The 69,071-nt window shown below is 42.8% G+C and overlaps 1 protein-coding gene across 1 annotated transcript; it reads right to left on the bottom strand.

Annotated features, from left to right (window-relative positions):
• Positions 1–21,717: 21,717 nt before the first annotated feature.
• On the bottom strand, positions 21,718–31,597 carry LOC139407694 (uncharacterized). Its single transcript, XM_071151542.1, has 3 exons — positions 30,939–31,597; positions 29,824–29,923; positions 21,718–22,849 (listed from the first exon to the last, which is right to left on the bottom strand). The coding sequence occupies exons 1-3, from the start codon at positions 31,293–31,295 to the stop codon at positions 22,011–22,013; spliced, it is 1,296 nt and encodes a 431-aa protein (XP_071007643.1). The 5' UTR covers positions 31,296–31,597; the 3' UTR covers positions 21,718–22,010.
• Between the last annotated feature and the right edge of the window lie 37,474 nt (positions 31,598–69,071).

The following is a 69,071-nucleotide window of genomic DNA, read 5'->3' as shown; positions in this document are numbered from 1 at the left end:
AAAGCCTTCCCAGAAGAGTGGAGGCTGTTATAGCAGCAAAGGGGGGACCAACTCCATATCAATGCTCATGATTTTGGAAGGAGATGTTTGACAAGCAGATTTCCACATACCTTCGGTCATGTTGTGTATCTATAGAATAACTGAGAACTCCAATTTCAAACTATTTTGATATCTCAACCTCTCTCCAATGCAGCCTTCTACAGAGATAAATGGGTTAACAGGCTATTTGTCTGGTGCTTCATGTTGGCAGGGTTTTGTTTGCTTCGCTGATTCCTGTTTATCTCAAAGCAAGAACACACTGAGCCCTGTTAACCTGAGCGGATGAATATCTAGGACAGCTTGTAGGTTGCTCTCCCTCTGTCAGTCCTCCGTGATCTGAAGCAATATCTCTGGGTGACACCTCACTTTGTAGTGCCTGGCAACATTACTCTTCAAATGTCAGAAACATGTTGTGGAGACACACACTCATCTTCAATCTAATTCAAACATACGGGTTTATTTATGTAACACCAACTTGTTGAATTCTCCATTTAGTCGATGTTTGGGATTTAGTCGATGTTTGGGATTTAATCGATGTTTGCAACACAGTTGTAGCTCTGTGTGTGTAGGTGGGTATGTGTTAGTATGGGTTGGAGGGAGTGGAGGACTACCATACTGTTAGTTCAGCTTTCATATCACACTCCTACCGGGAAGGAAGTTCTGACTGGCAAATTTCAGAACAGTATATTGGAAAACATCCATGAACACCAACACATGCATGGACACACACACACACACACACACACACACACACACACACACACACACACACACACACACACACACACACACACACACACACACACACACACACCTCATGAGGAATGGCTTTACATGGAGCTCTGGTCTGCGGCCAGCTCTTGTGATGCCGCGGCGACTGCCAACAACCAATCGTCACACTTTTCACCTGGCAGTGGCTTGGCAGTGCATCATCTTACAACTCTCCTGTTAAAGTGTCAGAAAATGACTAGCTGACAATGAACTCAGTCCATAAAGTGAGCTGTGATGCAGGCATCAAAAGTTTTTGCTTCACCGCGGTACACACACACACACACACACACACACACACACACACACACACACACACACGAGCCATACATTGCCAGCTGGTTATCTGCTAAGCACTATTCAAGGTCCATAAAGTACGGTAATAGGCTTCATCTAAGATCTTTGTTTTTTTTCATGTGATCGCTAGCCTATCAGTGCATAATGGCTCCATGCATCTCCCTCCATATGCTCTGTACATGTGTTGTGTATCCGTCCAGTTTGGGCAGGGATCAACTGCTTTGGCAGCAATGGCTGTCGTGCTCTCAAAGAGATGGCGAGCTGCAGGGAAACTCAGACTGTTATCTCTTTTCAAGTGTCCAGTTTCTCTCTGTTTTTTCTCCTGTTGTTTTGGGTGCTCTATTATACAATAAATGGGACCGACATCATGGCCAACATGACAAATGTCATCATTGATGGTCTACCCCTGCAGACAGCTACATTGGTCAAAAAAACTGAACTCAAAAAGGAGATTATGCTTTTTTTCCCTTATATTTTCAACCGTCACCAGACCACAGAGTAGAAATATGCAAACAATTCAGCCAACCAGTCAGAGCTTCACTGACTTGCTATCAGCAAGAGACGCGTTGTCATGTTAACTGTCGGTCGAAGTCCGATTTGTTTGTTCAGAGCTGAACTGAGTGGTGATGTCTGGAGCCCATAGACCGTATGCTGGAGCCTGACAGATAGAGGGGAGATGAGAGACCGTTTAAGCTGATCCCAAACCGAGGTGGTCGACTGCAGGAACGGACAGGTAAGAACAGAGATCGAGGCCCATTCCTCCCCTCCCTCCATCCTTGGGAGTTGGATTCTACCTGGGAGGGAAGGAAGATTGGTGACTCACTACCTGTCACGTCTGACTCAATTTGGAGTATCGCGTTATAGCAATATCCCCCTCCACTTAGAGACATACTCAACTCAAGTGGCCTCCTTTGTTCAGGCATGTGTTCTGCCTCTTAAGACTACCTCTGTCTGTGGGGTGTCACTGCTATTCTGCTACTGCCAGACTCTGACAGGACGGTGATAGGGTTAGGCTGGTTTAAATGTTGTACTGGGGGGTAATTGAGTTATACCAGGCCGCTGTAGGCATAATGTAGAAGCTTTGTGGAGTTTTGTTAACCCAGATATCTGATTGGGTATCTTGGCATTAGGTGAGCTGGGTAGATGACATCTCTTAGTGGAGGGCTGAGAGTTGTTCGGTAACGACCGGGTTAAGTACTTGTGATGACTAGAGGATGGTACAGCATAACACCAAGGCTGGTCCACATTGATAACAACTATATCAACCTAATAGGCCATCTTATTATATCATCCTACTATCATTCATGTCATCTCTCCTCAATGTTTCTCTCTCTGTGGTTCTGGTTCTCTTGCTTTTTGTTGTTGTTGTTGGTTCTGTACTCCAGCCCGTTTGATTTGAACTCACCCAATGACTGGGGTTCAGGGGCGAAATGTAAACTTTAATTTGAGGGTATTTTCATCCATATCGGGTGAACCGTTTAGAAATTACAGCACTTTTTGTCCACAGTCACACCCCATTTTAGGGGACTAAAGGTATTGGTACAAATTCACTTAGATGTGTATTACAGTAGTCAAACGTGTAGTATTTGGTCCCATATTCCTTACACGCAATGATTACATCAAGCTTGTGACTCCACAAACTTTTTGGATGCATTTGCTGTTTGTTTGGTTGCGTTTTAAAACATTTTGTGCCCGATAGAAATGAATGGTAGAAAATGTATTGTGTCATTTTGGAGTCACTTTTATTGCAAATAAGAATCGAATATGTTTCTTCACACTTCTACATGAATGTGGATGCTACCATGATTACAGATCATCCTGAATTAATCATGAATAATGGTGAGTGAGAAAGTTACAGAGGCATAAATATTATACACCCACAAAAAAAAAGCTTACCTCTCCTGTTATTGTACCGGTGAGAGGTTAGCATGTCTTGGGGGTATGGTATCCAATATGGGTCAAAATACCCTCAAATTTAAGCTGACAGTCTGCACTTTCATTGTATCATTTCAAATCCAAAGTGCTGGAGTACACAGTCAAAACAAAAACAAAATTGTCACTGTCCCAATACTTTCGGCGTTCACTGTATTTAACCCCCTTTGAGGGGGCACAAAACTACCTCCATACCGGGATTACCTTCAGACAAGTCCTGTGACACAACAGAAAACACTATCGCGTTCGTAAGTGTCTCCCCTTTCCATAGTTGGGTTATAATAGTTATTAGGCCAAATCCTTCTGAAAACTAAAGACGTAAAACTAAGAAGCCTGGCCTGACAAACAGGGGCTGTAGCTCTGCCACTCTCTACTACAGATGCGGAAGGGGGACATAGGTGGATTGTGACACAGCCCGTGCAAAACAAACATCTCTCTAGCTTAAACGTATAGATTTTTATGGGGATGTTTTATTATGTTAGTTCGTTTGGGTGAATGAAAAGGATTTGAAACAGTGATAGTTATTTCCTCTGTGTTTTCTCTGTACAATTACTGGGTGAGACTGTGGCACTTATTATACTGTGATTCTGGAGACAGACAGACGCAGTGTAGTTTTACCCACAGAGCTAGGATAGCATCAGCCTCATCCAAACAAGACAACAACAGGTAGATCAGAGCAGTGCAGAACCATGTCAGTGATAGGGCTGAGATAGATTGAGATGGCTGGAGGGAGATGGAGTGATGGGAGAATAGGATAGGAGAAGGAGGGGTGGAGGCATCAGGGCTGACACCCAGTCTGACAATCCTATAAGTGTCACGTCCTGACCTTAGTTCCTTTTTTATGTCTCTGTTTTAGTTTGGTCAGGGCGTGAGTTGGGGTGGGCATTCTAGGTTTTGTATTTCTATGTGTTTGGCCTGGTATGGTTCCCAATCAAAGGCAGTTGGCAATCGTTGTCTCTGATTGAGAACCATACTTAGGCAGCCTGTTTTCCCACTATGGGTGTGGGTAGTTGTTTTCTGTCTCTGTGTCTGCACCAGACATAACTGTTTCATGTTGTTCTATTTTTGTTATTTTGGTCTTAGTGTTCTGAGTTATAATAAATATGAACATGGACACTTACCACGCTGCACCTTGGTCCTCTCCTACTTCCACCTATGACAGGAGTTACAATAAGTCCCAGTATCTCCATTCTCTCCACTCTCTCCCAGCACAGAGAGATGTCCCGTGTGTGTGTGTGTGCCCCATACATATTGACCTAAATTATCCCAGATTGTGACCCTGTTAGGTGTAACATTACTAGACAGAGAGGAGAGGGTGATGACAAACAAACAGAGAGAATCTACACTCTGATTGTCTTAACGAGGCTCCTCAGCTTGTAGCATATGTTCATAAGTTCCTGTGACTTTACAGTAGGTGAAAAAGGTTAATGCATATACTGTATCATTGTGCAATGCAAGTCAATATTCTCATTTAATAAATCACGAGAAAACGGACAATGTGAAATCCCCTGAAAGCTGAAAGTAGATTCAGTGTTTCAGTCTGTTCTGCGTGCCGTGCCCCACTCAGGAAAAGCCCAGGCTGCTTAAGTGGAACACAATATCCAAAATCGACAGAGCAGCTCCTCTCATCGGTGCATGAACCCCTTAAGTTAAACAGAGCTTGTTAATGTCAGACCTATTTTTGTCAGCCATCCATCCACAACCTCATAATACTCTGTCATTTTGGGGGAAAAAACTATCCCCATTTGTCAGCTGCTGGAGCTGTATTTTCTCATGGTTCAGAGTGGTGGTAGTTCAGCAGCCAATTTAATTCCTGCTGATAATTTGGTGTGCACCCCAAATGGCACCCTATTCTCTACATAGTGCACTACTTTTGACCAGAACCCTATGGGCCCTGGTCAAAAGTAGTGCACCACATAGGGAAATGGTGTCCGTGACTAGGAGGGCAGTGATTGAGTACTATACTCAGTGGAAACTAGCAGGGAAGGGAATGGCTTTCCTCCCTCCACACACACGATAATGATTGATAAATAATAGTCTCGAGTCGGTACTCTTTACTCGGTGTGTTAATGATGGGGACATGGTGAGGAGAGAGTGGAGTTAAAGCCGTCAGTGAGTAAAACCTTCCACTGCCTCTGATTGCTACTCAGTCAATATTCACAACACTATATTCAGTGTCAGTAAATTGGCCTTTCAATCCTGAGTAGGCAGGTTTCCATTGAACCAGGTTTATTCGACTCAATAAGCCATGTAACGGACACGTCAGATGTAGGAGACATGTTTTGAAATATCGACTATCATTTTATCCGTTCGACAGGGGTGTATTTTTTTATTTTTGTCAAACTTCCTTTATTGAGAAAATGTATGATGGAAACAGTGTTTTTCAAATAAATGGTGATTGTCGAATCATTTTGAAGTTGCGGGCCCGTGATGTCATCACGAAAATGCCTACTGCTTGGAAAATCTATTTACTCACCAATAAAATAATGTTTCTTTGCAGGGCAAGGATTGTCTTGACTTTCAAGAATGCCCGCAATTTGAAAAAGGGTTTCAGATTTATTACATGAGTGCAAGGTTCACCATGAAACGGACTCTGACGATAAGTAGGCTTAGGCACATGATAATTACAATAGGCCTATGACAAGTATTTGTCAATTCTTGCATTCCGTCCATGCTAGCTCTTGAAGGCTACCTGAGACATGAAACAGATACAGCTGAAGTCGGAAGTTTACATACACTTAGGATGGAGTCACTAAAACTAGTTTTTCAACCACTCCACAAATTCCTTTCCAAACTATGGTCTTGGAAAGTCGGTTAGGACATCTACTTTGTGCATGACACAAGTCATTTTTTACAACAATTGTTTGCAGACAGATTATTACACTTATAATTCACTGTATCACAATTCCAGTGGGTCAAAAGTTTACATACACTAAGTTGACTGTGCCTTTAAACAGCTTGGAAAAGTCTAGGAAAAGTATGTCATGAAGCTTCTGATAGGCTAATTGACATAATTTGAGTCAATTGGAGGTGTACCTGTGGATGTATTTCAAGGCCTACCTTCAAAATCAATGCCTCTTTGCTTGACATCATGGGAAAATCAAAAGAAATCAGCCAAGACCTCTGAAAAAAAAATTGTAGACCTCCACAAGTCTGGTTCATCCTTGGGAGCAATTTCCAAACGCCTGAAGGTACCACGTTCATCTGTACAAACAATAGTACGCAAGTATAAACACCATGGGACCACGCATCCGTCATACCGCACAGGAAGGAGATGTGTTCTGTCTCCTAGAGATGAACGCACTTTGGTGCGAAAAGTGCAAATCAATCCCAGAACAACAGCAAGCGATCTTGTGAAGATGCTGGAGGAAACAGGTGCAAAAGTATCTATATCCACAGTAAAACGAGTCCTATATCGACATAACCTGAAAGGCCGCTCAGCAATGAAGAAGAAAGGAAGAAACAGCATAAAAACACTTTTTGGAGAAATTTCCTCTGGTCTGATGAAACAAAAATAGAACTGTTTGGCCACAATGACCATCGTTATGTTTGGAGGAAAAAGGGGGAGGCTTGCAAGCCAAAGAATACCATCCCAACCGTGAAGCACAGGGGTGGCAGCATCATGTTGTGGGGGTGCTTTGCTGCAGGAGGGACAGGAGGCACTTCACAAAATAGATGGCATTGTAAGGAAGGAAAATTATGTGGATATATTGAAGCAACATCTCAAGACATCAGTCAGGAAGTTAAAGCTTGGTCGTAAATGGGTCTTCCAAATGGACAATGACCCCAAGCAAACTTCCAAAGTTGTGGCAAAATGGCTTAAGGACAACAATGTCAACTTATTGGAGTGGCCATCACAAAGCCCTGACCTCAATCCCATAGAAAAATTGTGGGCAGAACTGAAAAAGCGTGTGCGAGCAAGGAGGACTACTTTTTTATTATTATTTTTATTTCACCTTTATTTAACCAGTTAGGCTAGTTGAAAACAAGTTCTCATTTACAACTGCGACTTGGCAATGCAATGCTACCAAATACTAATTGAGTGTATGTAAACCTCTGACCCACTGGGAATGTGATGAAAGAAATAAAAGCTGAAATAAATCATTCTCTCTACTATTATTCTGACATTTCACATTCTTATTTTATACAATATTTTAAGGTGTGACGTCATTACGTCCAGCTGTTTTCAGTGACACAAGATAGTTCAATAGAAAAGCAGGCAATTGTACTTTCCATGCAAACTTTGTAAATGTCGACAAAAAATTCACTGGACAAGTTCATGGAAACATAGCTAGTGATATAGTTTTTTGTTGTTGTTAAAGCTGAAATCCGTATTAGTAGAAATAGTGCCACTGGCTGCCCCAGATATATTTGTTTTGATTTGTTTATTAAACGGAGGAGAGGAGCTCCTGGTAAAACATTTTTGTAGTACATACTCTACTGTTACATCACTCGTGCAATGGTGTCCAACAAATGAAAACAGTGCTCTTTGTTTGAAGTAACGTCTTATTGTTGGAATATCGCAAATACAGATTCCAACTTTAAAAAGGGAGCTTTTGTTACCTTTCTACATTTCCCGCATCTTGTTACGTTACAGCTTTATTTTAAAATGGGTTAAATCGTTTTTGTTCCTCATCAATCCACACACAATACCAAATAATGACAAAGCAAAACCAAGTTTTAGAAATTTTTGCAAATGTATTACAAATTAAAAATGGAAATATGACAAAGGTTTGGACACACCTACTCATTCAAGCGTTTTTCTTTATTTTTTTTACTATTTTCTACATTGTAGAATAATAGTGAAGACATCAAAACTATGAAATAAAACATATGGAATCAAAATGTGTTAAAGTAGCCACCCTTTGCCTCGATGACAGCTTTGCACATTCTTGGCATTCTCTCAACCAGCTTCAACAGGAATGCTTTTCCGACAGTCTTGAAAGAGTTGGGTTGAGGTCAGGTGATTGTGGAGGCCAGGTCATATAATGCAGCACTCCATCACTCTCCTTCTTGGTCAAATAGCCCGTATACAGCCTGGAGGTGTGTTGGGTCATTGTTCTGTTGAAAAACAAATGTAGTAGTAGTCCCACTAAGCACAAACTAGGTGGGATGGCGTATCGCTGCAGAATGCTGTGGTAGGCATGCTGGTTTAGTGTGCCTTGTATTCTAAAGAAATCACTGACAGTGTCACCAGTGTATTGTGAGTAGACAAATGTGGGAGTATATGGAAAATAATGATCTGATTACAGCCAATCAGCATGCTTACCGCAAAAACCATTCCACTACCACTGTATTGGTTGACATGACTGACCAGTGGCTCAATGCTATGGATAATGGCAGGTTTGTAGGTGTACTATTTTTAGATTTCAGTTCAGCATTTGATTTAGTGGATCATGAAAATATTTTGACAAAATTAATGCATTATGGTTTTAAGGAGGTAGCATTGAATTGGGTACAGTCATATCTAACTGACAGGAAACAGTCCACCTATATCAATGGTTCATTTTCTTCCCCTAATGTGTTAAACTGTGGAATACCGCAGGGCAGCTGCCTTGGGCCACTTCTCTACTTAATATACACCAACGACCTTCCCTATGCCTTGGTTGAAACTCAAGCTACTATATTTGCAGATGATACTACAATTTATGCAGCAAGACAATCGGTTCAACAGGTACAGCAAGCTTTGCAAGGAGATTTGGAGATTATCAGGAAATGGGTTTGCCAAAACAAACTTGCTTTAAACACCAAGAAAGCCAAAGTTATGTTGGTCTGTTCAACTAGGAAAAGGCCAAAACAGCATGGGATACAATTAAGTTTGGGAGGAGTACAAATTGAAGAAGTGGCAGAAACCAAACTATTGGGAGTGCAGCTAGACAACTGCTTATCATGGTCGTCTCAAATAACTAATCTATGTAAAAAAAAATATTAAAACAGCATGCATAATCAGAAGGATAGCTAAATATTTACCAGGGAAAATCCTTCAGCAAATAACACAGGCATTGGTTGAGAGTCAAGTTAACTATTGTTCGGTGGTCTGGGGAAATGCATCATCTAGTGAAGTTAGGAGGCTGCAGAATGCACAGAATAAAGCATGTTTTAAGGTGGCGATATGGTTCTTCTGTTGCAGTCATGCGCAGTGTTCTTGGTTGGTTATCAATCGACAAGATAATTGAAAAAAACATGCTTATCTTATTTTATAATATACATCATTTAAAACGGCCAAGTTCTATTCACAATGGTATTCAGTTGGTAAGAGACAGACATTCCGTAAATACTAGGAATAGATTGTCCACCATCTATGTGTTATCCAGACAGAAAAAAGAAATGGGCAAAGAACATTTAGATTTAGAGCAATAAAGAAATGGAATAAATTAACTGAGCAAACTAGAAACCTTTCAATATATAAGTTTAACAATTATTTAAAAACAATTTAAATATAGTATATAGAAATGTTGTGGGACTATAGTAGATGAAGTCTATTTATAAGAATATTTTTTTAGATTGAGTATTTATTGGGTCATTATGCTAGTGTATTATGTATGTTTGTAATAGTGTGTTATATGTGAAAGTGTGTTTGTATTATAAATTGTATTTTACATGTTAAGGACTCTTGGAAGATTAGTCCAAATGGGGACTAAAAGAGATCCTAATAAAATCAAATCAAAATCAAAACCAGTAAAGCAACCCCACACCATCGCACCTGGTTGTCCAATCTCCACAGAGTAACTCGGGAGCTCTTTCAGAGTGACCATTGGGTTCTTGGTCACATCCCTGACCAAGGCTCTTCTCCAGGTCTAGGAAGAGTCTTGGTGGATCCAAACTTCTTCCATTTAAGAATGATGGAGGCTACTGTAAACCTTGGGGACCTTCAATGCTGCAGAAATGTTTTGGTACCCTTCCCCAGATCTGTGCCTCGGCACAATCCTATCTCGTAGTTATATGGACAATTCCTTCAACATCATGGCTTGGTTTTTGCTCAGACATGCACTGTTAACTGTGGGACCTTATATACAGTAGACAGGTGTGTGCCTTTCCAAATCATGTCCAATCAATTGAATTTACCACAGGTAGACTCCAATCAAGTTGTAGAAACATTTCAAGTATGATCAATGGAAACAGGATGAACCTGAGCTCAATTTCGAGTCTCATGGCAAAGGGTCTGAATACTTATTTAATTTTAGAATAAGGATGTAACGAAACAAAATGTGGAAAAAGTCAAGGGGTCTGAATACTTTCCGCATACACTGTACATTTTTATTTGAATAATAAATAATTCTAATAAATAATTATTTTGCTGAAAGAATCAAACACACTCTTACGCTGTTACACAATCTGATGTATCGTATATTTCCAAGGTCACAACTCTCCTGTCTCTATAAAGTAGCTGTTAATACACTGGAGGAAGGGTTGTCTGTAGGCTCATCTGTGAATACATACAGTATGCACATACAGTCAGGTCCATAATTAATTGTCAACCTTGATAAATAGATTGTATAAAATAAATAATTCAAAAACTGTATGCTAAAAAAAAGGGAAATGATTTCCTTTTATACTTTGATACAGTATTTTTGTACTGTATATAACCTATGTGATGGAATGAAAGTGTCATTTAAAAGGTCTCGGAGGGGAAGTGTGTGAACATTGGCCTGATCGACCTCTGGTCCGTAACGACTCCCACAGGGCCCTCTGTGTGTGTGTGTGTGTGCGCGTGTGTCTTTAAGTCTGTCTCACTCTCCTGCACTGGTTCAAAGGGATAGAGACGGTCTACTGTGCATTGGTATAATCCCCACAACACATGTTTAACCATTACGCTCTCAGCAGAACCATGTTGTCAAGCCTCTGCTGATTAACCCTGCATATACTCTGAGACGTAGCTAGTTATCCAATCAACCCTTTATAAGCCATGTTTTGTGTTCAGAGCTAAGGCCTAGTGATCCACTGAACTAGTGTGTCTTATTAAACTCCCGTTGGGTCTCAGCCAAAATGAGCAAACAGTCCCCCTACTACTCCTTCATCTCTACTGAATACACAAGAAACATACCTGTGCCCATTGTGTTAAGAATCACTCAGTGACTAAGAAAGCCTGACAATTACCCCCTTCGCTATGCTCTTCCAGGACCATCTACCTGTCACCACAGCCTTCTAGAAGAGCTGTTGCCATAACAGGGCTGTGAGACTGGGTGTCAGGGGCTTTACTCACAACCAAGGGCTTGACTGATCACAGGTCCGTGAGTGGGTGGAGGTTTAAATAGGTCTCAAGGTGGATTTATAACGGTATAGCAGAGTCTTCACGTGTAATGATACCACAATCAACTCAATGAGACACTAGCTAACGCACTAGCTGAAAACATTAGCTTGAGTCTGCCATGTTCTCTCCTTCCTGTTCGTCATTTAGATTTTCTGTCCGCTATACACTATTATGATAGTGACTCTCGCTGTTTATTATCTATGAATTGTCACTTTACAAATTACCTCGACAAACCTGTAATCTTGCACATTGACTTGGTACCGGTAGCCGCTGTATATAGCCTCGTTGTTGTTCTGTAATTTTCTTGTGTGTTAATTGTTTTAATTTGAATTCACTTTAGTTTATTTAGTAAATATTTTCTTAGCTCTATTTCTTGAACTACATTTTTGGTTGAAGGTTATAAGTAAGAATTTCACGGTAAGGTCCTGTTGCATTGACAACTAAAATTTGTCAATGCTGTCTCTGTATCTGTGTGATAAGGAATTGCGTTACGTGATTCACACCCATCCAGTTGTTTTTCTTTTTGAGTTTTTCCATGGACTATGACACACACAGGCGTTGGGTGTAAATGTCACATCGCAATTGCTACAACTGTCTCTTATTAAATCTAGTCTTGTCCCACCTGTCAACACACTGCCTTGCCTCCCCGAAGTCTGTGATGATCCAAGCCTCTCAGTGTTGTAACAGGAGAGAGCCATCTGTAAGTATGTGTTCAAAGCGACATACTTTCGTCTTAGATATCAAACATTTGGCAGAGCACCAGTGTAAGTAACTCAATAAGTTATTGCAGTAAAGGGGATACAAGGCGCTCAAGCGTAAAACATCGCTCAGTGCCTTTCATTTGTCTCTACTCTCTCTCTCTCTCTACCTTTCTCTTTCTTTCTCTTCATCCCCCCCTCCTCTTTCTCTCTCTACCTTTCTCTTCACTCCACACTGGGGATTTCCCCTGTTCCCAAAGCCAGTGACACTAACAAATCCACCCATCTCTCCCATCCAGTTTTCAAATGGCCTTTTCCTTGTGGCTAATGTTTTGTCATCCGGTACAGTGATGTTATATGAATTACCTTGCGCTGGCGCAGGAGAGGTGCCTTGTGGGTGATTTATCACCTGTTTGGTCGAGCCGGCTGGGGGGCGACGGAGGCGAGCGCCGAGCGGTTGGTTCCTCTTGGTCTGACGTGCAGAGAGACCATCTGGTGCAGGGGGGTTAATTGAGGGCGATTAAGGTGATTAATAGGTTTGTTTGAAGTGAAAACACAAGACAGAACGGCTTCTGTTACAGCCCAAATATTTTGGGGAAAAAGCCATCAGCCAAGTGTGGGTGGAGTGGAAGGAGAGGGGAGGAGGGAAGGGGGCCTGAGTGGTAGTGACAAATACGATTAGGCTGTGTGTGAATGTGGTGTGTGTGTCTGAAATGGATGTATGAAAGCAGGTTTTGTGTGTCCGTGTCCCTGTGTGTATCCCTGCGTGTGTATGTGTCTCAGGTGGAGGTGTTGTTGAAGCAGGTGTGTGTGTGTGTGTGTGTGTGTGTGTGTGTGTGTGTGTGTGTGTGTGTGTGTGTGTGTGTGTGTGTGTGTGTGTGTGTGTGTGTGTGTGTGCGTGCGTGTGTGTGTGTGGCAGAAACAGAGCAGGCTCCAAAGACAGCCCCAGGTCGGAAGGGAAGGTGAGAGGCTGAAGGCCGGCAGGCAGGTAGGCCTGATGGTGTGGGGAAACAGAGCCCTGTGCTGTGTGCACTGAGGGGGAAAGAGTAATATTGACACGGAGCTAGCTGGTTATAAAGAGCAACTGTTTCTACTCCACTCTCCACTCTCATGATTGTCTGTGCGAGACGACTCAGTTTAAGTTTGCCATGACGTTGGTGACTGTTTAACAAGAGTGTGTGTGTACATCTGTGTGTGTCTGAGCAGAGAGTATGTATTATGGAGTAAGTGTGTGTGGTTGAGTGATTCTATAAGAAACTAGGACAGTGTGTGTTATCTTTTGTCTTCCTTGAGAGTCTGTTTGAGAGTGTGTGTATTTGTGTGTGCGTGTGTGCATGCTTGCACAGCCAAGTTGTTCAAGACTGATGTGGAAATTGGTCGTCTATACATATCCTGAGGATGTCGGGAAATGACTATTAAACCAGCCACTAGGGGCAACATTGAGCGTTATTACCATCAATTAGGCTGGTAATGGGTAATCCCATGAATCTGGATCAGAAGGTTGCGTGTTCGACCCCAGTCGAGGACAATGTTTTCAATGTTTTGGTTTTAACCCTACCCCAAACCTTAACCATTTGGAATGAATGTTTAAACTTTACCCTTGAGAAAGAAAAGGAGAGCTGCAAACTCTAGGAGCTCAGATGCAAAATCTTCAAATGTAGATCCTTTTTACACAACCCCAAACAGGGAAACAGATCCCAATCAAAGGTGTTATCACGCGCTCTACTAAGGCACTTACTTATCTTAGAACTTGTCCTTGTGGTAAACAAAAAGATGTGGGTAAAACGAAGCGTGATTCAAAAGTACGAATCTCGGAGCATCGTAGCACCATTAGGTGAAAGAACTCGACGTACCCAGTTGCGGCCCACTTTTTGGAAGCGAACCACTCGATTTGGTCCCTATGTTATATCGGCATCGAACACGTCACCCTCCTTAGGAGACGGGGTGACCTCGACAATTTATTGTTAAAACGAGAGGCTGCCTGGATCTTTCATTTAAAGACCCTTGGTCCAATCTGCCCCCACATCTCATTGATTGAATCTATATATAATCCTCATAATGTTTCACACGTAATGTATAATATGTAGCCTACGGCAGGTGATCCAATGTCTCGTGATTATTATTTTCCTTATTGTATGTTTGTTTATATAATTATTATTATTTTCTTTTTTTTGTTACGCTCGTCTGTTACTGTCACTTTGTCCTATCGTTGTCTAATATCTTTTCACTTTGTTTTGAATGTTCTTAATTGGAAAATGCAAAAATAAAATATATATTTTTTAAAAACACACAAAAAAAACCCTTGGTCCCCTTCGGTCTCGACGTAGACTTTGATCTGAAGCCATTCTTGTGATTGTTGTGATTTTGCGTTTCATTGTAAATGTTTGTAGGCCTGTGTAGCCAAATTGTATCAATGATCGTACGCTATTCATTCATGTTTTTTTGCATGTTCTATTGATATCTCTAAATTAACCAATGATATCAAGACACACCCGGCCATGATTACAGACACCTGTGTGTCCTTTGACACTATATTAAACTAGTGACCTGCAGTGTTTGTCATTACACCCTGATGAAGACAACTTGTCTGTCAAAACGTTGGTTATTAGGTTGTTACATTATTGCATCTGAGCTCCTAGAGTTTGCGGCCCTCCTTTTATTTTTCAAGTGTTCTACTCCGCTACCCAGCACCTCGCCTAAACTACAGACCTGGGTTGGATCCTGGGCTGTATCACAACCGGCCGTGATCGGGAGTCCCATGGGGCGGTGCACAATTGGCCCAGCGTCATCCGGGTTAGGGTACGGATTGGCCGGAGTATGCAGTCATTGTAAGTAAGAATTCGTTCTTAACGGACTTGCCCAGTTTAAATAAATTAAATCAAATGTTTTAAATAATGTTTTGGAGAAATGGAAAGATACAGAGCAGCAGGAGCAACAAAAACACGTTTGTGCGTGGAGCAACTGCGAAATTTGGAGCACGTGGACGAACGTCTCATTCTGTAGTGAGACTGTGATCGTGTGTGGTATTTGCGTGCGTGTGCCCACACAGCCGGTGCGGTGTGTGTGTGTGTGTACCATTCTGAGAGTGTAAATGATCTTCTCCTCCATAGGAGAAACAGTCTATGGTTCCCATAGTCTTTCTCGAAGGCATTCCTCATTACCGGTGGAAAGCCTGAAGTAATGCGTAGTCCTACTCATCTGAATCAAGTGCAGCCTTTTCCCACAAGCACCACATAAACGGGAGGCAGTCAACACCGTTGCATAGTAATAGATACCATCACCTTCAGAGAGTAGAATCCCCGTCTCTTTCCATTTCAGTAAATGAAGTGTCAGTGGAAGACTTTCTGATTGATGTCTGTAATTCTACACCATGATTGTACCTGTGTTCATTCATGCTGTGTCATGCTGCTTTGCCCTAGCCTGCACTGGACCGAGTTAGACGTAAAAATCGGTTTATGCACTATCATGACAAGTAACCTTATACAAGATGTAGAGTGATATACAGAATCATTCGTGTTGAATGTGGTCAGTCAGTTGGAGCATCGAGCAGGCGTGGGTTACTCCGGTCTACAGGCTTGACTCAATGTTCAGCTTCTTATGGATCTGCTAAACATACTCGTGAAGGTCATCTGTCAAAACAGAGACTTAGCGATCAAATTAAAAGGAAGTGTTTCATTTCAAAAAGAAAACAGCCTATCTGTGTGTGACACATAATGACCAGACGTTAAACTGGGGTTGACTGTCAATCTAATTAACATATCCCAATCAAAATATGTCTGTTTCAGCTAGAGATGTCTGTTTTTTTTTTTTTGCATGAGTCTCAATCCAACGTTTCCGCCTATGTTGGCCTTCCACATCTTCAGTGGAAAGAGGCAGAACTGCAGAGCTGTTTCTCAGAACAGGAGACATTCGTTGGTCTTCTCACGAAAACGTCTGTCGCATCTGAACTGTTTGGGCTACAAACTGATATGGAAAAGAGGAGGTTCTCACAAACACGATGGTGTTCTCCGTTTTGCTCTACGACCGGGGACTTATCTGAAGTTAACCTTACCGGGTTAAAATGAATTAAAAATTAAAAACTTAAATGTCTTGAGTCACTAAGTATTCAACCCCTTTGTTATGGCAAGCCTAAATAAGTTCAGGAGTAAAAATGTAGTTAACAAGTCATATAATAAGTTGCATGGACTCACTGTGTGCAATAATAGTGGTTAACATTATTTTTGAATGACTACCCCATCTCTACATCCCACACATACAATTATCTGTAAAGTACCTCAGTCGAGAAGTGAATTTCAAGCACAAATTAAACCACAAAGATCCAATGCCTCGCAAAGAAGGGCACCTATTGATAGATGGGTGAAAATAAACAAAACAGACACTGAATATTCCTTTGCGCATGGTAAAGTTATCAGTTACGCTTTGGATGGAGTGTCAATACACCCAGTCACTACAAAGATACAGGCATCCTTCCTAACTCAGTTGCCAGAGAGGAAGGAAACCGCTCAGGGATTTCACCATGAGGCAAATGGTAACTAAAACAGTTACATAGTTTAATGGCTGTGATAGGAGATAACTGAGGATGGATTAACAACATTGTGGTTATGCTACAATACTAAACTAAATGACAGAATGAAAAGAAGGAAGCCAAATTCAATATTTTATCAAATGATTTTTGTTGGGGGGGGGGGGATACCTATAGGGACCTTAGAATTCAAGTTAAAAACAGACAAGCTTCCTTCACCTCATCATCCGGGAATATTGATCTCCAGTCAAAACACAGGACTGGAATAGGGAGGCCTGTTTGATCCCTGTGAATTATCCTAACATATGCTGCATGGAAACCTGAGATGGATAAGAGCAGCCTTTTATTGACATTATATATTGCCACAGCTATTAGAGTAAATTGTATTCCAGACTCTAACCACTCACAGGTATTCCGCTCTCTCTGCTGGCGCTCTTTGTGTGTGGATCAAGGTGGATGGTTAGCTATGTAAACTATGGTTAGCTACAGTATGTCTGGAACCCTAAATAGCTTTTAAACAGCTGTTGTTATTGGAAGGTGAGGGCCAGCTGCTTAATGCGCTAATGACTAGGCTTTAGCTCAGCGGGCTAACACAATCTTGTGGCGCCTTCCAGTCAGTCATATACAGCACATTTTCTCATACAATATTACATCTTGCCATCTTGCCTTGCTCCAGCACCCCACCCTCCTAGCTCTCAGCTTCTGCCAGCTGTTATTCCCCAGAGGTCTCGTAACCCGACATCAAAACATAGTTTTATATGTCAATAACCCTCCACTTTTCCCCTTTTACGAGATTGGTCCCCGTGGTAATCAATCATTCTTAAGAGTGTGCCAATAAGTCAGCATAGGAGCTTTACAGACGGAGACCCAAATAACATTGTGGTGGATTGCCTTACTGGGACTGGGAATATGTTAGGCATGTTGTTGGTGTGGGTTACTCTGGGGGTAGAATCAGAACCAGGCTGGGTAAATACCGCGCTAATGGTTCACAGGGTGGAGGATCAAGGCTTTTTTCAGGACTGTTACAACTGGCACCCTCTGCCAATAAAAGTATTGAACTGGCTGTGCTGGCATGCCTCTGCCCTGGCATGGAGGGTGAAGGGGGTGAGGGTTGAGGCTGGGGCGAACTATGAAGTTAAACCGAGAGCACTGTGGTGGGGATAAGGCAGAGAGATCCTCTCACCTCCGTGTCGCAGTGATCAATTTCGGATGCAAATGGTACGCCCCTGAGTCACAAGTGGTGCGTCACTGTATCTGGCGATAGAGAGGTGATTTAACCCTATCACGAAATGAGATGAAGGTGAAGGTCACTGGCGCCAAATGACAATGCATCATCATCACCATCAACCATAATCATAATTGTTATCTTCATAACTGCACGTGACCCAGCAGCTTCTATGTAAGCCCTCGGTCCTGTTGGCCTGTGCGGCTGAAAGGGGCTGAGGCAGGCTGACAGAGGAGAGGTTGCGGTGTGGTTTGTAATATTGCAGAGGTAGAGCTCCAGTGGCCAAGTGAAGGTAACAGTATCGCTGCACAGCTGCGACTGTGGGTGCCAGGGGCTGTTAGCTGTTCACTTGGCCTGAGAAGAGAGTGGCAGAGGGGGGAGTTTCCCACTCAACCCAAGTGGATGGATGGAAAATCCCCAAGCAGGTAGATAGATGTCTGTGGGGAGAGACGAGAGAGAGAGAGAGACTCTATATGGACGGTTTCAAATATGTTTTTAAAGCTGTGAAATGTCTATTGCGCCAAGGCTGTCTCAGTTACACAGCCTGTCTATTACTAAGTGCTTGTGTTTGTGCTTCTGCAAGTGTTATGTGGGGTGGTTAGACCAAACCAGAAAGTGTATATTTAGGAGAGGCTCGAAGCCGAGATCAGAGAAGGACAGTCCTGTTCCGCTTGATCCCAAGTGAGAGAAAAAAAATTGTCCTGAGAAATACTGTTTTGTTCACTAGTTTCTGTGTCTGTTACACTGTGTCGTTATACTGACCCACTTTGCTTCTTTTACTGGGCCGTTACTTTGGCTCGCTTTACTGTGCAACACGTCGTGTATACTGTGTTGCATTGGAGTACCTTCAGTTTTTAACTGGTCTTGGTATATTCTGAGGCACGTGACTCCATACAACTGGCCTTTATTTAACTTGGCTCAGAGGGTGAAGTACGAGTGGTCACTGTCCAGCCCGCCCACACTGTGAGGGATAGCACTCCTAGCAGAGGGAGAGGGTTGAGGTAGAGGGCCAGAGTTCTTGAACTGGGACAGCCAGGGCTCCGGGACCTTCCGGGGTGTGAGCCTGCCTGCCAAACTCAAGAACAGGGCCGAATCCAGAAAATCAGAGTCAGAGGAGCTGGATCAAAGAGCCTCCATGTTGTCTCTGATACTAATCGTTGCTCATGACCTGTCAGGGGATCTCAGACACTACTATATACATTACACTAACATTGCGGGCCGGTGGCTTCATGCTAGGCGCTGCGCTAGGCCAGCAGAGTAAGTAAACCTGTGGCGGTTGTGAGGTTGGGGTTGGAGAGAGGCTTGGTCTGTGTTTGAAATAACAGTTTGGTCAGGGTCTGCTACAAGCCAAGCAGCGGTGTGTTTAGTAAAGGAAGCAGAGTTTGAGGGCCAAAGCAAGCTTTTTAAAACCATCTCTCTGAAATGAATATGGCTAAAATGGAAAAGAGGTATAAGCGGGCGGAGGAATCTGAAAGCAGCCCAAAAGGTGGGTGACAAAAGACTGGAGGTTGAAGCTGTTTTGTAGAGCTGTTATGAATCGGTTTGTGTTTAAAACAGCATCGAACTGCTCTGTCAGATACTGGCCGCACGCACGCACGCACGCACGCACGCACGCACGACCCAGGCCAAACAAAGATTTTTTTTTAATAAACTGCCGATAGGAAGCCGATTCAGACGTTTCCAAAGAGCAGACAGGGAACAATATGGCTAATATTTCTGTCCCACACAATCCTAATGAGAAATGGGACACGACTAGCATTCTGAGTGAAGTCACAATCTATTAAACCCACAGCACACCATTCTAGCCGTTCTAAAGATGCCCCAAAATGGAATGTGGGGATGAATGATTGGGTCTTCCTCTTTGCGAGGGAATTTTTTAAATTTATATCCCATGTATTATTCTTTACACGAGTCATTATCTCCCTTAGTGAGGGGTGCTTGTGTTTAACTACTACGGTGAGAATGGTAATTTCTGCCCTCCGCAACGTCTTAATATTGCTAAATCCACATTGATAGACTAAATTAAAGACACAGACACCACGTTCTTCTGTTCTGTCTGTCATTGGCACTGGTGGGCACACCTCTTTCTCTTCAATGCAGAGCCTACTGTCTATGAAAGGCCTGAGAGAGAAAAGAGAGGGAAAGTCCTATCTTTCTGCATTCCGAGATGTGCTGAGATAGTGAGCGACACACAAAGACCGGAGCAGTGTGCTATCGCCACACGGTTGACGCCACACAGTCCAGAGTTGTCAAAACTATCTGGCTTTCATATCGCCCAGGTTACAATGGAGGACAAGAAAGCGAGAAGAAAGAAAACATAGTGAAGGATGCAGATCAGCTGCGGGTTGAAACAAACCCAAGTAGCGTCAAGCTTGGCGTAGCATAAAGAACAGCGTATGTTGCCTACCCAGCAAACCTGGAACATTCACAGAACATTAGCGAAGATTCCCAAGACTCTAGTTCTAGTTAGGGCTTTGTCTAACAATAGGATGATAACATCCCAACATTTCTTTCAGAAAATGTTTAAACAAAATATCCTTGGAAGGTTGTGCACAACATCTGTATCAACCACCACAGAACATTGCCCAAATGTTCTCATTAGTCTTCCAGGTAATGTAATAACACAATGTACCAGTAATGTTTTTATAGCATACCACCACAACAAAATGTGAGAGCAACGTTCTTGGAAGGGTCTTGCTACATCAGGCGAATGTTTTATACAATCTATAATCATATAGACAACTGGATAGTATAATCATCAGCACAACTGGATAGTTTTTGTGTTAGGAGAACATTTGCCGCAACATAATGAATGTTCAGGGAACATTCATACAGTAGGACAAATGTTGGTTTGCTGGGTAGGTATTGCTGGCACCAGCCCCTCCCTATCCTGTCTCTGTCTGATCTGACTAAAGAAAGGGTGTGTGTGTGTGTGTGTGTGTTCTATTTTTGAACAAAGGCATGGAATGATGCAATTGTTTGGTATTAATGTATTTTATAACATGTATATAGGGGACTAGAAAAGTGTTGAACAGGCTTGGAGGTGTTTCTCTTTGGTTTCTAATGTTCTTTCCCTCTCTGAGAGCTGCAGGCCACCTGCCTCCCCATGTACTCCTTTCTCTGTTAGTTTTCTTTAGAATTAAAGGGATTTTTGAACACCACAGAGTTTATTTTGACAGTGTTAGCCCTGAGAGGGAGGACCGGAGCAGGCAGTGTGGATACTGTGATTCGAAACAAACGCGTTGGGCAACAGTTCAATCACTGAGCTATCTATTTGACTTTTTTCTAAGAACTTTCATGTGTGAAAACAAAAATGAAATACAGAAATATCTCATTTACATAAGTATTCACACCCCTGAACTCCAGGTGTGCTGTCATGTTTCTTTTATATCAGGATTGGCTTCCGTCTGGCCACTCTCCCATAAAGCCCAGATTGGTTAAGTGCTGTAGAGACTGTTGTCCTTCTGGCAGGTTCTTCCACGTCAGCCAAGGAACTATGCAGTTCTGTCCGAGTGGTCAATGGGTTGTTGGTCATCACTGTGCTCTTGAAAACTTTCAACACTAGAAATTGTTTTACACTCTTCCCAGGTACTGTATATGCCTCATCACAATTATATTTAGGAGATCTACGGACAGTTCCTTGGACTTCATGGTATAGTTTCTGCTCTGACATAGACTGTCAACTGTGGGACCTTAGACAGATGTGTTTCTTTCTAAATCATGTCCAAACAATTGAACTGGCCACAGGTGGACTCCAATCAAGTTCTGGTGACATCTCAAGGATGTTCAAAGGAAATTGGATGCACCTGAGCTCAATTTGAAGTGTCATAGCGTGTGAATACTTATGTAAATGAGATATTTCTGTATTTAGTCAAACAAAAAAATCTTTGTTATTGTGGGGTATTGGGTGAGAAAAACAACAACAATTAAATCAATTTTGAATTCAGGCTGCAACACAAGAAAAATGTGAAAAAGTCCAGGGGTATGAACACTTCCTGAAGGCACTGCACATTATAGCACAGAATCTTTATTATTTACTTTATACAACAGTCATTGCTCATCTTTATCAAGGGTGTCATTTATTTTGGATCCCAATGTATCTTGTGCTCTAAAAATACTATCTTACAATCCTTTGAAAAATGCTGAGCACATTTTTTAAAACTAAATACTGACATAGATTTGGGTATACTTATTTTCTTAAATACATTATTTCACTCGTTATGCATTTTACAGTAACCAGTGTTGTTAATAGAAAATGCACTTATGGACATGAGTTCCTCAGGCCCTCAGCAATGACTCCACTGAGAACGGTAATGGCCGCCTCACCACTGTGGGTTTCATTGAGTTGATCTGAGGCCCGTCATGATGCCTAATCCCACCTGCTGACCAGTCCTTGGGTGTGAGGAAGTGAGGCTCTGGGAACCTGCTGGGTTTGTAGGGTTCTACCTCTCCCTGAAACATATGCTTTGGTTCAGAGGGAAAGTCAGAGTGTGTGATGGCTATTTTTGGCATGATGGCCGTTGGAACGGTTGGATCGTCTTTGACCCATTTTGGCACGGCCTTATCCTTGTCCAGATCAGCTGAGCCTTCAGAATAACTACTCCCCCGCTGTTGGAGTTGTAGTAAGGGCACGGGTAACGGCTCTCGACAGCTCTCCCTCTTCCTGGAGCACTCCCAGCTCTCCAGTGCTCTCTCCCTGGCTTGCTCCATGTGTTCCAGAACCCCAGAGTTAGAGTTACACTTTGACATGAACTGACCATAATTATAACCGCTTTCTGCTGATCTGGCCTTGAGCTCTTCCTGGTAACAGTGGAAGTCACACTCATACAGCACAGGGCCCGGTTTGTATTTGTACACAGGCACGTAGGTGGATGCCCCAGGGTCCTTGTGTGGGCAGCAGTGGTGGGGGGAGGCGGGCATCACTGCCAGGGCCGGGGGGTGAAGCAGGGTGAGACCTGATATGTCCTCCAGCTCTCTCTGTCTCAGCTCTCTCTCCAGCATCACAGTCTCCAGCTCCTTATCAGCAAACGCCTTCCTCTTCCTCATCCTGGCACTGACAGAGGGGAAGTGACGTCGCTTGGACCAGGGGCCGTCCTCCGCCATAGGGAGTTTGTACCCTATTGGGTAATGTACAACACTGATGTCATTAAGTTGTATAATGATTACCTTGAGAACACAGTCTGTTTCACTATAATAACTTAAATCTACCAAATAGGAAGTTAAACAATGAACACATTAATTTACCAACTTTATTTAGGTAAATGAAGTTGAAATTCATAAAGCCAAAGTAGATGCTCTAAACACAACTGTGATGACATTGCTCTAGTGTGTGTACATGTTCATGTGCTTACTCAGGGGAACGTAGAGGTAACATGACCTCATCATTTTGTCTCCCAGTCGCTCGCTGGTAAACACAGCTTGTAATTCCATAACCACCATTTGCATAATTTTAATTACCATAAATAAAATACAAACAGATCTAGTCCCTATAGACGAAACAGGCAGTGTAATTACTGACTTATCCCGTGTGGTGTAGCCCACTGTCTGGTCTGAGACAGGAGATGGGGTAATGAGCTAGATGCTAATGAAGCTTCATCCTCTAATCTACAGTGCCTTCATAAAGTATTTACACCCCTTAACATTTTTTTCACATTTTCTTGTGCTGCAGCCTGAATTTAAAATGGATTAAATGTAGTTTTTTTTGTCACTGGCCTACACATAAAGTCAAAGTGGAATTATGTTTTCGAAATGTCTACAAATGATTAATGTTTTAAAAGCTGAAATGTCATGAGCCAATAAGTATTCAACCCCTTAGTTATTGCAAGCCTAAAGTTCAGGAGTAAAAATGTGTTTAACTAGTCACAAATAATAAGTTGCAAGGACTCACTCTGTACTTTCATATATATATATATATATATATATATATAGAATATATATATATATATTTTTTTAAATGTATCTGGTGTTTATATGTCAGATGGTGTTATAGTTCAATCTTCAGTGATGTATTTTATATAACTAAGGGCTAAACGCCTCCGTTCTGTACATTACCTTGGAAATAATGGACGATACATCCGAACGAGAGAGTCGAGTTCATTTTTCCAAGGTAATGTACAGAACGGAGGCTTTTATCCCACTTATACCACAGTTGACAAAGAAAACAACGATAAGCACATATTTACCGGTAGAAATTACATTTTGTTTGTTGATATTTTCATTTAAAAAAAAGAAGTTCATTCATACTTTCTCATCTTTTGGTTGCTAGAGACACGACCCAGTCATATGTTCGATTAGTTCGATATTTATTGACGCGTTGGTCGTTCGTTCTTTATCTTCCGTTGCCATGCTCGCTGGATACATTCGTATCCCCTGCTTGCTAGCTAACCAACTAGCTACGTCTAACACATTCACGACCTCTGCAGCCAGAATAACAGCAAATTAGCTGTTTTATATTCACATTCATTTGGATACATACATAACAATGAGCTGATAATGCCTGATTTTGCTTGGCATAGCTAGTAAAGTTTGCCTCCTTGTCCGGAAACTCGTCAATACTGACTGTTAATTACGAGGAGATTGCGTTGCATGTCAAACACTAGGCAAGAAAATAGCTAAATAGTTTGTTGCTAGCAAACCTGCCAATATGAAAACCAAATTCAGAAATCAGTTGCTAAAAACAGCTGGTAAAACTAGAAACGTGGAAGGATTTGACAGCATTAGTGGTGGAGGGGGACAGGATAAATTCATGTTCATCACTCACCATGTTAGGTCATCAGATGCTCCAAAAAAGAATTCTCTGCAAAAACAAATCTTTGCTAGCTAGATATGTTCTTTCCTTATTGGACCTGCGTTTACAATGTAACCTATTTCCATTTGTGTGGTTGTTGGTTTATTTGGTCATGATTGCAAGTTGTCCTGATATTTTTTCCAACTGTTCTGATATCTTTTGCAACTGTCCCGTTATTGGGTTTTAATGTCCATTCTAGAATGCATTCCTAGCCAATCAGAAACGAGTAATCAACAATGCTGTGGTATACAGTGTAATATTGGGATGAAAACTCAAAATGATACAGGTGTCTTATTTTGTTTAAGCCCATAACCATGTGTGTGTGGTGTATACTTCTGTGTCAAAACAGATTTGTTTAAGACTACCAAGAAACACTCTGTGTGAACCTGATTTAGCCCACTGCAGTAAAAGGTTACATCATTTTTGAATGACTACCTCATCTCTGTACCCCACACATACAATTATCAGTAAGGCCTCTCAGTCGAACAGTGAATTTAAAACACAGATTCAACCACAAAGACAAGGGAGGTTTACCAATGCCTCCCAAAGAAAGGTACCTATTGGTAGATTGGTTAAAAAATAAAAAATAAAAAAAGACATTGAATATTCCTTTTGAGCATGACGTTATTCATTACACTTTAGATGGAGTATCAATACACCCAGTCACTACCAAAAATACAGGCATCCTTCCAAACTCAGTTGCCAGAGAGGAAGGAACCCGCTCAGGGATTTCACACGAAATCCCAGTGTGGAAAGCACTTAGACTTACCCAGAAAGACTCACCGCTGTAATCGATGCCAAAGGGGATTTTAACATGTATTGACCCAACTGTGCTATTTTGTTTGTTTTGTCGCATTGTTTGTAACTCATAAGTCTGACGCGAAGGATATACTGCTTTGACGAGACAAGGCCCGAATCCCTGTTATCTGCATGAAGAGGTCTGGTGCCTTGTAAGAATTTGCCGACGAGTAGGTAAACCACCACTACCCTTTGTATTATTGGCCAACGTGCAGTTGGAAAACAAACTGGACGATCTACGATTAACACTATCCTACCAACGGTACATAAACAACTGTAATGTCTTATGTTTCCCCAAGACGTGGCTAAACAACGACACAGATAATATAAAGCTGGCTGGCTTCTCCATGCATCGGCAGGACAGAGCAGCTATGTCTCTCTCATAAGACGAGCGGCAAGTGTGTGTGTCTATTTGTCAATAACTGCTGGTGCGCGATGCCAAATATTAAAGAAGTCTCGAGGTATTGCTCGCCTGAGGTAGAATACCTCATGATAAGCTGTAGTCCCCACTATCTACCAAGAGAGTTCTCACCTATATTATTCATAGCCATCTATTTACCACCACAAACCGATGCTGACTCTAAGAACACACTCAAAGAGCTGTATAAGGCCATAAGTAAACAAGAAAATGCTCATCCAAAAGCGTCACTCCAACTGGCTGGGAACTTTAATGCAGGCAAACTTAAATCCATTTGACCTCATTTCGAGCAGCATGTCACGTGCAACCAGAGGAGAAAAAAAACTCTAGACCATCTTTACTCCACACACAGAGACTCATACAAAGCTCTCCCTCGCCCTCCATTTCACAAATCTGACCATAATTCTATCCTCTTGATTCCTGCTTACAAGCAAAAACTAATGCAGGAAGTACCAGTGACTCGCTCAGATGATGCGGATGCTACTCTACAGGACTGTTTTGCTAGTACAGGCTGGAATATGTTCCGGGATTCATCTAATGCCATTGAGGAGTATACCACCTCAGTCACCGGCTTCATCAATAAGTGCATAGACGACGTCGTCAACCAAGGTGACTGTACGTACATATCCCAACCAGAAGTCATGGATTATAGGCAACATCCCCACCGAGCTAAAGGCTAGAGCTGCCACTTCCAAGGAGCGGGACACTAATCCGGACACTTATAAGAAATGACGCTATGCCCTCAGACGAACCATCAAACAGGCAAAGCGTCAATACAGGACTAAGATTGAATCCTACTAACTGGCTCTTACGCTCGTCGGATGTGGCAAGGCATGAAAACTATTACGGACTATAAAGGGAAACCCAGCCAAGAGCTACCCAGTGATGCAAGCCTACCAGATGAGCTGAATGCCTGTTATACTCGCTTCAAGGCAAGCAACACTGAAACATGCATGAGAGCACCACCTGTTCCGGACAACTGTGTGATCACGCTCTCCATAGCCGATGTGGGCCAGACGGATTACCAGGACGAGCACTCAAAGCATGCACGGACCAACTAGCAAGTGTCTTCAATTACATTTTCAACCTCTCCCTGACCGAGTCTGTAATACCTACATGTTTCAAACAGACCACCATAGTCGTTGTGCCCAAGAAAGTGGAGGTAATCTTCCTAAATGATTACCGCCCCATAGCACTCACGTCGGTAGCCATGAAGTGCTTTGAAAGGCTGGTCATGGCTCACATCAACAGCATCATGACGGAAACCTTAGACCCACTCCAATTCGCATACCGCTCCAACAGATCCACAGATGACGTAATCTCAATCACACTCCACACTGCCCTTTCTCACCTGGACAAAAGGAACACCTACAGTGGGGAGAACAAGTACAGTATTTGATACACTGCCAATTTTGCAGGTTTTCCTACTTACAAAGCATGTAGAGGTCTGTAATTTGTATCATAGGTACACTTCAACTGTGAGTGACGGATTATAAAACAAAAATCCAGAAAATCACATTGTATGATTTTTAAGTAATTAATTTGCATTTTATTGCATGACATAAGTATTTGACACATCAGAAAAGCCTAACTTAATATTTGGTACAGAAACCTATGTTTGCAATTACAGAGATCATACGTTTCCTGTAGTTCTTGACCAGGTTTGGACACACTGCAGCACGGATTTTGGCCCACTCCTCCATACAGACCTTCTCCAGATCCTTCAGGTTTCGGGGCTGTCGCTGGGCAATACGGACTTTCAGCTCCCTCCAAAGATGTTCTATTGGGTTCAGGTCTGGAGACTGGCTAGGCCACTCCAGGACCTTGAGATGCTTCTTACGGAGCCACTCCTTCTTTGCCCTGGCACTGTGTTCCGGGTCGTTGTCATGCTGGAAGACCCAGCCACGATCCATCTTCAAGGCTCTTACTGAGGGAAGGAGGTTGTTGGCCAAGATTTCACGATACATGGCCCCCTTCATCCTCCCCTCAATACGGTGCAGTCGTCTTGTCCCCTTTTCAGAAAAGCATCCCCAAAGAATGATGTTTCCACCTCCATGCTTCACGGTTGGGATGGTGTTCTTGGGGTTGTACTGATCCTTCTTCTTCCTCCAAACACGGCGAATGGAGTTTAGACCAAAAAGCTCTATTTTTGTCTCATCAGACCACATGACTTTCTCCCATTCCTCCTCTGGATCATCCAGATGGTCATTTGCAAACTTCAGACAGGCCTGGACATGCGCTGGCTTGAGCAGGGGGACCTTGCGTGCGCTGCAGGATTTTAATCCATGACGGTGTAGTGTGTTACTAATGGTTTTCTTTGAGACTGTGGTCCCAGCTCTCTTCAGGTCATTGACCAGGTCCTGCCATGTAGTTCTGGGTTGATCCCTCACCTTCCTCATGATTATTGATGCCCAACAAAGTGAGATCTTGCATGGAGCCCCAGACCGAGGGTTATTGACCATCATCTTGAACTTCTTCCATTTTCTACTAATTGCGCCAACAGTTGTTGCCTTCTCACCAGCTGCTTGCCTATTGTCCTGTAGCCCATCTCAGCCTTGTGCAGGTCTACAATTTTAACCCTGACGTCCTTACACAGCTCTCTGGTCTTGTCCATTGTGGAGAGGTTGGAGTCTGTTTCATTGAGTGTGTGGACGGGTGTCTTTTATACGGGTAACGAGTTCAAACAGGTGCAGTTAATACAGGTAATGAGTGGAGAACAGGAGGGCTTTTTAAAGAAAAACTATCAGGTCTGTAAATGCAAATTAATTACTTAAAAATCATACAATGTGATTTTCTGGATTTTTGTTTTAGGTTCCGTCTCTCACAGTTGAAGTGTACCTATGATAAAAAAATACAGACCTCTACATGCTTTGTAAGTAGGAAAACCTTCAAAATCGGCAGTGTATCAAATACTTGTTCTCCTCACTGTATGTGAGCATGCTGTTCACCATAGTGCCCACGAAGCTCTTCACTAAACTAAGGACCCTGTGACTAAACACCTCCCTCATCAACTGGATCCTGGACTTCCTGACAGGCCGCCCCCAGTTTGAAGAGAGTTTGAAGTTCCTTAGTGTCCACATCACCAATGAACTATCTTGGTCCAAACACACCAAGACAGTAGAGGGCACAACAACACCTTTCCCCCTCAGAAGACTGAAAAGATTTGGCATTGGTCCCCAGATCCTCAAAAGGTTATACAGTTGCATCATCGAGAGCATCCTGACCGGTTGCATCACCGCCTGGTATGGCAACTGCTCGGCATCTGACCCTAAGGTGCTACAGAGGGTAGTGCGTACGACCCAGTACATCCCTGGGGCCAAGCTTCCTTACATGCAGGACCTATGTACTAGGCGCTGTCAGAGGAAGGCCCCCCAAAAATTCAAAGACTCCAGTCACCCAAGTCATAGACTGTTCTCTCTGCTACCGCACGGCAAGCAGTACTGGAGCGCCAAGTCTAGGACCAAAAGGCTCCTTAATAGCTTCTACCCTCAAGTCATAAGACTGCTAAACAATTAATCAAATGGCCACCTGGACTATTTACATTGATCCCCCTGCCCCTTTGATTTTACACCGCTGCTACTAGCTTTTTATTATCTATGCATAGTCACTTTACAAATTACCACGACTAACCTGTACCCCCCCACACATTTACTCGGTGCTGGTACCTTGTGTAAATAGCATCATTATTGTTTTTGTTTTTTTTACTTTAGTTTATTTAGTAAAAATGTTCTTAACTCTATTTCTTGAACTGCTTTGTTGGTTTCACGGTAGGTTTCACCTATTGTTATCGGCGCATTGTGACAAATAACATTTGATTTGATTTGAGGATGAATACTTACCTAATCAAGATATATTAGTGTTTATTTTTATTTATTTATTTATTTTTACAAATGTTTATACATTTTGTTCCGCTTTGACGTTACAGAGTATTTTGTGTAGATTGTTGGAGGAAAAAATACTATTAAATCCATTTTAGACCCACTTTGTAATTCAAGGGATGTGAATACTTTCTGAAGGCACTGTATAGGATAGACTACTGTTAGCTAGACCAGATCACCTACTGAAGCACGCCTATCACTGATACCTACCCTCTAGGATACTCTTTGCTAAGATGCTAGGTGCTCTGGTGTAGCGCTGATAAGCGGTGCGACGGAATGGTGTGGCTGCTCCCCTGATCACTTTCTTACCCTGCAAAGGAACGGGGTAGAAGTAACATACATTAAATTATATTTACATAATATTAAAGTCAGGGCTTTGGTTGGGCCATTGAAAATCTGTGGAAAAACTTGAAGATTGCTGGTCACCGCCGCTCCCCATCTAATTTAACAGATCTTGAGGAAAATCTGCAAGGAACAATGGGGAGAAAAATCCCAAAATCCAGATCTGCAAAGCTGATACAGACATACCCAAGACGCTGTAATCGCAGCCAAAGCTGCTTCTACAAAGTATGGATATTTCTTTCATTTGCAATATATATATTTTTAATCTAAAAACAGTATTTTACCTTGTCATTGTGGGGTATTGTTTGTAGATAGGTGAGAAGAAAAAAAAGATTCAATCCACTTTGACATTAGAGTATTTTGTGTAGATCATTGAAAAAAAATGACTTAAATCCATTTTAGTCCCACTTTGTAACACAACAAAATATGGAATAAGTCAAGGGGTTTGAATGCTTTCTGAAAGCACTGTATGCATTAACCCCATGGCGAAATTACTTAAGGCAATATATCTTAAAAACACTAGAGCAGTAAATACAGGCATGTACTGTACATGGTAGGCGTACGGTCATAGCCATAGCCATGTGATATATTATAGGCTAGTTTGTTACAGAATAATGATATGTTAGTTTCCCTGGTGTAAAGCCTATAATTCATATGACAAAATGCTGTGTAAACAAATTCGTTTTATGAGTGGAATAACTTACTTTTTTTTTTTTTTAACATGAACTATCCAGAAATGTTAAGCAAAAACAGCCTATGGTTTTTATGTAAAAGTGAACAATATCGTTTTTTTGTTTTCATTATCACTAAAGGAAAATAGCAATGCATATTAATTTGCTTATCCATATGTGTTATTTCATAGTCCTTAATTTCGCTGGTCCTGCTCACAGGGTTACAGCATTTTGGCCTAGATTATATAAAAATGATCTTTCTTAAATTCTATCCCACCAGTATAATACGAATGTCCCTGCCGCATGGCTCACCTCTGTCGCCTGTTGTCTCCGCAGGGCGACTTGCGCAGCCATCACCCGCTGCCGCTCCACCACGAGCATACAGTTTGTGCACTGGCAGTCACGCCAGCGACAGAAGCGTTTGTGGCCTTTGAGACAAGACACGACGCCGTGGTTCCGACAGCGGGCGCATTTGGGGCTGCGGGTCATTTTGCGCAGCGTCGCTGTCTGCTCCTCGGCCACCTTCGCTCCTTTCTCCGCGTCGCCGTGCCGCCCCTCGGGCAGGCATCCGTCAAGACTCTCAACATCAATCTCCTCACCCAATTCGAGTTTCAGCGCATTAAGTCTGATCTTCTCTAGCTGTAGGCCTCTTTCCAATTGAGTGGACATCTATGAGAAATGTCTTCCACGCCGTTGCAGTGCTGTATTTCCAACTTTACAAGTTGTTAACGTTGTCGAAGTGCACTGTTTCGTTTGGCTGTGACGACACACATACCCTAAATTCCTCTGAGCAGGGAGACGAGACTTTTGAAACGTTAAACTCTCCGCTGTTCTCTGACGTTTGACAGGGTTGTTTCCGAGAACAGAGGCGAGTCGCACTGACACTGTTGGGCTCCTGGCTGGTGAGACAGCTACTGTGGTAGGATATGTTTGCTCACACCACAGTCAACTTGCCCTACCTACCGTCAGACAGCAGACCACACCACATTTTATTGGGCTTCCCAACGTTGCGAATCTCCATACTTCTCCAACGTCATCACTTGGACATTTAATCCAGGTTAACCCCTCCTGCCCACGGAGCACACGCACTTGACAGTAAACACTACTAGTTGGATAAATTAAGGTATTTTCCAATTTCGTTTATTTTAGTCTTCCCTTTATCAAATTAATTATGCACTAATTTCAACAACAAAAAATATGAGTGATTTGTATGTCCAAACTTTCCAAAACAAATATGGAATATTACATAATTTTCATAATGAAGGAATAACTACACCCCTTTATCCAGTTTGTGACACACCATGTAAACACTAAAATTATGTGTAAATTAAACACAGTGTAATACATGACTTTTGACACAGGTGAAACCGAGAAGGGCGGTTAAACTGTTTTCACACCAAGGTGAGTTTAGACAAGACAGAGAAACGAGGCACAATGTAGATGTTAATTACACACGGCATGCGCCTCAGGTGGCTCGAGCAGAGCTCTTCTTGCAGAGTATGGTGTCACCATAGAGCTGAGGGGAAAGTGAAACGAATTATATTTTCACATTTACAGTATCTAGCAGTTATCTTTACTCCCTCAGTCATAACTGCTCTTGAATTATTCAGGTTTCTGCATTAATGGAGTTAAGAATATCCAGAATGTTATTTTAATTCCTCTGCATACAAATTAATCACTTTACTGAGGCCAAGGATTCTGTTTATTGTAGAATATGTTTTTCAATAATATAGACATCGGTATTCAATGACTACCCAGGAAGCAAAATGACAATACAAATGTTCCGCTCATTGATTCTATGGCACATATATTCTCTATGAAGTAAGCATTATATCACAATAATATTTGTTTAATCCATGTAATATCACAAAGAGGAGCCAATTGAAGATTGCAACATTGAGTATTTCTTATTGCACCCATATGTCACATGCAATTATGTTAGCTTTTTCAAAAGTTCTAAAACAGCAGCGATGATATTCAAACTCTGACATACATACAGAATAAACCAACAGACCACTTCACCTACAATAACTTTCCCAGTAGCGGTTACAGAAATGTTTTTATGTTGTTATGACTGATATGTTGTTGTTTAGCTACCTTAGTAGCTAAATGGCGCACAATTGGCCCAGAGCCGTCCGGTTTAGGGGAGGGTTTGGCCGGCAGGGATGTCCTTGTCCCATCGCGTACTAGTGACTCCTGTGGAAGGGCCGTGCGCAGTGCACGCTGACACGGTTGCCCTGTGTGCAGTGTTTCCTCCGACACATTGGTGCGACTGGCTTCCGGGTTAAGTGGGCACTGTGTCAAGAAGCAGTGCGGCTTGGTTGGGTTGTTATTTGGAAGGACGCACGGCTCTCGACCTTCGCCTCTCCCGAGTCCGTATGGGAGTTGCAGCGATGAGACAAGACTGTAACTACCAATTGGACACCACGAATTTGGGGAGGCAAAGGGATAAAACATTTAATAATTCAGTAGAGTACATTCAAGTAAAGGAGGGAAAAATAGAGTACATTATACTGTACTATACTCTACTGTACTGAACTTTACTTTACTCTACTGTACACTGTTGTGCTCTACTATATTGTGCTGTATTTTACTGTACTGTGCTATACTTTACTGTTATTCACTGTACTGTAAGGTGCTGTACTCTACTGTGTTCTAAGGCACTGTGCTGTCCAAACTTGTGAAACATAGATATCTATGTCTGGGCCAAATCAATGCCGGTCTGGACCAAATCTGAACTAGTTATAGACATCTATGCTTGGGCCAAATATACGCCAGTCTGGACCGGACCAAATCTGAACCAAACATAGTCTATGATTGGTTCAGATTTGGTCTGGAGCTGACCCAAAATTAACGTACGTGGAAGTTGTTCAAATCAATGCCTGTTTTGGCCGCACCAAAAAAAAGAGCAGATGAAAGTTTATTGTCATGAATCTTGCTCCAGAGGCAGAACTGAGCGATATCTGCTAGATGGGCCAGCTGAATCGTAAAAATGTATGCATACATAAATTTGGATTTTGGTCATAATTTAAGGTTAGGGTTAGGCATTAGGGTTAGCAGTGTGGTTAAGATTAGGGTTAGGTTTAAAATCAGATTTTATGACTTTGTGGCTGTGCCAGCTAGTGACAACTCCGCAGTGCTGCCTCCAGGGCAAGATTCATGACAATAAATGCCACCCTGCAAAAAAAGACGTCTAGACAGGACAAAAACAAAGACATCCAAGAGATGTCGGGCTGTATTTAGTGGGTAAAGCATATTATTTCTAGGCTTTTCCTTGCTGAACTTTTGTATTTAATATTGCAGTTCTGTTAATCTATTATACTTACATAGGCTATACCTCTTTGCTGCAGTTAAAATCATGGCCAGTCAAGAGTTGCCTAAATCATTTCACACAAGATTACTTATGAGCACACCAGGAATAGCGCCACCCTGTATTTATCTACACTGAACCAAAATATAAACGCAACATGTAAAGTGTCGGTCCCATGTTTCATGAGTTATAATAAAAGGTCCCAGAAATGTTCCATACACACAAAAAGCTTGTTTCTTTCAAATTTTGAGCACACGTTTGTTTATATTGCTGTTAGTGAGCATTTCTCTTTTGCAAAAGATAATCCATTCACCTGACAGGTGTGGCATATCGAGAAGCTGATTAAACAGCATGATCATTACACAGGTGCACGTTGTGCTGGGGACAATAAAAGGCAACACTAAAATGTGCAGTTTTGTCACACAACACAATGCCACAGATGTCTCTTGTTTTGAGGGAGCGTGCAATTGGCATGCTGACTGCAGGAATATCCACCAGAGCTGTTGCCAGAGAATTTCATGTTAATTTCTCGACAATAAACCACCTCCAACTTCGTTTTAGAGAATTTGGCAGTACGTCCAACCGGCCTCACCCTACCTGGAGGGCTGTGGCCCCACAGAAGTAAGAGAGCGTGGCCCCACAAAGGTAAGAGAGCACAGCATCAGACTCGGTCTCCATGGTCAACCATGTTTAGAGGGCAATCAAATCAGTACACACCTTTCAGAAAGACCTGTAGTATAGACACTGACATGCTGTCATTTACCTGAAATTGGTAAGATGATTGTTGGGCTATGAATTTATAATATGGTTTCTTCAATGTATAGAGAGCTCAATCATCACACTGACAGGGCTTGTGTACATGGGGAGAAAACATGCGCTGCTTCCTGATACCACCATGAGGACCAAGAGAGGGCATGAGAGGTGTGCTCCCTAGTGGTCATATTAAGCAATTACACCCTGGGTAGTAATTACTATGGTCTATGTATAGAATCACGTTATTGGCTTTGATACTTTGATTGGTTTGAGACGATCCAAATCGCTGATGAATTTGTCTTGTAAAATGTCCCCATTTTGACGTCAGCACAAACGACTTCCAGGGTTGGCATTTTCAGACTCAACATATGGAGCGATCGATAGATCAGTGGAATTGTCTGGATGAGTGTCACAGACAGTCTGTTGCCTGGACCATATGTATAAAAGGAATCGCAGGACCACATTCTCTGATGCGAAAGTTGAGGGATGTTTATTACAAATACATGGCCCTCAGGCTGAAACTAACAAAAACATTGTATGGGTGGCAATACTCATGTTCCCCCCCAGGCCTGGAACCCAGGAGACTTGAAGTCCCACCCCATAGCACCCAAATATATAAAATTCTCCTCTGTGTTCAGAGATAGAGGGAGGAGAGAGAGGGAACCAAATAATAACACTAGAAAATTCAAGCACATAACTCCAATTCATACAAATAGTTAAGAATAATGGGTCAGGGGGTAGTGATGAAATTATGCATATCACTAACTGCAAGGTGATTAGATATGGATTATGATCCAGGCTTATTTATTGGCCAGTAGAATAAAGGATAAACATATAAACATAAACATTCATACATCCATTCTCTCATACTCGGCCCTCCCACACCAAATAGAGTTGGCAGGTACCTGTGAAGGCCTTCCTTCACAATGAGTTGTCAGGCAAAAGCGTGAAGCCTCTTTAGCGGGTGGCATCTGTCCTCTCGTGTATTACTCTCGCTCTCTCTCTCTTTCGTTCTCCTTATCTCTATTTTTCTTTGCCCCCCCCTCGCTCTCTCTTTCTGTCTCTCTCTCTCTCTCTCTCTCTCCCTCTTTTCCTGTCTATGTATTTCTTCTCAATCTTGAGACATGGGGAAAACCTGTCGGAATTACAGTACTCAATTCGATATGATTTAGGAGACTGGTTGGAGTGAAATCCTGAACACGGAGGAGTCCTTGAGAACCCAGATGCCAAATGTTGGCTGTGGAACAAAGTGACCCTCATCTGCTCAGACATTTCCTCTAGCATTCTGGTCACACAGTCCCCTTCTCCCTTCTCCTTTCTCCCTTCTTCCTCAGTTTATCCCTCCATCCACTGGATTTTTTTAGGGGGGGGGGGGGGGGGGGAGAGAGAGTAGTGCCCCCCCCCTGCTTCCGTTAATCTGAAGAGATGGACTTTGACAGATCCCTCCATTCCTTCATTCGCCGTGCGAGTGCGTTCTTTCCTAGCCCCTGCCTTCCTCCCTATGACTGCTAGCTCTTTGTCAGTCTCGACTGAGAAAACACATCAAAAGAACACCAAAAGAAAACCTGGAAGTTAGCCTCAAGGTCAGAGAAGGCTCTACTTTGTTAATGCAGTGAAGTTTAAGGAGAATAAAAAATGCAGAAGAGGACGGTGTGTTTGACTTTCAAACTGAATCCTGAGCTTAATGTCAATCTGCTTTCAAAGGGAAAGGAAAGAACCTGGCCTTTGTTAGCTTTACTTTTCACACGGTTTAACACCTTTCCCACCTTATCTAAGAGAAGAGACTTCAATAGGCAGCTAGTTATTAGTTTTGGGCAAGGTTAGTCAAAGCTGTCTTAGATTACATTTTATTTTGGCTTTTAGTTGTCTTTAGCAAATTACTTTGCTAAAGTACTTTGGAAATATGTAAACAAGCGTAGGGCCCTTGAACTGACCATAGACCTGACAACCCAGTGATGCAGGGCTCTTTTCATGGTCACTGTGGTAGCATACAGAGCAGGAAGACACTAAAGGGAGGAGGAGATAGGAGGTGGAGGAGATGGAGAGCACGAGGGCCCAGATGGAGGGGCAGCCATCCAGTCAGCCAGCCTCCCTTCCCCAGCAGCCATCACAGTCAGGTACTAAGCATCACTCTGGCATATTCATGCAACCGGGTCTTCATGCCACACTGCCTATGGAAACCCCCAATGCAGCACACTCTGTGAGCACATATGGCGCTGGGCTTAAAGCACCGGAGGGGAGCCTATACCCTACCTTTTTACCAAAGACAACCCCAAGTAGAGCTGTGAAATGCTCTGTAGGCCCAGTGTCAAATCAAATCAAATCAAATTTTATTTGTCACATACACATGGTTAGCAGATGTTAATGCGAGTGTAGCGAAATGCATGCTTGTGGAGGCATGGCACAGTGCCTGTGTGTGTGCACGCTGCGGAGCAGGTCACGTCTGCCTGACGAGATGCCTGACGAGATGCTTGATGACCTGGAGAAAATCTCAGAGCCAGGAGTCTCTCCTCTCTAGTCAATTTGAGCTGGCACTTTACATTGTTTGATCATCTTTCTTTCTTTCTTTCTTTCTTTCTTTCTTTCTTTCTTAATTTCTTTCTCTCTATCTCTCTCTTTCTCTGTCTCGTCTCTCTCTTGTTTCTCTCTCTCAGTCTTGCACGTTATCTTTCTCTCAATTTCTCTCTCTGCCCTCTGTTTTCCCATACAGTACTATGTCTGTTTCCTTCTCTCTTTCCCTATTGAAAATATACAATCGAGTTTGGGTTTAGGAGTTGCAGCCAGGTGAATGAAGGTTGAAAGGTGACTTACAGTGCACTGTGTGGCCTGGACTCTGTCCAAAGGGCCTGTCTGTAATGAGATACTGTCTCAGGTGAGTGCTGTTCTAATGTTATGCTATTACTTACAGTATAGCATAACATTAGGTTGTATATGATTCATAATCAAGGCATATTGATGTCCGATTAAGTGCAACCCATTCATCACATATCTGTCTATGGGTGGGGGGTGTTTTCATACAAAACACAGAGCAGCGTGTGCTATTTAACATGTGACACCACAGACAGAGGAGAATCAGTGCAATAGCAGTCTCCCTCTCCAGGCTAGATGAGTTTGTTCTCTCAGTAAATGTGTTCGGTCCACATCTGCAATTATATCTTGCCCTGTACCCCATATATCTTTCACAGACGGGGAGGAGGGAGAGAGAGATGAGAGGAATGAGCAGTGCACACACACACTTGTACGTACACTCACACACACACACACACAAACAGCCAGTCTCTGAAGCTGTGTTTCTCAGCTCAGCGTAGCTATTGATTCCTGCCGTATTGGAGCTCAGGTTAATGAGAGGTGTTAAATAATGCAGATTAAGCTCTGCCTGCCTGCATGCTGTGTAGGTTGTGCACATACCAGTCTCTCTCTCGCTCTGTCTTTCTTTCTTTCTTTCTGTCTTTGTGTTAAAACATCTTAGCAGCCATAGAAAGATACCTCCCAAAATCTCTGATCTCATTGTATTTCTGAAGCATCTACTTCTGGCAGTTGCAACTGAATCTGAGATAATTCTGCTGCTACATTTGTTGTATAATGACAAGCTCATTCTACTCTAAACAGCCTCCGCTTCTTTCTCTCTTGCTGACAAATGTTACTCCTTTCCTTAAAGGGGCAATCTGCAGTTTGAACAACAACAAAGAGCTCACTAGGCCCCTGTTTTAGTAAACAGCAGAGGGATGAGGCCGGAGAAATGTAAACACTCTCAAATGCATAGACAGAGCTATAGATACAAGGACTGACCATCCATGACGTCAAAATTATAGTTTTAATCATGTTTTGAGGCTCTATAGTATTTGCCTACAATTACATTGTTTACAAATAAAGGAGTAAAACAAGCTCATATTGTTGGTTCTGATGGAGTATGACAGTTGAACTAAGCTCACGAGGCATTTATAAGTTCGATTCTTCAAGAATCAATGGGTATACATCATTCATTTAAAAGTCTAAACATGGATGTAGCAATCGCAGATTGTCCCTTTAAAGCCTATGGGGCTGGATTCTCTCGATTTAGTTTGTCCTTTTTTTTTTAGCAATGCTGGATCAAGCCTCAAATTGGCCCCACTATCTGACTCGCGTAGATTTCCTTGGAAAATAATTACATCAAGTGTTATTTCAGGGCTGATATTTCAGGCCTAGTCTGAGTTGAGGCGTAGGGGACCCCCTCGACTCCAGCGAGGGTCCGGCAGAGCAGATAGAGGCGGTGCTTTGCATTGCAAAACACATCATTATGACTTCATGTGACTATTCTGATGTGTCTGGCTGCACCAGGGAGCTGGATTAAATGGGTTTTAATGTCATTTTATTCAGATGAGATGCAAATAAAGATAAAGATTATTGCGGCACTGCGCATGCTGACAGACACACTGGAGGAAGTATTTCCCCAAACAATTATGTTCAGTAAGAGAGTTTTGATATTTGTTTATAGGCTGTTAGAAAGCTTTTACGACTAGACGATTAGTGAATTCATGAACAATCCCGCCTGTCTTTAATTTGACAAGAACCAGGAATAGACACTGGAGAACGGTGGAGATGAACAAATGCTAATTGTAACTTGTTTCTTTGACTAGTGCATTTGATCGTCCGCCCGGGCCTGCATCCTGTACTCTGTGGTCGGCGCTGTGTAGGGTACAGAGTACTGTATAGGCTTCGCTACATTGGTGTTCACTCACTCTCACTCTGGTGCTCCTGGTTGAAAGGTTCAGTAACTGACGGTGTGACAGCTGGCCAGATGGTACGGTGAACAGTCTGGTGGTGTGTTGAAACCTCTTTTTGTGCTCAGTTTTATTAGGCACAGTCCTGTGTTACCTAATTTAGTTATAACACCCCTCTCATGTTTCTCTCTCACACACGCGGTGTGATTGCGCATTACAAAGAAATGTGCCTGCTGTTCACAACAGTCATGAGTTACATTAACTTAGGCTGCAGTGACTACTGATACCGAATCCTGTCCTATGCTTAGGCTACTCATGACATTAGGAATTGTATTTTGTTAGCCTGCATAGATGCATGCAATGATTTATTATAAATGTGATTATTTATATTGGTCAGCACACCCTACTCAAAACAACTTCCCTCAGCTGTAGGCAGTAACCACTATTATAGCCAACTAATCGTGGATTTCCTATTCTTTGATACATTTGGCTGAACTGCTCATATCAAGCAACAGAAGGTTTGTGGAAAGGTAAAAATAACAGTTCGTGGACTCATTTTATGAATGATTGCACAGTGAAACTAAAATAGATTGGGGGCTAGCTAGTGAGGCTTTCATTTATTTCCCAATTAATTAAGCTGAAGCTGGGTTTTCCAAGTCGTTCGGTGCTCACTGCTCATGCCGGCGAGCAAGCAAAACAAATGTCTCTGCAGCGTACCTGTGTGACGTCACACACCCAAGAAGGCTCAACCAATAAACCCACGTAACTCATCCATTTGAATGACTTTGACGCCAGCTATCCGACAAAAGGAAATTTCGCCAACAGTGTCTCAACTCCGCATCGCTCTTCACAGCTAAACAAAAACAAAAAAACAAGTGCAACTTGGCAGGATTCTGTGTGTGTGGGTGAGAGAGAGAGAGAGGAGAAGGAGAAAGAGACATAGCATGGTTCTAAGACGCAGAGAATTGGACAACATTTCCATTTACATTTCGAAACAACCTGCAGGGGAGAAATCCGCTGAAAGTTGCTGTAGCAGTAACTTTTTAATTGAAAAAAAGAGATGTAAGAAATATGTGACCGCATGATATGTACTATAAGTTGCCGAGTGGCTGGATAATGAAATCCATCTTAAATATTACAGAGAAAAGCAAAACAAAGCAACCTGGCATTAAACCTTAATGTAGACCAGCATCCTCTCCATCTTGCCACCCACAGTGGTATCAGACAGACAGAGATGCTCTTACCTTGCTCTGGCTGTTTTTTCCCACATGCTGGGGACATCATTCTAGCTCTACCTCTCTACCCAGCAAGACATCTCTCCTCTCCAGGTCAACGCACAGACCATTCATAACATAATTCGTAACATACCATTTTTTCAAACCATCATTTGCAAATAAATTCATTAAAAATCCTACAATGTGATTTTCTGGATTTTTTTCTAATTGTGTCTGTCATAGTTGAAGTGTACTACCTATGATGAAAATTACAGGCCTCTCATCTTTTTAAGTGGGAGAACTTGCACAATTGGTGGCTGACTAAATACTTTTTTGCCCCACTGTATATACATACAGTTGAAGTCGGAAGTTTATATACACCTTAGGCAAATACATTTAAACTCAGTTTTTCACAATTCCTGACATTTAATCCTAGTAAAAATTGCCTGTTCTAGGTCAGTTAGGATCACCAGTTTATCTTAAGAATGTGAAATGTCAGAATAATAGTAGAGAGAATGATTTATTTCAGCTTTTATTTCTTTCATTAACATACCCAGTGGGTCAGAAGTTTACATACACTCAATTAGTATTTGGTAGCATTGCCTATAAATGGTTTAACTTGGGTCAAACGTGTCGGGTAGCCTTCCACAAGCTTCCCACAATAAGTTGGGTGAATTTTGGCCCATTCCTCCTGACAGAGCTTGTGTAACTCAGTCAGGTTTGTAGGCCTCCTTGCTCGCACACGCTTTTTCAGTTCTGCCCACACATTTTCTATAGGGTTGAGGTCAGGGCTTTGTGATGGCCACTCCAATACCTTGACTTTGTTGTCCTTAAGCCATTTTGCCACAACTTTGGAAGTTTGCTTGAGGTCATTGTCCATTTGGGAGACCCATTTGCGAACCAAGCATTAACATGACTGATGTCTTAAGATGTTGCTTCAATATATCCACATAATTGTCTCTCCTCATGATGCCATCTATTTTGTGAAGTGCACCAGTCCCTCCTGCAGCAAAGCACCACCACAACATGATGATGCCACCCACGTAATTCACGTTTGGGATGGTGTTCTTCGGCTTGCAAGGGACCCCCTTTTTACTCCAAACATAATGATGGTCATTATGGCCAAACAGTTCAATTTTTGTTTCATCAGACCAGAGGACATTTCTCCAAAAAGTACAATCTTTGTCCCCATGTGCAGTTGCAAACTGTAGTCTGGCTTTTTAATGGCGGTTTCTTCCTTGCTGAGCGGCCTTTCAGGTTATGTCGATATAGAACTCGTTTTACTGTGGATATAGATACTCTTGTACCAGTTTCCTCCAGCATCTTCACAAGTCCTTTGCTGCTGTCCTTTGCTGGGATTGATTTGCACTTTTCGCACCAAAGTACGTTAATCTCTAGGAGACAGAACGCGTCCCCTTCCTGAGCGGTATGACGGCTGCGTGGTCCCATGGTGCTTATACTTGCATACTATTGTTTGTACAGATGAATGTGGTACCTTCAGGCGTTTGGAAATTGCTCCCAAGGATGAACCAGACTTGTGGAGGTCTACAATTTTATTTCTGAGGTCTTGGGTGATTTCTTTTAATTTTCCCATGATATCATGCAAAGAGGCACTGCATTTGAAGGTAGGCCTTGAATTACATCCACAGGTACACCTCCAATTGACTCAAATTATGTCAATTAGCCTATCAGAAGCTTCTAAAGCCATGACATAATTTTTTGGGGAATTTTCCAAGCTGTTTAAAGGCACAGTCAACTTAGTGTATGTAAACTTCTGACCCACTGGAATTGTGATACAGTGAATTATAATTGAAATAATCTGTCTGTAACAATTGTTGGAAAAAATGACTTGTGTCATGCAGTAAGTAGATGTCCTAACTGACTTGCCAAAACTATAGTTTGTTAACAAGAAATGTGTGGAGTGGTTGAAAAACAAGTTTTAATGACTCCAACATAAGTGTATGTAAACTTCCAACTTCAACTGTACATACCGTGCATTGGGAAAGTACTCAGACCCCTTGACCTTTTCAACATTTTGTTTTGTTACAGCCTTACTCTAAAATTGATTAGATGAATCGAGCAATTGGGGGTGACGGGCCCGATGGTCACTCTGATAAAGCTCCAGAGTTACTCTGTGGAGATGGGAGAACCTTCCAGAAGGACTACCATCTCTGCAGCACTCAATCAATCAGGCCTTTATGGTAGAGTGGCCAGATGGAAGCCACTCCTCAGTAAAATACACATGACTGCCCACTTGGAGATTGCCAAAAGGCACCTAAAGACTCTTAGAGCATGAGAAACAAGATTCTCTGGTCTGATGAAACCAAGATTGAACTCTTTGGCCTGAATGCCAAGCGTCATGTCTAGGGGAAACCTGACACCATTCCTACGGTGAAGCATGGTGGTGGCAGCATCATGCTGTGGGGATGTTTTTCATCGGTAGGGACTGGGAGACTAGCCAGGATCGAGGGAAAGCTGAACAGAGCAAAGTACAGAGAGATCCTTGATGAAAACCTGCTCCGGGTACGAATATAGCCTCCAAATACCGGCTTTGACGGCATTATCACTTTTATACAACAAGTTACCAACATATTGAAATAATGATTGACAGATTTGAATTAAAAACTTTATTTTGATACATTTATTCATACTATTTCATCCTTCCACAATATAAAGTCCGACACACATCTAGGGTTGCTACCCAAGACGGCTGGTCATTCGTTCTATCAGATTGGTTGCCAGAGACCCAGTGATATTACAGATTTTTATTTGTAATAAATTTGCACATTTGCACATAAAGTCATCTTTTTGCTTTGTCATTATTGTGTGAAGATTGACAAGGGGGGAAACAATTTAATCAATTTTAGAATAAGGCTGTAAGATAATAAAATGTGGAGAAAGTCAAGGGATCTGAATAAATGTGCTGTATATTGGCAAGGGTGCCAATATATCCTCCAAATACCGGCTTCGACGGCATTGTCACTTTTATACTACGGGTTACCGACATATTTAAATAATGTTTGACCTATTTTCATAAAAAACGTTATTTTGATTAATTTATTCAGTAGGCACCGACAGAGATGGTTGCCTGGCTTCGAGTCCTTAGGAAACTGTACAGTGTTTTGTTTGTTATGTAGTATTTCTTACATTGTTACCCCAGGAAATCTTAAGTCTTACAGTCGTGGCCAAAAGTTTTGAGAATCACACAATTATTAATTTCCACAAAGTTTGCTGCTTCATTGTCTTTAGATAATTTTGTCAGATGTTACTATGGAATACTGAAGTATAATTACAAGCATTTCAGAAAAGTCAAAAGCTTTTATTGACAATATTTGTCAATATTTGCAGTGTTGACCCTTCTTTTTCAAGACCTCTGCAATCCATCCTGGCATGCTGTCAATTAACTTCTGGGCCACATCCTGACTGATGGCAGCCCATTCTTGGCATAATCAATGCTTGGAGTTTGTCAGAATTTGGGTTTTTGTTTGTCCACCCGCCTCTTGAGGATTGACCACAAGTTCTCAATGGGATTAAGGTCTGGGGAGTTTCCTGGCCATGGACCCAAAATATCGATGTTTTGTTCCCCGAGCCACTTAGTTATCACTTTTGCCTTATGGTAGTGCTTCTCAATTATTTTCTGTTACGCCCCCCCTAGGAAGAAGTAAACATTTCGTGCCCCCCAACTCTCCGCCATGACTGTAAATAGTATCATGTGTCTATAAAATCGTACACCTCGGCATAACATTGTATCCATTGTATTTGATACTGAAAAATAAAATAAAATATAATCAATAAATAATAATACATTTAAATTGACCAGCAAAATTAACTCAGGAGCACAATATATGAAACACTTTGACCTATAAAACAAAAATGAATAAAACAATTTGTGCTGATTTTTTTAAATAAAAATTAGCACGTTTTGCAGAGCACAGCTTTTCGAAGCATGATACTGCAACTCTCAGCTCCTGCTCAATGTTTAGCTGGGACCTGTACTTGGTCTTCAGTGCAGCAACAGCAGAGAAGCCAGTCTCACAAAGATAAGATGTTGCAAAAGGAAGAAGAATGCCCATGGCCCTCTGCCCTAAGAGTGCATACTGCTTCTCTACACTCAGCCAGAATTCACTCAGTGTCTGTGATGTGAACCTCAGTCTCAATGTGGAGTCAGATGTCATATCAATGAACTGGTCCTCCTCTGCAGAGCAGAAACTAGTTGGAGTTGGTGCATTGAAAGGATCTCTCACCCAGTCATATTGGGAACTGTTTTCAGGAAAGTACTTTTATTTTTGCAGCACTTGCGTCATCCAGCATGACAGAGACCAGGTCTAATGCTGCAGGCAGTATCAGCTCCTCTGCTATGGAGTGGGGTTGTTGCACTGAGCAATTTGGTACACCACCTTATATGATGCTAACAGTGCTGGTTTACTGAAGTAGCATTCACAAAGCGGGACGATTGCTGGCAATATTCTGCACGTTTTTGCTGAAAAAACTCAAGCGGCTTATCAGCGTGGTTGGGGTGTGATGTCTTTAAGTGACGCCTTAATTTATTTGGCTTCATGCTGTCCACTGCCAACATTTTTAGACACAGTAAACATACCGGTCTTTCCTCGCCCCCCACCGTAGTCACAGTGAAGCCAAGCGCTACATACGCTTCATCATATTTCCTCGTCTTAGTCTCTGTCCGCCTTTCTTTTCATCCCTATTAAATATTTTTCCATGGTGTTTCTTAAGGGTTTGTTATCTGCACTTCATATCTCCTGCTCTGTGCTGTGTGCTCTTGTTCGGTGCAAAAAAAACCTACTCCCTGCGGTAAAAAAAAAGAATGTTCCCCGGGGTCACACGCGCCCCCCACTGGCATCGCTCCGAGCCCCCCACCAGGGGGGCGCGCCCCACTATTTGAGAAGGACTGCCTTATGGTAAGGTGCGCCATCGTGCTGGAAAAGGCATTGTTCGTGACCAAACTGTTCCTGGATGGTTGGGAGAAGTTGCTCTCGGAGGATGTGTTGGTACCATTCTTTATTCATGGCTGTGTTCTTACACAAAATTGTGAGTGATCCCACTCCCTTGGCTGAGAAGCAACCCCACACATGAATGATCTCCGGATATTTTACTGTTGGTATGACACAGGACTGATGGTAGTGCTCACCTTGTCTGCTCCGGACAACATTTTTTCCGGATGCCCCAAAAAATCGGAAAGGGGATTCATCAGAGAAAATGACTTTACCCCAGTCATCAGCAGTCCAATCCCTGTACCTTTTGCAGAATATCAGTCTGTCCCTGATGTTTTTCCTGGAGAGAATTGGCTTTTTTGCTAACCTTCTTGACACCAAGCCATCCTCCAAAAGTCTTTGTCTCACTGTGCGTGCAGATGCACTCACACCTGCCTGCTGCCATTCATGAGAAAGCTCTGTACTTGTGGTGATCCCGCAGCTGAATCAACTTTAGGAGACGGTCCTGGCACTTGCTGGACTTTCTTGGGCGCCTTGAAGCCTTCTACACAACAATTTAACTGCTTGAAGTTCTTGATGATCCGATAAATGGTTGACTTAGGTACAATCTTACTGGCAGCAATATCCTTGCCTGTGAAGCCCTTTTTCCAAAGCAATGATGAACCCAAGTGTTTCCTTGCAGGTAACCATGGTTGACAGAGGAAGAACAATGATTCCAAGCACCACCCTCCTTTTGAAGCATCCAGTCTGTTATTCGAACTCAATCAGCATGACGGAGTGATCTCCAGCTTTGTCCTCATCAACACTGACACCTGTGTTAACGAGAGAATCACTGACATGATGTCAGCTGGTCCATTTGTGGCAGGGCTGAAATTCAGTGGAAATGTTTTTGGGGGATTCCGTTCATTTGCATGGCAAAGGGGGACTTTGCAGTTAATTGCAATTCATCTGATCACTCTTCATAACATTCTGGAGTATATGCAAATTGCCATCATACAAACTGAGGCAGCAGACATTGTGAAAATTAATATTTGTGTCATTCTCAAAATTTTTGGCCACAACTGTACAGCCAGGAAAAACTATTGGATATAAGAGCGACGTCAACTTACCAACATTACGACCAGGAATACGACTTCCCCAAAGCGGATCCTCTGTTTGGACCACCACCCAGGACAATGGACCTAATCCCAGAAGCCGACCCAAAACAACGCCGTTGTTTTGGGTCGGCTTCTGGGATTACGGAGCAGCCTCCTGGTCATGCTCCATAGACGTGCACATCGCTCACCACTCCCGAGTATACTACTAGCCAATGTCCAGTCTCTTAACAACAATGTATAGTAGATGAAATTCGGGCAAGGGTTGCCTTCCAGAGAGACATCAGAGATTGTAACATTCTCTGTTTCACGGAAACATGGCTCTCTCAGGATATGTTGTAGGAATCGGTTCAGCCACTGGGCTTCTCCATGCATCACGCCGACAGAGATAAACTCCTCTCTGGGAAGAGGAAGGGCGGGTGTGTATGCTTCATGATTAACAACTCATGGTGTAATCATAACAACATACAGGAACTCAAGTCCTTCTGCGCACTCGACCTAGAATTCCTTACAGTCAAATGCCGGCCATGTTATCTCCCAAGATAATTCTCGTCAGTTATTGTCACAGTTGTGTATATTCCCCCTCAAGCAAACAAACAACACAACAAGATGGCCCACAAGGAACGTCACTGGACTCTATGTAAACTGGAAACCATATATCCTGAGGCTGCATTTATTGTAGCTGGGAATTTTAACAAAGCAAATTTGAGAACAAGGCTACCTAAATTCTATCACCATATTGATTGCACTATGCGCCGGTGTAATACACTCGATCACTTCTACTAAATGGAGAAGGTGGAAAGTTTTAAGTTCCTCGGCTTACACATCACAGACAAACTGAAATGGCGCAACAGCGCCTCTTCAATCTCAGGAGGCTGAAGAAATTTGGCTTTTCACCTAAAACCCTGACAAACTTTTACAGATGCACAATCGAGAGCATCCTGTTGGGCTGTATCACAGCCTGGTATGTCAACTGCACCGCCCTCAACCGCAAGCCTCTCCAGAGGGTGGTGCGGTTAGCACAACGTATCACTGGGGGAAACTACATGCCTTCCATGACACCTACAGCACCCGATGTCACAGGAAGACCAAAAAGATCATCAAGGACAACAACCACCCGAACCACTGCCTGTTCACACCGTTCCCATCCAAAAGGCGAGGTCAGTACAGGTGCATCAAAGCTGGGACCGAGAGACTAAAAAACAGCTTCTATCTCAAGGCCATCAACCTGCTAAACAGCAATCACTAACTCAGGTAGGCTGCTGCCTACATTGAGACCCAATCACTGGCCACTTTAATAAATGGATCAGTAGGCACTTTAAACAAGGCAACTTTAAATAATGCCACTTTAATAATGTTTACATAGCTTACATTACTCATATCATATGTATATACTGTATTTTATATCATATATTGCACCTTGCCTATGCCGCTCGGCTATCGCTCATCCATATACTTATATGTACATATTCTCATTCACACCCTTTACATTTGTGTGTATTAGGTAGTTGTTGGGAAATTGTTAGATTACTTGTTAGATGTTACTGCACTGTCGGAACTAGAAGCACAAGCATTTCGCTACACTCGCATTAACATCTGTTAATCATGTGTATGTGACCAATAACATTTTATTTCATTTCATCCTTCCGTCCTGACCCAAATTTAGGGTTGCTACCCAAGCCGGCGGATCGTTCGTTCTATCAGATTGGTTGCCAAGGATGCGACCCAGTCCGTCTTTTTGTTTGGTATCTATGGAAGTGAAAACATTTTTCTTAAAGCCTCTTTTTGTTTTGTCATTATTTTGTCATTATTGTGTGTACATTAATACAATTAGTACATTAATAAAGGGGAAAAAACATTTAATCGATTTTAGAATATGGTTGTAAAGTATTCAGGAAAATAACCCGTTTCAGGAAACTAGGCGTATGTCACAAGTCACGACTTCACAGGAGAGGCTTTTGAACGTTAAAAAATATTTTTTTATCAAAATGTGTTTTTTAGGCCTCCCGGGTGGCGCAGTGGTTAAGGGCGCTGTACTGCAGTGCCAGCTGTGCCACCAGAGACTCTGGGTTCGCGCCCAGGCTCTGTCGTAACCGGTCGCGACCGGGAGGTCCGTGGGGCCACGCACAATTGGCCTAGCGTCGTCCGAGTTAGAGAGGGTTTGGCCGGTAAGGAAATCCTTGTCTCATTGCGCACCAGCGACTCATGTGGCGGGCTGGGCGCAGTGCGCGCTAGCCAAGGTTGCCAGGTGCACTGTGTTTCCTCCGACACATTGGTGCGGCTGACTTCCGGGTTGGATGGCGCTGTGTTAAGAAGCAGTGCGGCTTGGTTGGGTTGTGTATCGGAGGACGCATGACTTTCAACCTTTGTCTCTCCCGAGCCCGTATGGGAGTTGTAGCGATGAAACAAGATAGTAGCTACTAAACAATTGGATACCACGAAATTGGGGAGAAAAAGGGGTAAAATTAAAATTAAATTCAATAAAAAAATGTGTTTTTTGGTATAAATGCCTTCTTGAACATGTAAACTTTCATGTGCCTTAATGTCAAACTTGTATGCTATATGTAAATTCGAATAAAATTGTAAAGTTAGGAGCCTAGTTGGTTTAGCCACAGAAAAAGCCAGCAACCTTCCTGCTAGCCATGATTGGCTGAGATAATGAGTGGGCTGGATATGCCGAGAGATGAGTTTGGATAAGTCTGCGGTGTTGCATCTTGTGTCTATAAAATGAGCTGCTTGTAATGCATAGATAATCCTTTCTACTGCAGTTATTTCGAAAGATATAATGTTAGACATGGAGAACTGCAAATATGTTGCTACTGCTTTCAATAACATTGCTGCCCTGAATTTATCAGGCGCTATTGACAAAGGTCAGTGGGAAAAAGTTGTGATGGACTACCTTCTGGAGGACGATCGTGCCATGCGGACTCTCTCTGAATCAGACGATGAGGAAATCCCAGATTTAGCTAAAAACATTTTAATTGAAGAAGACATTGTAGAGTCTTCTGATGACAGTGATGGAGAAGAAACGGCGACAATTAACAGTGTTGTTTTCACAGAAGAAGTTGACAGAGTTTTGAAATCGGTGGAATGTCTGGTAGAAGAAATAAGACACAGGACGTCTTATTTAATAAAAGGGGTTGCAGTCTGCCGTGAAGCTTTCATCAAGCTTTCATCATGTCAGGATGAGCCTGCAGGAAGGGTACCACATGAGGGAGGAGGATTTCTTCCCTCTAACGCACAGACCGTGACAGACCCCCCCACCTCCAAATCGATCCTGCTCCAGAGTACAGGCCTGGGTGTAACGCTCATTCCTTCAACGATAAACGTAAATCCGACCATCACCCCTGGTGAGACAAAACCGCAACTCATCAGTGAAGAGCACTTTTTGCCAGTCCTGTCTGGTCCAGCGACGGTGGGTTTGTGCCCATAGGCAACGTTGTTGCCAGTGATGTCTGGTGAGGACCTGCCTTACAACAGGCCTACAAGCCCTCAGTCCAGCCTCTCTCAGCTTATTGCGGACAGTCTGAGCACTGATGGCGGGATTGTGCATTCCTGGTGTAACTTGGGCAGTTGTTGTTGCCATCCTGTATCTGTCCCACAGGTGTGATGTTCGGATGTACCGATCCTGTACAGGTGTTGTTACACGTGGTCTGCCTCTGGAAGAGGAAGATCATCTGCCCGTCCTGTCTCCCTGTAGCACTGTCTTAGGCGTCTCACAGTACGGACATTGAAATCTATTTCCCTGGCCACATCTGCAGTCCTCATGCCTCCTTGTAGCATGCCTAAGGCACGTTCAAGCAGATGAGCAGGGACCCTGGGTATCTTTATTTTGGTGTTTTTCAGAGTCAGTAGAAAGGCCTCTTTAGTGTCCTTTGTTTCATAACTGTGACCTTAATAGCCTACCGGCTGTAAGCTGTTAGCTGTTCCACAGGTGCATGTTAATTAATTGTTTATGGTTCATTGAACAAGCATGGAAAACAGTGTTTAAACTCTTTACAATGAAGATCTGTGAAGTTATTTGAATTTTTATGAATTATCTTTGAAAGACAGGGTCCTGATAAAGGGACATTTCTTTTTTTGCTTATACTTTAGCTAGCTATGACAATCAGTTTGTGTTGCTAGTTAAAGCTTGCTGTTAGCTAGCCAGCTGCAGTTTGAAGGCTGGCTTGCTAACTTTACTTTATGGATTAGTATTTTAGTAAATTTTTTTAGCGAGCTAACATTAATGTTACATGTCTAAACAAAATACCCCAAGTTAAAGCTTGCTGTTAGCTAGCTTAAGTTATCAGATGTTAGATGACTGGCTTGCTAGCGAACATTAATTTACATGTATGAAGTGTGTGTAACATTAGTATCTGGAATTTATTTTAGCATCAGTAGAACACGCCTGACTCTCCTCCACCAGTCATACAAGGAGAATGGTCTAATGCCTCCCATCAAATAGAGAGCTGTCCCAAGCTTGCACAAGTTACAACTGAAGCATGAGGACTTGCTGCGAAAGGTGAACTTCATCAACAACTACACAGAGGAAAAAGCAATAGTATTACCAGGACGCACACCCAGGACACAAACACTTTGGTGGAAAGCTGCTGCCATCCCATGTGACAAAAGTAGCAGTGTGGCGTCTCTACAAGGAATCAATGACAACCCTTGGTATGTAAAGCATAAACACATTTTGATTATTTAATTGACCTCCAACATGATTAGCACTACTTTTATTGATCTCACATTTTTTCTGTATTTTCCAGAGGTACGTGTAGTCGAGCTGTCTTCCTTCAGGAATCTGTGGAGAAAATTGCTGCCCCACATCTCAAGCACTAAGCCGAGGACAGACTTGTGCTGGCAGTGCCAGAGGAACAACTATCAGGTCTTCAGATCTGCCAGAAGCTGTTAAGTCAGCCAAGTTGAAGAAGCAAGAGCAGCATCTCTGCTTGTTCAGAGTGAGCAGTCTGTCTACCAGAAGATGGTTGCTGACTATATATATATATACAGTGCCTTGCGAAAGTATTCAGCCCCCTTGAACTTTGCGACCTTTTGCCACATTTCAGGCTTCAAACATAAAGATATAAAACTGTATTTTTTTGTGAAGAATCAACAACAAGGTGGACACAATCATGAAGTGGAACGACATTTATTGGATATTTCAAACTTTTTTAACAAATGAAAAATTGGACGTGCAAAATTATTCAGCCCCCTTAAGTTAATACTTTGTAGCGCCACCTTTTGCTGCGATTACAGCTGTAAGTCGCTTGGGGTATGTCTCTATCAGTTTTGCACATCGAGAGACTGAAAATTTTTCCCATTCCTCCTTGCAAAACAGCTCGAGCTCAGTGAGGTTGGATGGAGAGCATTTGTGAACAGCAGTTTTCAGTTCTTTCCACAGATTCTCGATTGGATTCAGGTCTGGACTTTGACTTGGCCATTCTAACACCTGGATATGTTTATTTTTGAACCATTCCATTGTAGATTTTGCTTTATGTTTTGGATCATTGTCTTGTTGGAAGACAAATCTCCGTCCCAGTCTCAGGTCTTTTGCAGACTCCATCAGGTTTTCTTCCAGAATGGTCCTGTATTTAGCTCCATCCATCTTCCCATCAATTTTAACCATCTTCCCTGTCCCTGCTGAAGAAAAGCAGGCCCAAACCATGATGCTGCCACCACCATGTTTGACAGTGGGGATGATGTGTTCAGCTGTGTTGCTTTTACGCCAAACATAACGTTTTGCATTGTTGCCAAAAAGTTCAATTTTGGTTTCATCTGACCAGAGCACCTTCTTTCACATGTTTGGTGTGTCTCCCAGGTGGCTTGTGGCAAACTTTAAACGACACTTTTTATGGATATCTTTAAGAAATGGCTTTCTTCTTGCCACTCTTCCATAAAGGCCAGATTTGTGCAATATTCGACTGATTGTTGTCCTATGAACAGAGTCTCCCACCTCAGCTGTAGATCTCTGCAGTTCATCCAGAGTGATCATGGGCCTCTTGGCTGCATCTCTGATCAGTCTTCTCCTTGTATGAGCTGAAAGTTTAGAGGGACGGCCAGGTCTTGGTAGATTTGCAGTGGTCTGATACTCCTTCCATTTCAATATTATTGCTTGCACAGTGCTCCTTGGGATGTTTAAAGCTTGGGAAATCTTTTTGTATCCAAATCCAGCTTTAAACTTCTTCACAACAGTATCTCGGACCTGCCTGGTGTGTTCCTTGTTCTTCATGATGCTCTCTGCGCTTTTAACGGACCTCTGAGACTATCACAGTGCAGGTGCATTTATACGGAGACTTGATTACACACAGGTGGATTGTATTTATCATCATTAGTCATTTGGGTCAACATTGGATCATTCAGAGATCCTCACTGAACTTCTGGAGAGAGTTTGCGCCACTGAAAGTAAAGGGGCTGAATAATTTTGCACGGCCAATTTTTCAGTTTTTGGTTTGTTAAAAAAGTTTGAAATATCCAATAAATGTTGTTCCACTTCATGATTGTGTCCCACTTGTTGTTGATTCTTCACAAAAAAATACAGTTTTATATCTTTATGTTTGAAGCCTGAAATGTGGCAAAAGGTCGCAAAGTTCAAGGGGGCCGAATACTTTCGCAAGGCACTGTATATATAGGGGAGGCAGGCAAATACATTTCACTGAGAGGTGTAGAGACAGATTGACAGGGATGAGACAATTGATTGTAATTTATCTTCATCTTCTTTTGTTGTTTTCAGGTGCACTATCCTTCTGACCCTATGCAGCCAGGTCCAATCTACTTTTTAACTCCTCGCAAGTGTGGCTTGTTAGTATTTGTATTTTGTATTTGTATTTATTATGGATCCCCATTAGCTTCTGCCAAAGCAGCATCTACTCTTCCGGGGGTCCAGCAAAATTAAGCCAGTTTTTACCATTTTAAAAACATTACAATACATTTGCATATTTCACAACACACTGTGGCACCTACTCCACCACTACCACACATCTACAGTACTAAATCCATGTGTATGTATAGTGCGTGTGTGCGTGTGTGTGTGTGTGTGCCAATGTTTGTGTTGCTTCACAGTCCCTGCTATTCCATTATCTGTTTTTTTTAATCTAATTTTACTGCTGGTATGAGTTACTTGATGTGGAATAGAGTTCCATGTAGTCATGGCTCTCTGTAGTACTGTGTGCTTCCCATAGTCTGTTCTGGACTTGGGGACTGTGAAGAGACCTCTTGTGGCATGTCTTGAGGGGTATGCATGGGTGTCCGAGCTGTGTGCCAGTAGTTTAGACAGGCAGCTCGGTGCACTCAACATTTACACATTATTTATTACAACATTTAGGGTTTAGTGAGTGTTTTGTTCTAAATACAATGCTTTACGTTTTAGAAAAGTTTAGGGCTAACTTATTTCTTGCCACCCACTCTGAAACTAACTGTAGCTCTTTGTTGAGTGTTGCAGTCATTTCAGTCGCTGTAGTAGCTGACGTGTATAGCGTTGAGTCATTCGCATACATCAACACTCTGGCTTTACTCAAAGTTAGTGGCATGTTGTTAGTAAACATTTAAAAAATCAAGGGGCCTAAACAGCTACCCTGGGTAATTCCTAATTCTAACTGGATTATATTTGAGAGGCTTCCATTAAAGAAGACCCTCTGTGTTCTGTTAGACAAGTAACTCGTCTCCAACCCCCTCCAGGTGTCACTTATTTTCCCCAGTGTATTTATCCCTGTGTTTCCTGTTTCTCTGTGCCAGTTCGTCTTGTATGTTTAGTCAAATCAACCAGCGTGTTTTTCCCATACTCCTTTTGCTATTCTCCTTTTTCTAGTCCTCCCGGTTTTGAACCTTGCCTGTTTCTGGACTCTGTATCCTCCTGACTGACCATTCTGCCTGCCTTGACCACGAGCCTGTCTGCCACTCTGTACCTCCTGGACTCTAATCTGGTTTTGATCTTTTTGCCTGTCCATGACCATTCTCTTGCCTACCCCTTAGGATTATTACTCATTGTAATACTCCAACCATCTGCCTCCTGTGTCTGCATCTGGGCCTCGCCTTGTGCCTTGATACTTTATCCACATTATATCAGGGGGTGTAAAGCCATAACACAAGTTAAAGCCATAACAGCAGCAGACTTTGATGGATAATGTCAAAAGCTGCACTGAAGTCTAACAAGACAGCCCCACAATCATTTTATCATCAATTTCTCTCAGCCAATCATCAGTTATTTGTGTAAGTGCTGTGCATGTTGGGTGTTCTTCCCTATAAGCATGCTGAAATGCTGTTGTCAATTTGTTTACTGTGAAATAACATTGTATCTGGTCAAACACATTTTTTTCCCAGAAGTTTACTAAGGGTTGGTAACAGGCTGATTGGTTGCCTATTTGAGCCAGTAAAGGGGGCTTTACTATTCTTGGGCAGCAGAATGACTTTACCTTCCCTCCAGGCCTGAGGGCACACACTCTCTAGTAGACTTAAATGGAAGATGTGACAAATAGGAGTGGTAATATCGTCTGCTATTATTCTCAGTAATTTTCCAACCAGATTGTCAGACCCCGGTGGCTTGTCATTGTTGATAGACAACCATTTTTTTCACCTCTTCCACACTGACTTTACAGATTTCAAATGTACAATTCTTGTCTTTCATAATTTGGTCAGATATACTTGGATGTGTAGTGTCAGCGTTTGTTTCTGGCATATCATCCATAAGTTTGCTTACCTTGCCAATGAAAAAGTAATTAAAGTAGTTTGTAATATCAGTGGGCTTTGTGATGAATGAGCCATCTGATTCAATGAATGACGGAGCCGAGTTGGCTTTTTTTCCCCAAAATGTAATTTAAGGTGCCCCAAAGCTTTTTACTATCATTCTTTATATAATTTATCTTTGTTTCATAGTGTAGTTTATTTTTATTTAGTTTAGTCACATGATTTCTTAATTTGCAGTATGTTTGCCAATCAGTTGGTGTAATGCCCGGGGTGTAGTGGAGGAAGAAGTCAGGCGCAGGAAACAGAGAGAAACATTACTCTCGGGGTGATAACCAGAGGTCAGGCTGACCGAGACCCCCAAACGCTCCATGAACGCCCTCCATACCCGGGACGTGAACTGGGGGCCCCGATCAGAAACGATGTCCTCCGGCACCCCGTAGTGCCGAAAGACGTGGGTGAATAATGCCTCCGCAGTCTGTAGGGCTGTAGGGAGACCGGGCAACGGGAGGAGACGGCAGGACTTAGAGAACCGATCCACAACCACCAAAACCGTAGTGTTCCCCTGAGACGGGGGAAGATCGGTCAGGAAATCCACTGATAAGTGAGACCATGGCCGTTGTGGAACGGGGATGTGTTGTAACTTCCCTCTAGGAAGGTGCCTAGGAGCCTTACTCTAGGCGCACACCGAACAGGAAGAGACATAAACCCTAACGTCCCTAGCCAAATTGGGCCACCAATACTTCCCCTGGAGGCCCCCCACTGTCCTCGCCACCCCAGGATGACCCGAGGAGGGTAGGGTGTGAGCCCACCGAATCACTTGGTCCCAAACACCAAGCGGCAGGCTCCGCCCGTAACGCCCGCTCGATGTCCGAGTCCACCTGCCATACCACTGGTGCCATCAGCCTCGAGGCTGGAAGGATGGGAGTAGGCTCGGTGGACCGCTCCTCCGTGTCATAAAGACGGGACAGTGCGTCAGCCTTTACGTTCAGGGAGCCTGGTCTAGTAAACGAGAATCGGGTGAAGAACATGGCCCATTTTGCCTGACGTGGATTCAGTCTCCTCGCTGCCCGAATATACTCCAGGTTCTGGTGGTCGGTCCAGATGAGAAAGGGGTGCTTAGCCCCCTCAAGCCAGTGTCTCCACACCCTCAGGGCCTTGACCACCGCTAACAACTCCCGGTCCCCCACATCATAGTTACGCTCCGCCGGACAGAGTAAAATATTGATATATAAAAATGAATATTGACATGTGTGGTCGTAACATGATTTTGTGACATATCACACAGACTAAACACAAATGCGTTGTTTGTAAATTATGTCTGAGTGTTGGAGTGTGCCCTGGCTATCCGTCAATAAATAAATAAAAATAATAACATTTGGGCCGTCTGGTTTAAGGGATTTTAAGTATGTGAACCCTTTGGAATACCAGGATTTCTGCATAAATTGGTCATAAAATTTGATCTGAGCTTCATCTAGGTCTCAACAGGCAAACACAGTCTGCTTAAACTAATAACACACAAACAATTATACGTTTTCATGTCTTTATTAAACACACCGTGTAAACATTCACAGTGCAGGTTGGAATTTGAATTTGAATTTAATAACTGGTTGACCATTATTTGGCAGCAATAACCTCCAACAAACATTTTCTGTAGTTGCGGATCAGACCTGCACAACGGTCAGGTGAAATTTTGGACCATTCCTCTTTACAAAACTGTTTCAAACTCTTGATGTCTGGTGTGAACTGCTCTCTTGAGGTCATACCACAGCATCTCAATCGGGTTGAGATCAAGGACTCTGACTGGGCCATTCCAGAAGGCTTATGTTCTTCTGTTGAAGCCATTCTGTTGTTGATTTACTTCTGTGTTTTGGGTCATTGTCCTGTTGCATAACCCAACTTCTATTGCGCTTCAATTGGCAGACAGATAGCCTAACATTATTCTGCAAAATGTCTTGATAAACTTGAGAATTCCTTTTTCTGGCGATGATAGCAAGCTGTCCAGGCCCTGAGGCAGTAAAGCAGCCCCAAACCATGATGCTCCCTCCACCAAACTTTACAGTTGGGATGAGGTTTAGATGTTGTTATGCTGTGCCTTTTTCTCTCCACACATAGTGTTGTGTGTTCCTTCCAAACAACTCAACTGTAGTTTCATCTGTCCACAGAATATGTTGCCAATAGCGCTGTGAAACATCCAGGTGCACTTTTGCAAACTGCAGACGTGCAGCAATGTTTTTTTTTATTAGCAGTGGCTTCTTCCGTGGTGTCCTCCCATGAACACCACTGTTGTTCAGTGTTTTACGTATCGTAGACTCATCAACAGAGATGTTAGCATGTTCCAGAGATTTCTGTAAGTCTTTAGCTGACACTCTAGGACACTCTGTGCTCTTGCAGTCATCTTTGCAGGACAGCCACTCCTAGGGAGAGTAGCAACAGTGCTGAACTTTCTCCATTTATAGACAATTTGTCTTACCGTGGACTGATGAACATCAATGCTTTTAGAGATACTTTTGTAACCCTTTCCAGCATTATGCAAGTCAACAATTCTTAATCGTAGGTCTTCTGAGATCTCTTTTGTTCGAGACATGATTCACATCAGGCAATGCTTCTTGTGAATTGAAAACTAAATTTTCGTGAGTGTTTTGTATAGGGCAAAGCAGCCCCTAACCAACATCTCTGATTTTGTCTCATTGATTGGACTCCAGGTTTGCTGACTCCTGACTCAAATTAGCTTTTGGAGAAGTCATTAGCCTAGGGCAGACAGATGTGGTCCAAGATGGCGTAGCAGTAGGACGTATTGTCGTGTAGTGTCCCTTGTATATATCGTTTGTTTTGTTTTCGTTTTTTTCTTCACATATCTTTAAAACTTTTTGCTGAACCTCAACTTCTTCTAAATACTCTCCTGCAACCCGCCTCACCCAACGTAGCTATTTTTCCTAAAGTATTTATATTTACTTCGGACCTGGAACCCCTCAACTGAAGCTAGCCAACGAACTACCAGCTTCAGCAAAACATTGCTAGCGGTCTTCAGCTAACCGGTCATCAGCTAACCTTTAGCTCGGAAAGCTCTCGCCAGTTCGAACAACGCGACTCTAACCAAAGCATAACGGACCTATTTATTATTTTATTTTATTTTTCATCCCCGGATTCCCATCGCAAACGGAACATTTTGAGCTCCTGGGCTACAATATACAGACCCACGACCGGTCCATCGATGTCACTGCATGAAGAGGAATAAACAGATACCCCCATCGCGACGTCCCCAAAGGCTAACTCTCTAGCCCTTGCTATCTCCTTGCATGCAAATTCGGCCTGCTAACTGCTAGCTTGTTTAGCCCGGTCCGCTAACTGCTACCGTGTTTAGCACCGTCTACTAACTGTTAGCTTGTTAGCACAGGCCTGCTAACCGTCTGAATCGCCGCGTCCCAAACACTCACTGAACCCATATTTACTTTCTATCCCTTTTCGATTTTTAATTTGTTTATACCTTCCGGTAACCTGCCTCACCCAATGTGATACGGAACCGCTATTATCTTTACATTTTTAGAACACACTCAAGAACCTCCAGAAGCTAACCAGCTAACTGGCTACAAGCTATTTGGTCATTGTTAGTTTTCTAACCTGGATAATCACTCGCCAGTCCAGCTTCCCTGCCCCATCCACCGCTGCCCCTTGGACACTGATCACTTGGCTACATAGCTGATGCATGCTGGACTGTCCATTAATCACGGTAATCCATTCTGCTTGTTTATGTTTTATCTGTCGGCCCCAGCCGCACTTAGGCTCTGTGTGTAGTTAATCCGACCCTCTCTGCCTAATCAATCGCCATTCTACCTGCTGTTGTTGTGCTAGCTGATTAGCTGTTGTCTCACCTACTGTTTTAGCTAGCTCTCCCAATTCAACACCTGTGATTACTGTATGCCTCGCTGTATGTCTCTCTCATATGTCAATATGCCCTGTATACTGTTGTGCAGGTTAGTTATCATTGTTTTAGTTTACAATGGAGCCCCTAGTTCCACTCTTTATACCCCTGTTACCTCCTTTGTCCCACCCCCCACACATGCGGTGACCTCACCCATTACAACCAGCATGTCCAGAGATACAACCTCTCTCATCATCACCCAGTGCCTGGGCTTACCTCCGCTGTACCCGCACCCCACCATACCCCTGTTTGCGCATTATGCCCTGAATATATTCTACCATGCCCAGAAACCTGCTCCTCTTATTCTCTGTCCCCAACGCCCTAGGCGACCAGTTTTGATAGCCTTCAGCCGCACCCTCATACTACTCCTTCTCTGTTCCGTGGGTGATGTGGAGGTAAACCCAGGCCCTGCATGTCCCCAGGCACCCTCATTTGTTGACTTCTGTGATCGAAAAAGCCTTGGTTTCATGCATGTCAACATCAGAAGCCTCCTCCCTAAGTTTGTCTTACTCACTGCTCTAGCACACTCTGCTAACCCTGATGTCCTTGCCGTGTCTGAATCCTGGCTCAGGAAGGCCACCAAAAATTCTGAGATTTCCATACCCAACTATAACATCTTCCGTCAAGATAGAACTGCCAAAGGAGGAGGAGTTGCAGTCTACTGCAGAGAGAGCCTGCAAAGTAATGTCATACTTTCCAGGTCCATACCCAAACAGTTCGAACTACTAATTTTGAAAATTACTCTCTCCAGAAATAAGTCTCTCACTGTTGCCGCCTGCTACCGACCCCCCTCAGCTCCCAGCTGTGCCCTGGACACCATTTGTGAATTGATCGCCCCCCATCTAGCTTCAGAGTTTGTTCTGTTAGGTGACCTAAACTGGGATATGCTTAACACCCCGGCAGTCCTACAATCTAAGCTAGATGCCCTCAATCTCACTCAAATCATCAAGGAACCCACCAGGTACAACCCTAACTCTGTAAACAAGGGCACCCTCATTGACGTCATCCTGACCAACTGGCCCTCCAAATACACCTCCGCTGTCTTCAACCAGGATCTCAGCGATCACTGCCTCATTGCCTGTATCCGCTACGGAGCCGCAGTCAAACGACCACCCCTCATCACTGTCAAACGCTCCCTAAAACACTTCTGTGAGCAGGCCTTTCTAATCGACCTGGCCCGGGTATCCTGGAAGGACATTGACCTCATCCCGTCAGTTGAGGATGCCTGGTCTTTCTTTAAAAGTAACTTCCTCACCATTTTAGATAAGCATGCTCCGTTCAAAAAATGCAGAACTAAGAACAGATATAGCCCCTGGTTCACTCCAGACCTGACTGCCCTCGACCAGCACAAAAACATCCTGTGGCGGACTGCACTAACATCGAACAGTCCCCGTGATATGCAACTGTTCAGGGAAGTCAGGAACCAATACACACAGTCAGTCAGGAAAGCTAAAGCCAACTTCTTCAGGCAGAAGTTTGCATCCTGTAGCTCCAACTCCAAAAAGTTCTGGGACACTGTGAAGTCCATGGAGAACAAGAGCACCTCCTCCCAGCTGCCCACTGCACTGAGGCTAGGTAACACGGTCACCACCGATAAATCCATGATTATCGAAAACTTCAACAAGCATTTCACAACGGCTGGCCATGCCTTCCGCCTGGCTACTCCAACCTCGTCCAACAGCTCCCCCCCCCCCGCAGCTACTCGCCCAAGCCTCTCCAGGTTCTCCTTTACCCAAATCCAGATAGCAGATGTTCTGAAAGAGCTGCAAAACCTGGACCCGTACAAATCAGCTGGGCTTGACAATCTGGACCCTCTATTCCTGAAACTATCCGCCGCCATTGTCGCAACCCCTATTACCAGCCTGTTCAACCTCTCTTTCATATCGTCTGAGATCCCCAAGGATTGGAAAGCTGCCGCAGTCATCCCCCTCTTCAAAGGGGGCGACACCCTGGACCCAAACTGTTACAGACCAATATCCATCCTGCCCTGCCTATCTAAGGTCTTCGAAAGCCAAGTCAACAAACAGATCACTGACCATCTTGAATCCCACCGTACCTTCTCCGCTGTGCAATCTGGTTTCCGAGCTGGTCACGGGTGTACCTCAGCCACGCTCAAGGTGCTAAACGATATCATAACCGCCATCGATAAAAGACAGTACTGTGCAGCCGTCTTCATAGACCTTGCCAAGGCTTTCGACTCTGTCAATCACCGTATTCTTATTGGCAGACTCAGTAGCCTCGGTTTTTCGGATGACTGCCTTGCCTGGTTCACCAATTACTTTGCAGACAGAGTTCAGTGTGTCAAATCGGAGGGCATGCTGTCCGGTCCTCTGGCAGTCTCTATGGGGGTGCCACAGGGTTCAATTCTCGGGCCGACTCTTTTCTCTGTATATATCAATGATGTTTCTCATGCTGCGGGCGATTCCCTGATCCACCTCTACGCAGACGACACCATTCTATATACTTCCGGCCCGTCCTTGGACACTGTGCTATCTAACCTCCAAACGAGCTTCAATGCCATACAGCACTCCTTCCGTGGCCTCCAACTGCTCTTAAACGCTAGTAAAACCAAATGCATGCTTTTCAACCGTTCGCTGCCTGCACCCGCACGCCTGACCAGCATCACCACCCTGGATGGTTCCGACCTTGAATATGTGGACATCTATAAGTACCTAGGTGTCTGGCTAGACTCTAAACTCTCCTTCCAGACCCATATCAAACATCTCCAATCGAAAATCAAATCAAGAGTCGGCTTTCTATTCCGCAACAAAGCCTCCTTCACTCACGCCGCCAAACTTACCCTAGTAAAACTGACTATCCTACCGATCCTCGACTTCGGCGATGTCATCTACAAAATTGCTTCCAACACTCTACTCAGCAAACTGGATGCAGTTTATCACAGTGCCATCCGTTTTGTCACTAAAGCACCTTATACCACCCACCACTGCGACTTGTATGCTCTAGTCGGCTGGCCCTCGCTACATATTCGTCGCCAGACCCACTGGCTCCAGCTCATCTACAAGTCCATGCTAGGTAAAGCTCCGCCTTATCTCAGTTCACTGGTTACGATGGCAACACCCATCCGTAGCACGCGCTCCAGCAGGTGTATCTCACTGATCATCCCTAAAGCCAACACCTCATTTGGCCGCCTTTCGTTCCAGTTCTCTGCTGCCTGTGATTGGAACGAATTGCAAAAATCACTGAAGTTGGAGACTTTTATCTCCCTCACCAACTTCAAACATCTGCTATCTGAGCAGCTAACCGATCGCTGCAGCTGTACATAGTCTATTGGTAAATAGCCCACCCATTTTCACCTACCTCATCCCCATACTGTTTTTATTTATTTATTTTTCTGCTCTTTTGCACACCAATATCTCTACCTTTACATAACCATCTGATCATTTATCACTCCAGTGTTAATCTGCATAATTGTAATTATTTGCCTACCTTCTCATGCCTTTTGCACACAATGTATATATAGACTCCCCTTTTTCTACTGTGTTATTGACTTGTTAATTGTTTACTCCATGTGTAACTCTGTGTTGTCTGTTCACACTGCTATGCCTTATCTTGGCCAGGTCGCAGTTGCAAATGAGAACTTGTTCTCAACTAGCCTACCTGGTTAAATAAAGGTGAAATAAAAATAAAAAAAAATAAAAGGGCACATATGTCAGAGTCAAGGCCCGCGGGCCACATCCGGCCCGCAAGAAGGTTTTTTACGGCCCCTGGGATGATCTTGATTTATTATTAGAACCGGCCCGCAGCAAGCCGGCAGCCCGCAGATCTTTTACACGCACCAATACTACATTTCCCACAATGCAAAGGTGACGCACCGAGCAGTAGGCTGCTTCATTTCAATATTTAATGGCACAGCAGTCGTCAGCATCACAGTAAAATTAACTTTCAGATACCCATCAAAAATGGCAAAACGGAAGGTGGATACTGAGAACCGGGGGTTTCAAACAAGGTGGGAGTCGGAGTATATGTTCACGAAGGTAGCTGGAAAACCTGTGTGTCTTCTGTGTGGAGAAAGTGTGGCGGTACTGAAAGAGTATAATCTGAGACGACATTATGAAACGAAACACGCGGACAAAAACAAGAATATGGACATGGAACAAAGGCTACAAAAGGCAGAGGAATTAAAACGAGGCCTCAAATCTCGACAGGCTCTGTTCAAAAAAGCCAAATCACAAGGCCAGGCTGCTGTCAAGGCCAGTTTTATTTTGGCAGAAGAGATCGCTAAATCAGCCCGGCCATTTACGGAGGGGGATTTCATCAAAAACTGCATGATTAAAGTTTGTGACGAAGTTTGCCCAGAAAAAAGGCAACTCTTTTTAAATGTGAGTCTGAGCAGAAACACCATTGCCGAGAGAGTAGACCAGTTGTCCATCAATCTAAAAGAGCAGCTTGTGAAAAAGGGAAAAGATTTTATTGCATATTCCTTGGCTGTGGATGAGAGCACCGACATTTCTGACATTGCCCAGTTGTCAATTTTCATCCGCGGAGTGGACTCCAACCTAAGCGTGACAGAGGAGTTTTTGGCTTTACGTCCTATGCATGGCACAACTACGGGGCATGATTTGTATGAAGAGGTGTCAAGATGTGTAAATGAGATGGAGCTGCCTTGGGAAAAACTCGTGGGTTTGACAACCGACGGAGCACCTGCGATGTGTGGACACAGGAGCGGACTGGTGGCGAAGATACGGGAAAAGATGCAAGAGGAAAACGCGACAGGTGAGCTGACAGCTTATCATTGTATCATACACCAGGAAGCGTTGTGCGGTAAAGCCTTGAAAATGGAGCATGTAATGAGCATCATCACGCGCACAGTTAACTTTATCAGAGCCAAAGGTTTGAATCACCGCCAGTTCAAGGCATTTCTGACGGAGTTAGAAACGGAGCATGGTGATTTGCCTTATCACACAGAGGTGCGATGGCTAAGCCAGGGAAAGGTGCTTCAAAGATGTTTCGAGCTTCGTGAGGAGATTTGTCTGTTCTTGGACAGCAAAGGGAAAGACACAACACAACTCCGAGACGAAATGTTTCTGTGTGAAATGGCTTTTCTGTGTGACATTACGAGTCATCTGAATGCAATAAACTTGCAGCTGCAGGGTCGGGATCGTGTCATCTCTGATATGTACAGTACAGTGAAGGCATTTAAAACCAAACTGACTCTGTGGGAGACGCAGATGCGGAAAGAAAATTTGAGCCACTTTCCCAGCTGCCAGACCATGAAAGAGAAGCTCTCTACCAGTGCGTTCCCGAGCACACAGTTGGCTGATAAAATAGGTATGCTTGCCGCTGACTTTCGACGCCGATTTGCTGACTTTGAAGCACAAAAAAGCAGGTTGGAACTGCTCGGTAACCCATTTGCTGTTGACGTGGAAAGCTCACCACCAAACCTCCAAATGGAGTTGATTGACCTCCAATGCAATGATGCACTGAGGGCAAAATATGCGGCAGTGGGTGCTGCGGAGTTCGCCCGTTTCCTCCCCGGCACAATGCCCCAGCTGCGCATCCAGGCTGCTCAAACGTTGTCTATGTTTGGCAGCACATACCTGTGTGAACAACTGTTTTCTTTGATGAACCTGAACAAAACATCACACAGAAGTCGACTTACTGCTGAACACCTCCACTCAATTCTGAGGATTTCTTCAGCTCAGAGCCTTACCCCGAACATTGATGAACTTGTGGAAAAGATGGGACACCACCAAGTATCACCCTCAACCTCAAACAAGTGAACATTACTGTGCAATCACATATTTAGAGTTTTTACTCAGTTCAAGTTTAAAAGTTAAAATTTAATATTTGTTTTCACTGCATGTTACTTCTCCTTAAACAAAGTGTTGTTTTTGATTAATAGATTTTTGCACTTTATTTTTTTGTATTTCAATCCAATTATATTTTAAAAATATTTCAGTTGAGTGGATGATAGAAAATTGCTATTATTGTTTTTTCTTTGAAGTAAATTTAGCCCACTTTTGCTAAAATAGAAAATATAGTCTACTGATGGTGCCTTGAATACCGGTTTCTTTCATTTAATGTTCATGTTATGGGGATATTTATATAAAGGAAATTTGTCTTTTGTGTCTGTTGAAAATTAAAGATTACTGACAGAGCCATAAGAAAATATTGCTTTATTTATCTGATCATATTGTAATATATTTGTTAGGTTTTCAGTAGGTTCAATTAGGTTCACTAGACTATATGCGTCATTTAAAAATTTTTCAATGAACATTCGAACAGTCCGGCCCTCGTCTTGTAGCTGATTTTTTTATTTGGCCCTCCGTCCATTTGACTTTGACACCCCTGGCCTAGGGGTACACATACTTTATCCAACCTACACTGTGCATGTTTAAATTTTGTATTCAATATCGACAAAAAAAATACAATAATTTGTGTGTTATTAGTTTAAGGACACTATTGTTTGTCTGTTGTGATTTAGTAGAAGATCAGATCAAATTTGATGACCAATTTATGCAGAAATCCAGGTAATTCCAAAGGGTTCACATACAGTGCCTTGCGAAAGTATTCGGCCCCCTTGAACTTTGTGACCTTTTGCCACATTTCAGGCTTCAAACATAAAGATATAAAACTGTATTTTTTTGTGAAGAATCAACAACAAGTGGGACACAAACATGAAGTGGAACGACATTTATTGGATATTTCAAACTTTTTTAACAAATCAAAAACTGAAAAATTGGGCGTGCAAAATTATTCAGCCCCTTTACTTTCAGTGCAGCAAACTCTCTCCAGAAGTTCAGTGAGGATCTCTGAATGATCCAATGTTGACCTAAATGACTAATGATGATAAATACAATCCACCTGTGTGTAATCAAGTCTCCGTATAAATGCACCTGCACTGTGATAGTCTCACAGGTCCGTTAAAAGCGCAGAGAGCATCATGAAGAACAAGGAACACACCAGGCAGGTCCGAGATACTGTTGTGAAGAAGTTTAAAGCCGGATTTGGATACAAAAAGATTTCCCAAGCTTTAAACATCCCAAGGAGCACTGTGCAAGCGATAATATTGAAATGGAAGGAGTATCAGACCACTGTAAATCTACCAAGACCTGGCCGTCCCTCTAAACGTTCAGCTCATACAAGGAGAAGACTGATCAGAGATGCAGCCAAGAGGCCCATGATCACTCTGGATGAACTGCAGAGATCTACAGCTGAGGTGGGAGACTCTGTTCATAGGACAACAATCAGTTGTGTATTGCACAAATCTGGCCTTTATGGAAGAGTGGCAAGAAGAAAGCCATTTCTTAAAGATATCTATAAAAAGTGTCGTTTAAAGTTTACCACAAGCCACCTGGGAGACACACCAAACATGTGGAAGAAGGTGCTCTGGTCAGATGAAACCAAAATTGAACTTTTTGGCAACAATGCAAAACGTTATGTTTGGCGTAAAAGCAACACAGCTGAACACACCATCCCCACTGTCAAACATGGTGGTGGCAGCATCATGGTTTGGGCCTGCTTTTCTTCAGCAGGGACAGGGAAGATGGTTAAAATTGATGGGAAGATGGATGGAGCCAAATACAGGACCATTCTGGAAGAAAACCTGATGGAGTCTGCAAAAGACCTGAGACTGGGACGGAGATTTGTCTTCCAACAAGACAATGATCCAAAACATAAAGCAAAATCTACAAAGGAATGGTTCAAAAATAAACATATCCAGGTGTTAGAATGGCCAAGTCAAAGTCCAGACCTGAATCCAATCGAGAATCTGTGGAAAGAACTGAAAACTGCTGTTCACAAATGCTCTCCATCCAACCTCACTGAGCTCGAGCTGTTTTGCAAGGAGGAATGGGAAAAAATGTCAGTCTCTCGATGTGCAAAACTGATAGAGACATACCCCAAGCGACTTACAGCTGTAATCGCAGCAAAAGGTGGCGCTACAAAGTATTAACTTAAGGGGGCTGAATAATTTTGCACGCCCAATTTTTCAGTTTTTGATTTGTTAAAAAAGTTAGAAATATCCAATAAATGTCGTTCCACTTCATGATTGTGTCCCACTTGTTGTTGATTCTTCACAAAAAAATACAGTTTTATATCTTTATGTTTGAAGCCTGAAATGTGGCAAAAGGTCGCAAAGTTCAAGGGGGCCGAATACTTTCGCAAGGCACTGTACTTTTTCTTGCCACTGTACACTAGTACATTTTAGCAATTCCATTTACTTTTGTTACTGAAGTATTTTAAAACCAAATACTTTTAGACTTTTACTCAAGTAGTATTTTACTGGGTGACATACTTTTACTTCATTAATTTTCTAATAAGGTATCTTTACATCTGGACACTTTCTGTTTAGCTGGAATTTTTCCTTATTGTAGGCTACTACCACTTTTAGTCTTAATCTTTACTACACTAATCACTGTTTAGCACATGACCTCACATGTGAATCCTTAAAGACATGGGTGGGGCTGGCTTAAGAGGGTGTGAACAATGCTGAATGAGTGTAGACAAAGGAGAGCTCTCGAGTAGGTACCAAAACATTCAAAGGCCCTTTTCTCAAAAGCGAGTTAACAAGTTTATCAACTTACAAAGCAGAATTACTTTCCCATTGTTCCTCAAAAATGCAGTGTACTGTATGAAATGCCATTTTGTAGCTCTGAGTCTCTACTTTTTCCCAATGTAAAAAACCCAATTACAAATTTTGCTACATAAGACCAAATCCGGGTGGCTGAGTCACAGATGTGCAGAAAGTCAAGGGGTCTGAATACTTTCCAAATGCGCTCTATACTGGCACGGGTGACAATATATCCAAATACCGGCTTCAACGGCATTATCAGGTTTATACTACGGGTTACCAACATATTCAAATAATGTTTGATATATTTTCATTAAAAATGTATTTTGATTAATTCATTCATACTATTTCATTCTTCCACAAGATATAGTGCCGGCACAAATCTAGGGTTGCTACCTAAGCCGGCTGGTCATTCGTTCTATGAGTTTGGTTGCCATACTGGCTGGCAACGTTCTTATCCATTGATTGCTAGCTAGCAAACTACGGCTAACTTACAGTCACGTCAAAAATGGAAGCCAGAATAACAGCAAAGTAGCTGCATTTGTATTTGTTTAAGTTGTTTTCTAGTGAAATGTATTTGGATATATCCATAACAGATCAAGTTTATAAATTGCTTGGCTGGGCTGATGAGACAGTGGATTGCGCAGTCAGATGAATCAGAGTAAATAGGCATTTTAACATCATAGATTTAGCCGGTGGTAACTTGTGGAATAGACACCGGCTGGAATGCGGTTTTAACCAATCAGCATTCAGGATTAGATGAGAAATAATTAATAAATCAATTTTTTGGGGGGAAATTAAAAGGGAGCTTTGGAGTCTGAAAGGACAAAGGGGCATGTGCACTGCACAGGTAGAGCCTTATCTGTGCATGTGTCTGCTCCTCTCCCTCTCCTCTCCTCCCCCTCCTCCTCTCTTCACCCTATGGCGGAGAGGGATGACCCTCAGGCACGTCAGCCTCTCCATCTACCCTTAATCTGGAGAAATTGACTTGGTTACAGAGGCAGCTGTGGCCCTTTGATGGGGCCTGGTGGCTAAGACACTTAACTCTCCTGTTTCCACCATTAAGACTGACATAGTGGGGTGTCATCATTAGAAGGACTGTGTGACCCACCTGCCTTCCTGAAAACTCAGATTACTGTTGTCACACTAAGAAGGACCCCAGAGTATTTCTGAGACTGTTCTCAGAACTCTTTATCTTCAATGTGGAAACTGTGTGGATAGACAAGGAGAGATATAAGTGCTGTTGGGAAAATAGGAAAGCTCTGCCAATAGGTCACAATAATTCTCCACAAGATACTGTTTGTCAAGG

The sequence above is a fragment of the Oncorhynchus clarkii genome, chromosome 4 (genome assembly GCF_045791955.1).
Source record: "Oncorhynchus clarkii lewisi isolate Uvic-CL-2024 chromosome 4, UVic_Ocla_1.0, whole genome shotgun sequence".
NCBI classification, from domain to species: Eukaryota; Metazoa; Chordata; class Actinopteri; order Salmoniformes; family Salmonidae; genus Oncorhynchus; species Oncorhynchus clarkii.
Note: the sequence above shows the minus strand (reverse complement) of the source record. Positions and strands in the feature narration are given on the sequence as shown.

Bases quoted from the DNA above. Each gene is read 5' to 3' on its own strand.
- LOC139407694 (XM_071151542.1), bottom strand. From the start codon at position 31,295: ATGTCCACTCAATTGGAAAGAGGCCTACAGCTAGAGAAGATCAGACTT. The intron at 29,924-30,938 runs GTGAGCCATGCG...GTTCCTTTGCAG, and splicing joins GGAGACAACAGGCGACAGAG to GGTAAGAAAGTGATCAGGGG. The intron at 22,850-29,823 runs GTAGGTATCAGT...ATTACCCAATAG, and splicing joins AGCAAAGAGTATCCTAGAGG to GGTACAAACTCCCTATGGCG.